We start from the raw sequence: 72,089 nt of genomic DNA, 5'->3' as shown, positions 1-72,089 counted from the left end.
TGAAGCTTGAATATAGCATTTAGCCTTGACATCATGGTCCCACCATTGATCAAGTTTTGCCAATTCTTTCGGACTTATATTAGCCGGTGCTTCCTTTGGAGGATTCTTTTCTAACACGTAGAAAATTTTCTCTGAGTTTAGAACAATCTTTAATTTACGGAACCATTCCGTATAGTTTGCGCCAGTCAATTTGTTTTGTTCGAGAATTGAGTATAGTGGATTGCGCGAATTCATTGTAATGAAATACTGAAAAGAAACAGACAATAATCAGTGATTGTTTAATTAATTTACTAAGACATAAAATATGGCGAGATTTAATTTTATGAATTTCACTCCCACTATTTTAACGACTTCACTACCCTCTTGTGAAAACGGAAAACTTGTTTCCTTAGTGGGAACATGGAGTCCAATTGACAAACTATAGTCCCGAATAATATCAGTCAACCATAATTTTCAAAATGTAGAGCCCAATTGCTTTCAAAGCAACCCCCATGTTTTTACCTCATGTCCAATAAGGGCCCAATAATATGACGCCGTTTAATGTGACATGTCAAGATGACCCATCAATATTAAGTTGTGATGGACGGTCGCCATGTGGATCCCCAATAATATGAGCCAATCCCATGGGAGTTCCACCCAACTTACAACATGTGTCGATCCAATGTACAGCTTTCCGACAAACGGCCTCCCCCAATAATATGAGCCGGACCGTGCCCGCGGGTAGCATCTCATACATTGATCGTTGATGGAAGGTAGGAACATTTAAACAATATTTAAATTCCCTTTTGTTTATCTTCATATCAATTTTAAATCATATTTAAAATGAGGGATTTTTAATTTTGAAAATTGTCTCATCATGCAATATTTGTATGCTTGCGGGATTCATAAAATTTAGTCTAAACATGCATACAACAATAATATCATATATTATTTAAAGGATGATCGATCCCAATCACTAATCGACCCGTGGTTGCCAATTACGAGTCTAAGTCCAATCCTAGGTGATATGCAAGTATGCAATGCAATCCTATTACATTGAGCTTTCAATTTACATTTCTTCGGTTTTTATTGTCTGCTGGGCCCACCTTTGTCTTCAAATCTTTATCTTCCACTAAGTCTAATAAATTTACAATAAATTTCGATGACAAGTAGGGGATACATATTTAAGGGTGGGAACGGGCCATAAACCAGGCCCACTTTTTATTACAAATGACAATTCAAATTGGGCTATAAACCAAGCCCATTAATAAAACCCAACAACAATAAAACCAAATGTAAATAACATAACATACACCTACCAAATTGGTCATGGCAATCGATCATCCTTTTATCCAATAATTAATTCAATAATTAAATAATTGGATAACATGCAATGACATCATAATTAAAAAGATAAAATCAAATTTTATCTTATCCTTTCATAAGATCATATCTTATCATCAATTGCACCAAAATAATTACTTTTATAAAATCTAATTTAACGGATAAAATTTATAAATTTTTCAAAAATTCAAATTTATCCAAAAATCAATTTTAAAAATTTTGGACTCAAACAATTTGATCCGATGCCTCGTGGACCAATCAAAAACAATTTTCGATCGGACCAAAAACTAAAATTTCAAAAATTTCAAAATTTCAAAAAATCAAATTTTTTTTTAAATTTCCGGACTGCCCGGGACATTCCCGGGCAGCCCCGCCTCCACGTGGGACAGGGCTGCCCACATGAAGGTGGGCAGCGCCGCTCGCTGCCCGATTGCCCTTGTTTCAAATTTAATTTTTTTAAAAAAAAAAAAATTTTCGTTTTGTTTCAAAAAACCGAGGCTAAATATTTTGTACAATCGATTAATTTTAATCGTTTGATCAAAGATTACGACCTGGCTCTGATACCACTGTTGGAACACGCGTTTTTTGATCACACGAATGTGATACCCGGAGCAGCGGAAGTTTAAAAATTTTATTTTTCGATATGGAACGATTTCATATCGTGGGTATCAAATCCTAACGATTAAAATTGTTGCAAGTAAAATATATAAATAATTAAATATTTTACCTATTCAAGCAAAGGCTTGATTATGGACTCCAACAGAATTTAATCTGCTCTTCTTGTAAATCCCGGGAACCGATGACTATCACGATCAACCTCCGGAATTAAGTCCACGAACAGAAAACAAAAACCCTCTGATTGATTGCACTAGAAATCAATCAGATGTTTATCGAAGAGAATAAACAGATTTGATCTGTTAATTCAGAAAGTTATTTTTCGGAAAAATCACAGACCGAATTTTCTCAAAAGGGAGAAGGGAATTTTCGAAAAATCCCTTAGAAATTTTATGTAGTGTTCGAAAATTGCAAGGAGGAATTAGTGAGAATTTCGAACAAATTTTATGTAGTGTTCGAAAATTGCAAGGAGGAATTAGTGAGAATTTCGAACCCTACATATGTATATATATATAATTTTTAGACTAGATTAAGTTATAATTATGTTAGGACTCTAACTCCTTAGGGCCCATAATCCATAACTTAAGCCCAACAAGCCAAGCCCGTTATTATAGAAATTAATATAAAATTCATCATGACTCCGATTGATAAACCGATTTCACCAATGTGCACAGAAACCATTTCTGCACCTTTTAAAGTCAAGATAATTTTTCTGAATCCGAATTCAGTGATTTTCAAAAATGCCCATCCCTATGTCATTTTAAGAAATTCCACTCCCTTTTAGTTAAGAAGTCCAACTTCTCTTTCATTAAATTTAACTCTTTAAATTTAACTATCTCAACGGGGTTTAGTAATCCATTACTTGTGTGACCCTCAATGGTTCAGGGATACAGCTAGCCGTGGGCTCACAACTCCTTGTGACTCGGAACAACAATTTTCGACTTGCCCAACGAATCATGATAAGAGCGTCTAGCAACATCACCCCATGATTCCCTAGGTATCACTGATAGCGCCTGCAAGAACCAGTAGATTTTGGTTAGTGTAAAGTACGGTCCCTTCATCCATATATCCCGATCGAATCAACAACCATTGGTGCATCGAGAGTCGTTCGAGATTCGATAACTATGCATTACATCTTGGGGATCAAATAGTGACATCGCATGTGTTACTAGGAAAACTGAGTAACCTAAAATACATCATGTACTCTGCCAGAGATTCGTCACACTAATATCTCATCAGATCGCATAGGATATCCACACTCGCAAGTATGTGGTGAATCCTTGACAACAAAGCATCGACTCCTATATGTGTCGTAACTGTACCCAATCCCGACACCTGATGACTCCAATAGAGTCGGTAAACGAGTCAAAGTACAGTACTAGCATATAGAGTCTCAATGATGTTTCAAGTAGTAAGGACTAATGGTGTACAACCAAAACCGCGGACTTTATCCACTCGATAAGTGATAACCACTTGGAAAGTCCGAAAAGGGTAGTTCGATCATTCATCATATGAATATCCATTTGCATGCTTTGAACATCTCCATGTCCATTACCAATGAAACGTGGTACTTGGCATCACAAATGCTAGTCTCGATCTCGAGCGATCCTTATACTTATTAGCGGACGGCTCAATTGACTAGGAACTGTTTAGAATATACAGTGACTATAAGATGTGTTTCATAATAATGATCTCTCTTTATTCACTATCTCATCTTACTTACACTATAGTATATTCAAGGTCTTTATCAAAACATCAATAGTATATCACAATATAACAATATGAAGAAAGAAAAAGAAAATGCCATTAATGAATGTAAATTATATTAAACAAAGATTGTTTATACATAGAGTCATAAAAGCCCTTAGCCACAAGTTGGCTAACCGGGCACCCACTCTTTCATAAGAAGCATATGTAATGATTTAAGATTTCATGTTAGCGAAGTTTTAAAATACTTAGTTATGCATTGAGATTTACGTGAAGAATGTGTGGTGATGCAGTATGCCCCAAGACATGTTATACGACAGGTTGAACACAAGGAATTTTGGAATTTGGGAATTTGGTTTTATTTTGATTGAAACTAAGTTTGATATTTACGATATATGGGTTGTCACTTGAATTTTTTGTTGTAACTTATTGATTTTAAGTTAGAATGATTTCATTGGTAAATTATTGGGTTTGTGATGGTAAGAGGTAGTGGGCCCTATCTAGGAAATTTTTCTGGAGGTATAGCGAAAGATAAAACAATAAAGGTAAATTACGATAAGAGGTATTAAGTTTATGTGATAGCAATAGAATCATTGCTTGAGGCGAGAGTAGGATTCCTCGCAAGAATGATTATTTGAGGGTTGTATCATTTTCTTCTTTGGTGAATTTAAAATGTTACTTTATAGAGTCTAGTATATATATTTTTGGGAATTAAGTCTGCATGTGTCAAATTAGGCTAGTTGGGTTCACAGATACCATATTGTCATTCATTTAACTATTAAGGTTTTTTTTTGACGAAGAAGTCAGGATTTTCTTGAAGATGACACTTGTACCATAAGGTTATAGTTGATGGTTTGTGGTTTTAAGTTTTTACTCTTAATTATATGAAGTATAAATTGATGATAAGTATGTTTTGTATTAGGTTCTTGAATCTTTAAGAATAAGAATAATCGTGGAGTTAGTTTGATAAAGAATTGGATAATCTTTGATAAGACTTAAGGATTCGCATGGTTGGTGTTACCAAATAAGCTATATTGGGTTCGATATTCAAGTCACTACATTTAAATAAATAGATTTGTGGACTTGTCAGCCTGACTTATAGGTGTTGTGATGACCGAATGATGAAGGTGTAAATTTTTATAGGTTTGTGTAAAAGATTCAGATGTGTCCAAAACTGTTTTTCGTACACGCTATGAGCATTAAGAGTTCTTAGTAATGCCGTTTGGGTTGACCAAAGCTCCAGCGGTCTTCATGGACCTCATGAACCGTGTATTTCAGCCATATCTAGACAAGTTCATCATTGTGTTTATTGATGCATGAAGGAGCATAGACAGCACTTGCAGAGAGATTTGCACGTCCTGATGGAGCATCCACTGTATGCGAAGTTCAGCAAGTGTGAGTTTTGACTCGAACATGTGGCATTTCTTGGACATATTGTTTCTAGGGACGGAATAGCAGTGGATCCGCCTAAAATTTAGGCAGTTGTCATAGATTCGCAAGTTTCTTGAGTCTAACAGGATACTACAGGAATATCATTAAGTACTTTTCATCTATTCCAGTACCCTTGATATCCTTGACCAAGAAGAATGCGAAGTTTGTGTAAAGTTCTGATTGCCAGAGGAGTTTTTATCAGCTTAAGGAGGCACTCACTTCTGCGTCAGTGTTGGCAATTTCCAGTAGCACACGAGGAGTTAGTGGCGTACACAGATGCGTCTAAGATGAACTTAGACGTCGTACTTATGCAGTATGACAGAGTGATTGCTTATACGTCGAGACAACTGAAGATGCATGAGACAATTTATCCGACGCATGATCTGGAACTAAACATTCATTTATATCAATTATGTTTATTAGGAGAGTATGCATTATACCTGAGGTTTCTAATACATGTTATAAAGTTACCGTACCTTCTAGAGAGGTTCTTTCTACCACATGTGTGCGCAGTGGAGTGTAGTTAGAGATACAAGAGCAGACAATGAGAGTTGATCTTGTTGTACTGTCGGAGTCAGGATTTTGATTATATATCATATGCGGACGAAACTTTTTTTAATAAATGGCAAAGTCAAGTACAAGTTCTATTGCTATATGAAGAATCCAGTCCTAGTGAAGAACAATTATGTCATAACTAGAATCGATGGTTTATGTGATTATTTGTAGGCGTTTCAAGGATTGACAAGGTCGATTTACTATTTGGATGCCATCTGTTGCAAGTCACGGAGAAATACGTTGTTAAGCTTGCATTTTGAACGTTATAAACATAACTTAGATGGTATTATCAGAATACTCGAACAACATGAGGATGTTACAAGGGTAGAATCAGAGTTAACTATCGGAAACACTGAATTCATACCAGGATCTATGACAGACTACATGACAAGAACTGAGAATTTGACTGAACTTAGAAAAATTCTATCATTATGACAACCCAATATAAGGGAAGAACAATGAGTACAAGCAAATCCCAGAATAGAGAAAAAAGTTGGGGTGGATATTCACAGGCAAATAGGATGTACATGAGAAGGATTATCAAGATGGTTATAATGCAAAACATCGAAAATGTCATCTTCTTCTTTGAGATCTTGAGGAAATAACTGAGGATAGGAAGGGTGAGTTGAATGGTCATATTTATATGGCGGAATGAGGAGACAACCAGCCGTTTTGTTACCGTCTTCTTGGACCTTTGGCGTTCCAATCACGTGATTGAAGATGTTGAGGATTTTTCTTATCCAATTAGATCTTAAAGCAGATGTGCAGCCGAATTAGGAAGATATGGTTTGATTAGATTTAGGTTCGAAAAGAGATTTAGAGGAGTATTGAAGACTTATATGAGATTTTTGGAATCAATTGATATGGTTAATTAGTTGAGACAGAGACAACAATGATATTTTAGCACAAGAGTAAATCCAACATTTTTTTTTTCACTTGAATGAGAAAGTTGAGTAAACTAATTTTCGATTCTTAAATACCGTCATTGTGAGATTTACAAGAGTTTTATTGGGTCTTAGTTGTAATTGGGTATGCTACTATGATAGAAGATACTTATAATAGAACATATTAAGAATGTTATGATGATCTATGTTATTATGTTCATTGTCAATGAAATTCCAGAACATTTAAGAGACAAATTTCGGTACCTTCTAAGAATGTAAAGATTTACGGTCTATAAATCATAAGCATGATGGAATTTAGGATAAAATTATTATATAAGAGGGTGACTAGAAATGTGACTCTAGAGACATTACTTAACACTGGTTTAGCGAAGTAAGTTACAGTAAGATAAAAGTTAAATGGAGTAAGGTAAATGGTTAAGGGATTTAAATATTTTGAGAACCATGGATGTTTGTTCAAAATCATGGTATGACACAGTTAGTCAGTTATTAGATTTAATCTGAGGGTGATGAATTATCGACAAGGACGTAGAGAAAGTGAAAGAATTTTTATTAGAGTGCACAAAGTCTTCCATGTATCCATGCTTTGGAGATACATCTCAAATCCGTCGCATGTGTTGGATTACAAGCCTCTACGGTTAGCACCGGATCTAGTATTTGAGGAGAGGCCTGTTCGGATCTTAGCCAGAGAGGAGCGGAGATTGAGGACGCGGGTCATACCGATGGTCAAAGTCCAGTGGAAGAAACATTCCGAGGAGGAAGCCACTTGGGAGACCGAGGCAGACATGAGGACTCGCTACCCGGAGTTATTCGAGTAAGTACTTTAATTTCGAGGACGAAATTCAATTTAAGGGGGGGAGAATTGTAACACCCGAAAAATTTCAAAACGTAAATCCGCATGCATAATTAGGAGAAATTAATTATATTAATTTTTAAAATGAGGGTTAAATGTATTTATGTGATATTATGTAATTTATATGTATGATTTAATTTATTTTAACATTTAACCCATGATTATGGAATTTCTAGATTTTTGAGAAATTAATTGTTTTGATCGCGTAGACGGGACCGTGGACGAACGAGATACCAAAATTCTTAGCCAAAAATATTTTATGAGTTTTATGAACCTTAAAATAATATTTTAAGTTATTTTGTCAAGAAAATTTTAGTATTTAATTATATATTTATTTAAGAATTTATTTTTTGACCAAAATAAATCATTTTAATGACTTTTATTGATCTTTTAAAATTCTTTAATATTATATTTCTTGATTTAGGAGTTTGATCAGATTTTAATTTTTTTATTTGAAGTTTTAAAGTTAGATTATATTTAATTAGTTAGTTAGCTAGCATAATAATTGAGGTTGTACCTCAATTATTCTTCCTAACCAACCCCACACCCCACTACCAATCTCATCAACCGACACACATATCCCCCACCTCCATTCCTACGCCTTTCAGCAGAAAACTCATCCTCCATAGCCGATCCTTCATAGATTGTTGGTGTTTTTGGTCCGTTCGTCGTCCCGGAGCCCCGTAAACGCATCAATCTTCGTTCAATAATTATCAAGGCATGTATAAAACTTTTATTTGGCCACCATATAAGCTATTATTAATGCATAAGATTTTGTTTCAGAAATTTCATTGATTATCAATTTTTAGTGCAAAGTTGAATGAATTATTGCTTATTGTTGGTGATTCATGTCATGAGCATATATTTCATAGCATGGGTCGGTCCAGGGGCTAGGACTCGATCAAGGGGTGTCCTAGGGTGCCTTAGGGTCGAGCAGGGTCAGCTGGTTTGGACTGATGTGGGCTGTATTTGGTCTGATGCAAGGGTTGGTCAACAGGTGGCAGTTTAGAGTTCTGAGGAAGAAGACTTCGTTCTCCTTCCTCGGGACACCATTTTGAGTGAGGTTTGTTGGGTTTGAAATCTTTAGATGTTGGCTAAGATTGAGAGGTGGTTTCGTGGCCTTTGGTTGTCTGAGTCGTCCGCACGAAGCAAAACGCTGGGACTGCTCGTGTCTGCGCGCGAGCCGAGGATGGGGCGACTTGCAGGGATTCGTTCTCCTTTGTTAGGACTTCATTTTGGCTGGTTTTCTGCTTTCTGGAAACTTCTTGAAGTCCTATAGGTGTATATGGTGGAGCTCCGGCCGGTGGATGGCCGGAGCTGGCCGGCAGCAGGCCACAAAGCCTGCTGCTCGCACGGCCGAGAAGAGAGGGAAAAGGGGGGGGGGGAATCGGGTTAGGTGCTAGGATGGGTTTACGGGTTGGGTCAGGGGTCCAGGTCGGGTCTGTAGGGTCTAGGGTTGGGTCAGGTTGGTCCGGGTCCGGGCTAGGTGGGCCGGGCTCGAGTATCTTAATTTTTTAAGTATTTAGTGTTTTGATTGGTTTTTGGGCTAATTAATTAGAAATAAAATTATTTGGACCTCCAAATAATTTTATTTGGGCTTTCAAAATTATTTTTAAATTAGTCCAATGATTTTTATGGGCTCGTGGGCCCATAGGAATATTTGGGCCAGTCCGTGATTTTATTGGGCCAATACAGGAATTTTTATGAATTAATTAGTTAATGGGCCTAAATATTTTTATTTAAGCCCAATAATATTTAAGTATTTTATTTTAGTAAAAATTATAATTTTTAAAATTATTTATTTAATTATGGGCTTTAAGTTAATTAATGGACTTTAAGTCAGTTAATGGGCTTAGTAGAGAGACCAACAGTCTGGACCGAACCCATGAAAAATCCCTAAGTCCGAAATATATATTTAATTATTTTAGTGCTTGAAAATATTTTAAGTATATATATATATATATATATTATGACAAATCAATTAAATATATATTACGGACAAATTTTTAGTACATGCATTCATAAAATTTTATATGATATGATTATGAATTAGTGTGACATACGGGTGGGTATCCACCATATGATATATGATTTATGCGGTAGTTTATTACCATAGGAGGTGATTTATCACCGCCACGTACGTTGGTTCAGGAGGCTGATCAGTCGACACAGATAAGCGTCACACTTACAGATAGGACCATAGACTGTTTCAAAAAGATATCATGCTCAACTATGTTATGTATGATGAAGAAAGACGATGTTTATGTTTAAGATTTATGATTCAGCAGTTAAGTTATGAAAAATGTTTACATGCATACTCATGTATCATGTATATGTATTAGTATGATTATGTGATGCATTATTTTAAACCTTGATATCCAAGTTTAGACATGTTGAGCCCCTAGGCTCACTACGCTTATATGGTGCAGGTGAGTCAGATGTTACTTTTGTAGCTCCTACCGATGGTGAGGATGTATGAGCTCACGGAACAGTGGCCCTGTGACCATTGCTATTTTTAGATGATGTTTTAAGATATTTTTATTTTTATGGTGTTGAGTTTTTAAATAATTTGCATTCTTCTACTTATTATTTCCGCATATGAGAATTTCAAACATGTATTACTTACTATTTTTGTTTCATGCATGAAATCCTTTTTAATTATTTATTTGTTTATTATTATTTAAGTTACTACAAAGAAATAGTATTTTATTTTAAATGTGATACATATATGTATGGGCATATATGTATTGATATTATTTTAAAAAAAAAAAAAAATTTCGCATTTAAGTTTAAAGAATCATAGACGTTTCACATTATTTCATAGCTAAGTTTGCGGACCTAATGAGATTGTAGTTCCATCCGGGCTATAGACGAGGGGATTGAAATTTGAATCCTATCTAGTATAGCTAAGTATGCGGGTAATTATTGGGATTTTAAAAATGTCGGGTACAAAATCCGACGGTGCGTAATTATTCTCAAGGAAGGTGTGTTGTGTTGAAGGATTGTTGAGAGGAGGGTTCTTGATTGTGAGACTTACACTGAATTATTTTAGGTCGGCGAACAGTCTTGAAGCTTTGTTTTTTGAAGTTGCATGTAACTGGGGTAACATGACACACACACACGTTCGCATTCGAATGAAGGTGTATCATTGATGATTGAGAGTAGCTATGAACTTGTTTTGGATGAAAGTGGTTTTCTCTGAGGCTATATTATGCATGATCGTATTTACTTATGTGTTTGTTTGTTGTTTCATTCTGTTTTTGCATGACTTGCTCGAGGGCGAGCAAGGATTAAGTGTGGGGGTATTTGATAGTCGTGTTTTGTTTGCATGTTTTGATGTTATTTTGTTAGTAGTTTTCATGCATTTATTTTATTTTGTTCATATTTTATCTTAGTTTTGTCTTTTGCATGCATTTAGCTTCATAACATGCTCTCGGGTTTAATGTGTAGGAGATATCAAGTTTGAAGAAAGAAAGCAAAATTTTGGTAAAAGTCCATGCGCTCGATCGGACGTACTCATAGGATCGAGCGCAGCATCTTGAGAAACAAGGCAGTGGGATAGCAATTTTTAGCGCGCTCGAGCGGACGAATTCACGCGATCGAGCGCGGCCACGAAATTACAAGACAGTGAGATCGCATATTTTAGTGCGCTCGAGCAGACGTACTCATGCGCTCGACGCCCGCTCGAGCGCGCAAGTCTGTTCGGGAAGAATTTTGTAATTTTGGAAACTCTTTTATTTTGGACTCTAGGCTTTATTAGGTTTTTAATTCCGTTTTTGAAGGATAATTATCAGACTTTGACATTCTCTCTTGACGGCTAGGTTTTATTTTCCATCTCTCTCTCAAGTTTTCTTCTCTTCTTTTGAATTTTTCTTGAGTTTTTGATGAATCGTTGTAGCTAAACTTTTATACTTGGTTGAGGGAGACGAAACCTTTATATAATGTATTCATGAGATTCAATTTTCAGTGTTTAATTCTTATTAAGTATCAATTTTTTATCTGTTTTATTTCATGTTTGTGTCCGAAATTTTAAGATTGGTCATCTTAGGATTTTGCTATAAAAACTATAGCTAAATTAGAATTCAAATCCGGAATTATTTGAATTAACTAATTTGCGAAGCAACTACGTTTGATATTTTCTGCTGTTGAACTTATTAAATTGTAGGGTCAATTATTGACTAGGCTAAATACAACCGCTGGTGTTTGTGTTGTCTAGGTTCGTCAGTTTTACTAGTTTGAATGCTACCGTGGATTTAAATCTAGATTGCTGTTATCTGGGTTGATTTATTGGTAAGGGTTAATCTAGAATGCTGTTTTCTAATTAACTAAAATTAAGGTGAAACAGGAAGTCGATTTTCAATGGCGAATATTTAATACGATTAATTATTTTTAGGGAATCGATGATTGAATGAATGAATATCAAGGGTGTAGTAGACTGATACCAAGTCTCGTCTCTTATTGATTTCTCTAGTTGAATTTTCATTCTCGCATGATAGTGATAATTTTAATTTTAATTGCTTAAAATTTTCAGTAGTTAATCTCAAATCTCAAAACCCCCATTTTTGTTTATATAGAACACATTAAATTTACCTTTCCTCGTGGGAACGATCCCTACTCGCACTATTACATTTTTCATTGTTTAATCTGAGTTGGGTTTATTTGGGTGCGACAGACACGACTAAGCGTTGCCATTAACGATCTGCTTGATGTACTAAATGCATGAAGTGATGCTTGAGACTTGTTATATGTATATATGCATGTTTGAGAATTATTAATCATGATTCAAGTTGATTTTTGGATGCTTGAGATTGAGTTTCCAGACTTTGACAGAAATATTAAGTCAGCAGAATTTCTGAAGCAGAGTGCCCGCTCGATCGGTTGAATTCGTCGGATCGAGCGCGGCATGTGATTTTCTCAAACAGAGAATTTGATTTTGAGGCCCGCTCAATCGGGTGAGTTCGTGGGATCGAGCGCGGCCATAGATTTTCCCAACCCAAGAGCTTGGATTTCTAGCTCGCTCGATCGGCTGAGTTTGCCCGATCGAGCGAGGTGCTGTATTAAAAAAAAAATTTAGCTCTTGGTTTGATATTATTTTAAATACTTGATTAATTGTTTTATTAATCATTGATTTTCCTAAGATGAGATTAGCAACCCGAGGTCCCCACAACAGGTGGTATCAAAGCGTAAGTTTCTGGATTCAGATAGAAGTTGATGAGCGGGATAGATTGATTCTGTCTGATTGCTTTATATTGCATGAGATTACATGTTGTATCTGATTATGTGCAGTATATGCGAGCATGCTTTATATTGCAAGACTTATGTGATTGCATGATTATGTGCTTTCATTGCTACTGCATGCTATATATGCAATCGAATTCCAGATTATCCTCAGTCAGAACCTGAATTCTCATGAGAATGCATGAGAATGCTTATCAGAGAAGGATGGAATAAACTGCAGAATATGATATTGTTTATGCACTAATTTGTTTGACAATCAGATATGCCTCCTCGCAAAGCACCGGTCACTAGACAGACATTGGCTGTTCCCCAGGCCGAACCAGCACCAGTACCACCGCCAGTTTCTGAGCCTCAAAACGCACAGAGTAGTACATCTGCTGATTCTATGTATGCTACTGCTACTCCGATGGAAACATTGCTGAAACGATTTCAGTCGTTCAAACCGTCAAAACTGAAAGGAACAGAAAATTCAGTTGATTGTGAGAATTGGCTAGAAGATACTAAACAGTTATTTGACTCGCTTGAGTATTCCGATGATCTTCGTATCCGACTTGTAATACATCAACTTCATGAAGTTGCCAAAAGTTGGTAGATTACGACAAAACGAACTTTGGAACATCGAGGTACGACTATCACTTGGACTGTCTTTAAAACTGAATTATATCAACGTTTCTTTCCAGTCTCCTACAGGAAAGATAAAGGTGCCGAATTTGCCAATCTGAGGCAAAGCAACTTGAACATTGAAGAATATGTGGCCAAATTTTCAAGTCTTTTGAAGTTTTCTCCACATATAGCAGCAACTGATGAAGCTATGATAGACTAATTTATTAATGGCCTCAACCCAGATGTGTTTACTCTGGTGAATAGTGGACGGCCCAATAACTTTGCTGATGCATTGAATAAAGCTAAGGGAGCATAAGCAGGTTTATTGCGACAAAGAGGAGCACCGTTCATTCCATAGCCATCTCCACAGCCTGTATCAGCATCAGTTCCACATAATCCTCCACAGTTTCAACAACCATCTCCCAGATTTGAGGGAGGAAGCAGTGGCAGAAAGGATTCTAGATTCAGGCCAAAAGGTAAACAGTTTAAGATGTCAGGCAGTAGTTCCTCCAGTTCAAGTGGACAAAGGCCGTTTGGTAAAGGGCAGAGATCTAGTGATGCAGGGGTTTATTGTGGCAAGTGTGGCGGACGACATGCTACTGATCAGTGCAGAGGTGTGTCAGGTAATTGTAATATCTGTCGCCAACCAGGTCATTATGCTAAGGTATGTCCTCAAAGAACAACAGAACGTACATCTGGTGCAAGTTCTTCTCGAACAAGTACCTCAGATAGAAAGACAATCAGTGCACTCATTTCAGCCTCAACAACAAACCAGATCAGGATGAAGTCAGACTGTGACTCAACCTCCTAGGCAACAGGCACGAGTGTTTGCATTGACTGAGGAGCAGGCTCAGGCAGCACCTGACGATGTTATAGCAGGTAACTTCTTTATTTTTGGTTATCCTGCTTACATTTTGATAGATACAGGTGCATCACATACATTCATATCTGAAAATTTTGCTATGATGCATTCTTTATCGTCTGAGCCATTGCATACTGTTGTTTCTATTTCTTCACCTTTGGGTGAAGGTATTGTCTCTGTTAGAATGATTCGAATTTGTAACTTACAATATGACGGGAATGTGATTGATTTGGATTGTATAGTACTTGGTTTATCCGATTTCAATTGTATTATCGGTATAGATATGTTAACCAAGTACAGGGCAACTGTAGATTGTTTCCAGAAAGTGTTCAGATTTAGACCAGACATGGAAGCTGAATGGAAATTCTATGGTAAGGGTTCTCGAGCCAAGATCCCTTTGATATTTGTGTTATCTATGACCCGTTTATTGCAGAGAGGTGCATAAGGATTTTTGATATATGCAATCGATGTATTGAAATCCAGTCCAGCGGTGACAGATATCCCAGTGGTACATGAATTCGCTGATGTATTTCCTGATGAAATTCCTGGTTTACCTCCAGTTCGAGAAATAGATTTCAACATTGAGTTAATGCCAGGTACGCAACCAATATCCAAAGCTCCTTACAGAATGACACCTATTGAATTGAAGGAGTTGAAGGATCAGTTGGAAGATTTGTTGGCCAAAGGGTACATTAGGCCGAGCGTTTCACCTTGGGGCGCTCCGGTACTTTTTGTACGAAAGAAAGATGGGTCTATGTGGTTGTGTATAGATTATCGTCAATTGAACAAGGTAACGATAAAGAATAAATATCCACTACCTAGAATATATGATTTGTTTGATCAGCTACAGAGTTCAGCTATCTATTCTAAGATTGATTTGCAATCCAGATATCATCAGCTGAGAGTACGAGATGAAGATATACCTAAAACTACTTTCAGAACAAGGTATGGACATTATGAATTTATTGTCATGCCTTTTGGTTTAACCAATGCTCCTGCAGTATTTATGGGATTGATGAATAGAGTATTTCAGAAATACTTGGATGACTTTGTCATTATTTTTATTGATGATATGTTGATATATTCCAAGAATGTGCACGATCATGCTGAACATCTCAGAATCATCTTACAGACTTTGAGAACTGAAAAATTATATGCCAAGTTATCGAAATGTGAGTTTGGTTGCAGAAAATTGTGTTTCTTGGGCATATCATTTCAGGTGATGGTATTTCAGTGGATCCAAGAAAGGTAGAGGCTATACTTAATTGGCCTAGACCTACATCAGTGCCAGAAATACGGAGTTTTATGGGCTTAGCAGGCTACTATCGCAGATTTATTCGAGATTTTTCCAGCATTGCCAAGCCTATTACGCAATTGACTCAGAAAAATATGTCGTATATACGGACTGAAGCTTGTGAAGCTAGTTTCTTGGAGTTGAAGAAGAGGCTTACAAGTGCACCTGTCTTGACGATTCCATCAGATACAGGTGATTTTGTTGTATATTGTGATGTTTCTCACAAGGGTCTGGGTTGTGTGCTTATGCAGCGAGGTCATGTTATCGCTTATGCTTCGAGACAGTTAAAGCCACACGAAACTCGGTATCCTATCCATGATTTGGAGCTTGCCGCTATCGTCTTTGCATTGAAGATATGGCGAAATTATCTTTATGGTGAGAAGTTTGAAATTTTTTCTGATCATAAAAGCTTAAAATATCTGTTTTCGCAATCAGAATTGAATATGAGACAACGTAGATGGCTTGATTTACTGAAAGATTTCGATTGCGAGATCAAATATTATCCAGAAAAATCCAATGTAGCTGCAGATGCCTTAAGTAGAAAGGTATGTTCATTATCCTTATCTACGATAGGTGTATCTCATTTTGTGGAAGATTTTTGTATTTCTGGATTAGTATTTGAAACAGATATACAGCCTATCCGTGTTTGTGCTATGAAAGCTGAGCCAGAACTTTTGATGAGAATCAAAGAAACACAGAGTTCAGCTATCTATTGTGAATAACAGATTGGTTGTTCCAGATGTTTCAGACTTGAAACAGCAGATATTGAAAGAGGCTCACAGCAGTCGATTCAGTATTCATCCTGGTGGCAGAAAAATGTATAATGATCTGAAAATGCAGTATTGGTGGAAACAGATGAAGTCAGATATGACTGAATTTGTATCCAGATGTTTGAATTGCCAACAGGTAAAAGCTGAACGAAAGAAGTCAGGTGGGTTATTGCAGAGTTTATCAGTTCCAGAATGGAAATGGGATCACATTTCCATGGATTTTGTGACACAGCTACCACGTTCATCCAGAGGGTGCGATGCCATTTGGGTGATTATTGATCGTTTGACGAAATCAGCATGTTTCATTCCGTACAAGATGACGTACAAACATGATCAAATGACAGAGATCTACGTCAGAGAAGTGGTAAGATTACATGGTGTGCCTAAATCTATCGTTTCAGATCGAGACCATAGATTTACATCACACTTTTGGCATAGCTTACAACAAGCTCTTCGTACTCAATTGCATCTGAATACTGCATATCATCCTCAAACAGAAGGACAGTCAGAGCGGACTATCTAGACACTTGAGGATATGTTGAGAGCTGTAGTACTAGACTTTGGTACTAGTTGGCAAGATTCATTACCACTTGCAGAATTTTCTTATAATAACAGCTATCAGACTAGCATTGAGATGACTCTATTCGAAGCACTGTACGGAAAGAAATGCAGATCACCGTTTTATTGGGATGATATCTCAGAAGTACCAGATGTTGGGCCTGATATGATCCGAGAAATGACTGAAAAAGTGAAGCTTATACAGAAAATAATGAAAACAGCTCAGGAAATACAAGCAAAGTATGTGAATATCAGACGACGACCTCTATCTTTTGATCAGGGAGACAGAGTTTTCTTGAAGATTTCTCCATTTCGAGGTACAGTCAGATTTGTCAAGAGAGGAAAATTATCTTCGCGTTTTCTTGGTCCTTATGAGATTATTGAGAAGATAGGCGATCTTGCTTATCGACTCGCTCTTCCTCCATCTTTATCTGGTATTCATGATGTATTCCATGTCTCTATGCTGCGGAAGTATCAGCTTGATCCTTCCCATATTCTTCAGCCTGATGAAGCTGAACTTGACGAGACTCTCAGTTATTTTGAGCAGCCTATTCATATTCTTGATCACAAAGATAAACAACTCAGAAACAAAACGATTCAGCTAGTCAAAGTTCAGTGGAGTCGACATGGCACAGAAGAAGCGACTTGGGAGACTGAGTCAGATATGAGACAGAGATTTCCTGAGTTGTTTCATTGATGTGAGTTCTTATTCTGTTTTATGTTATTTCATTATCTTATGCGTATCCAGATTGCATATACAGATTGCTTATGAATTCGAGGACGAACTCATGCCTTAGAGGGGGAGAAATGTAAGGCCCGAGATTATTTAATTTTAATCCAAAAATATTTAATTTGGAAATATTTAGAGTTTAGAATTAAATTCTAATATTCTAAAATGAATAAGGATTGAAATTGAATTAAATCGCTTTTTCGGGGACTGAATTGCAAATAGTCAAAAGTTCAGAGACTAAACTGTAAATATGCTATATATATCACAATTCCCACTTGATTTATATCATCTTCACGTGAAAACATTCAGAAAAGGGAGAAGGAAGCTAAAAACCCCTTGGGACGCCATTTTCATCTGGTTCAAGCTCCGATAACTTGTGATTCGGCCGTCAGAAATTCGAAAGAAATATATATCTGTGATCACCGCTCCGAGAGCTACGTTTTGGTACAAGTTTCATTCACTTTTCTCATATTTGATTTTTATGTTGAAGATGGAATTATATTATTATTGATTATATATGTGATTGAGCTAGTACCGGTTACGTATTCACAAACGGTTTGGAAAAAGACTGTCGTTTAGATTTATTCTGATTTTTAGAAGCAAAATTCGATTTCTTATTTTTCTGAATTATGCTGGTCGTGTTTGCTGATTTGGGGAAGAATTATGTTGTATATGATTGTGAGATTTGTTTGGTTATCGTTTCGGTTGTCGATTTGTAGCCGTTACGCCGCCGATTCGTAAAATGTCAAGACTTTGATATTGTTGCTTGAAACAAGAATGGTTTGAGTTGCATTCTGATCTTGTTAGTTATTCTACATGTCATTTCAGCTTTATATCAAAGTTTTTCCGAACTCGAGATCTCCGATTCGAACCGTGAAGGATTTGAAGCAAGGTTTGCTAGCATTTGCACTTGAGATTGAGTTGAAAAGTTGAGCAGATTTTTATATAGGTAGTTAATTGTATTTTCAGATTTGAAGTACTTTCAGACGCGATATTAAAAGGTATAAATGACAGCATCTCTAGATGGGATATAACACTCGATATAGATATGATTCTCGAGTATTTCCTTGTCAATCACATACTTGTTTGATTATGTGCTTTATGTGATTAGATTATTTTTGTTGCTTTGCTTGATTATCTGATTAAGTGTTCAAGGTGTTTTATAGCATTTAATGCATACAGAATATGTTGCATTCATCTTGAACTCAAACCTGAAAAGCATAGAGGGCTGATTGGCCTAGAGTGCATATGACGTTTGGAGGGCTGTAGTTGAGTGACACGAAATGTAGAGTTACTTCCAGAGCCAGAAGACTCACTATAGTTGCACCAAAGTCAGAGAAAATAAAATACTTAACTTCACCTCGATTGAGTGAGTTGGTGTTAGTTTGAGATTTTATTTCCTCGGGATCCCAAAAACCGATATTTGTTTGATATCAGAATTGATAGCCTGCCATTGAAACATGCATTGCATTCATGTTTATTATATTGCATGTTTTGTTATTTATACTGGGATTTTATTCTCACCGGAGTTTATCCGGCTATTACTTTGTTTTGTATGTGTGCATGGCAATAGGAGGGGTAGGAGCTGGTCAAAAGCAACAGGGATAGCTCGAGAAAGAGTTAAGCACGCGAGGACTCGGGTTTTAGCTGAAATTAGATGTTTTAGAAGCATCAAACATGTTAGAATATTGTGGTTTGAAGTACACTTTTGAGAATCGTTATAGTTGTGTCGTTTATCGCTTTGTTAACGATCTGTTTGATGTACTAAATGCATGAATTGATGCTCGAGACTTGTTATATGTATATATGCATGTTTGAGAATTATTAATCATGATTCAAGTTGATTTTTGGATGCTTGAGATTGAGTTTCCAGACTTTGACAGAAATATTAAGTCAGCAGAATTTTTGAAGCAGAGTGCCCGCTCGATCGGGTGAATTCGTCGGATCGAGCGCGGCATGTGATTTTCTCAAACAAAGAATTTGATTTTGAGGCCCGCTCGATCGGGTGAGTTCGTGGGATCGAGTGCGGCCAAAGATTTTCCCAAACCGAGAGCTTGGATTTCTAGCTCGCTCGATCGGCTGAGTTTGCCCAATCGAGCGAGGTGCTGTATTAAAAAAAAAAATTAGCTCTTGGTTTGATATTATTTTAAATACTTGATTAATTGTTTTATTAATAATTAATTGCCCTAAGTTGAGATTAGGCGATTAGCAACCCGAGGTCCCCACACAATGACTAATTTGATGGATTTCAATGTTTTCCAATTGGGGTCATCGATCAAATTCTCCCAAAATTATACAACACGAAGCAATTTGGAAGCCGAGATGAATGAGCCAAAGGACAAGACTCTATTTGCTTCTTCTTTTTTTGTCCTTCTCTTTGTTGAACCCAAGTTTTTATTAAAAATCCGGTTCTTTGTATCGGATGACTATGTTTGGTATGAATGATGAGATTATTAAATGATAAATAAATGAGTTATTAAAATAATGATAGAGAAGGATATGTAATATGTGTGATAAAATAATACTATGTTTTGTTTGATTTTTATGTCTAGGATTAAGTGAATATGGTTTTATAGTATGACCAAAATACCCCCAACCTTAATAAAACTTAATACCCTCAACACGTCAACCGAAATTCACTTATTTTATTATTATTATTATTATTATTATTATTATTATTATTATTTATTTTATTCATAAAAATATAAAAATTTGTTTAAAAATGCAAAACATGATTTAAAAAATATAAAAGGAAAAAAAACCAAATTTCGGTTCGGTTAAACAAGAGAAAAAATCGAACCAAACTGAAAAACCGAAAATCCAGAAAACCAAAAACCGAAAATTGAATCGAATTAACGGTTCGGTTTTCGGTTCAAACCAAATTTTTGATTTTGGTTTGATTCGGACAATTAACCGATCCGTGAACACCTCTCGATTTTACAGATTTTTCGTCTTGAAGAAACCCCTCTTTCGGCGCATGCTTCTTCGCTATGGAGAGGAAAGACTTGGAAAGTGACGGGTTTTGTTTTGATTGTGGGTAGGACAAAGGTTATTTTGGGAATAAAAGAGCTGATATTAAAAGATTGATTATTAGTCATTGTTTTTCAGTGGGTTTAATTATACAGATTTAATACAAGTTTGTCCTTTCTTGAAAGGATTTAACAGGTTTATGAAAAATTGAACCAAATATGGGTCAAACCTATAGACTTTAACTTTATTACCCACTGTCACCCATACCAAACATAGCCGACGAGTATACATATTTTTTGAAATTAAAAGTATGAGATCTATTTGTTGAACACAAAATCATCAGTAATATCGATATCTTATTTCATTCACCCATGAAAAAAATATTATTTTGTTATTGCAAATATGAGTAGAGTTGACTCATTTCACAAATAAAAATCCATAAAAACGTCTCACACATACTCATTTCTGAAATATCATCATGCAACGAGGAAATTATGACAAATGCAATGCAAAAACGAATATAAAAATGACCTTTAATTGTAAATAGACATGATCCTTGGTGTGAGATCACGTATGTGTATATACATATGATATGCTGAGGAAACTCGTAACCGCCACTTTGCCAAGACCAAATATAATTAGTTAGATATGCATGCCATTTCTAAAAAAACCTAAAATACATGTGAGAAGGAAGATTATAAATTTAAATAAAGTAAACATTCAGAATCCAGAGATACACTTATAAGTACAACAAAATCATATCTATTATTAATCATAATCTAATGGTAAAACATATCAATCAACACAAATCTATATCCTCCTCGTGGTTAAGGAACAATTTCACTGTATTTATGGTTATACAATGATGGAAGAGTAAGAAATGTTGCATCTTTTGCAACACACAAAAGAATAAAACTAGAACTTTATTACAACACAAGAGTAAAAGAATGAAAAAGATATACCAACGTAAGTAATATTTACCGGTTCGATCGATAACCGCATTAACCAAAATGACCAGTCATCTCTTCTGGAAGTTAAAAGCTTTGATAGCATAAGCAAAAATCACAGCAAATAACACGCAGAATCCGACCACCATAATTCCCGCGACCCCGATGAAATCATGCCTGAATCCAAATACATCCTTGACCAATTGCCTAGTTGACATTAACTGGATTCCATCAGAAAGCTTCACCAATTTCTCACTGTCAGCATATTGAGAAGCAAGGAGGCCATACAGACTCCACGCCACGGGGTTCGCCCAATAATACCATCGCCACCATATCGGAATTCTCTGTAGCAGTAGTCAAGAATATCCACATTAAGAACATAAAAACACACAGAGAAGAGGGGTCCCAACTCTGGTTTGGTCTATGCAACAGTTCGAAAAAGACTTTTTGCGTCGTACATGTGTAAAAACATGAGTAAGCCTTACACGAAATACAAATGAAACTCGGACTTCCGATATTAAATGTTATACAAAAAGTGTTTCTCTCCAGGGTAGTAAAGAGTAGCCCAGTGAACTACTTTGTTTGCCTCTCCCCACATTGTGTTTGATCATAAGTTGATTAACTAAGCAAACTGATTTCCATGTTTTGACGCATTAAATAAATGTAAAAGAATGTGATTTTGGTCGACTAGGGGAATCGGTCACTTTGTTACCTTATGAGGTATCATGAATCCACTGAAGAGATTCCAAAGCATGTAAAACGGGGCAGCGATAATGGCAGCGAGGTTGTGGTTGGGTGTGACAGCAGTTGTCATCATGCCATAAAAGGTAAAATACAACATTGTGAAGTACATGAAGAACATGTACCACACAAACTTGGAAACAGCCCACTCAAAGGAAGCCATTGAATAGAATATCGCGCAGTATATAATTGTCTGCGCAAATACGTAAGGAAACTCGATAGCAACCTGCAGAAGAGAAGACCATGACATTAAATTAAGAATGAGTTTGAACACAAGACATTTAAGTCAAAAAATGATTTATTAACAAAGCTATTTTTTTTTAAAAAAAAAAAGCATTATTAAAGAAAACATAAGTAGTTTATATTTAGATAAGTTGAAGCTTGTTTAAAAAAAAAAAATAATAAGTTGAAGCTGCAGCCGTACAAAGCCACAGTTTCTGGCTTCATAATTCAAGCTTTTTTCAAATCAATTTCCATATATTCTTTTTAATTTTGGCTTTCCTATCCGAACATGCACTAAGTAATAGCGAAAGCAACACCTGAGCGAATGCAAACGGCAAAGCCGAATACATTCCTGCTGCTCTTTCTCTGTATGAAACAAATCTTTCAACAGAAACAACTGGTTGAACAGCAGTCCCATTCGTAATTCCGATGAACAACACTGCTGCATACATTGATCCCATAGCATTAAATACGTCTTGCTGTGTATCCCTACAATACATTAAGAAATATTTAATTAGTATATCATAAGATACAGTAGAGATATTTTAGTAAGACAGGGGTGCATGTCAGCTTTAAGTTGCTACACTTAAACCATGATTCCTGAATAAATACAGAAATGGAGTTTCTATGCAGGCATGCAGCACATCGTTGCCCCAAAAACGATAATATTTTATTATCTATTGAATATGATATTATTGGAGTAACCTTGGGTTTTTTTCTTGTGACATGATCAATTTTAAGCAAGCTTGCTACAGCTGTACTATTTGTTTTACCAAGAGAATCACATAAGTGTGGTGTGCAAACCTTTTGGAACCAAATCCCCAACATATGGATCCCAGCATCAATGATATTATTACTGTATAAAAGAAGCGAACTGCCGTGTATTGTGGATTTCGCCAGTAAGACAGGTTCTGCTTCCAAAGGCAAGCCACAAACTGGTTGAAATATGACATAGAATACTTTGAAGGAAAATTAAGCTCTTTTGAATCACAACTTGGTTTGCTCAGCCTCTCGACCAACTCTTTATTGTATCTAAAACAATAAAGAGACAAATTTGTGAAAACATTATCAATGCCAAAAACAAAATGCAAATGCAACGGTAAAACTATTTTTTGTTGAAACTATTTTTTGTTGACGCACTGAAATAGTTTTGATCTTCGGTAAATTTCAGCAAAATCAACACCCAAGCGGCTTTCCTCCATTGGTGATGTAACCTCTAACATCCATGTAGCCGGATTGTATCCATTCTTGATCCTTGGTATTCCGTCGATATCCTAACAAAATAAAAGTACAGAGCATGAGTTTGTGATGACAGTTCCATGATAGACTGTACCAAATTGAAAAGACAAAACACATAATGTTGAACCTCAAAATACTGGATCAAATCGCAGGACTTTGGACCAAGTGGACCGGCATAAATGAGCTCTCCACCCCGTTTCATAAATAAAAGCTGCAGAGTAAAATCAGATTATAGAAAGAAAGTTGATAGTGAAAAAAGATAACTATTCAAAAAATAATTATGTCATTCAAGTAGGACATGTTTATAACAACCACGTCATAACACCTATCAATAAGATCAGCAACACAAAATTTAGGAGTGAAATACAAAATTTTAAAATGTATTTTTAGATTAAGTACTCGTGTATCCAAACTCGCCAAAAGTTGAACACTAGCACATTAATAGAGAGACAAAAGTCAGTTCTCTGGAGAGACAGAGACAGAGATAAGTAGAACCTCGTCAAAGGATTCAAAGATGTCAATGCTAGGCTGGTGAATCGTACAGACAATTGTTCTTCCAGTGTTAACTATATTCCTCACTGTCCTCATCACAATGGCTGCAGATCTTGCATCTAAGCCAGATGTTGGCTCATCCATGAATACAATAGAAGGGTTGGCTACCAGTTCAACGGCAATAGTAAGGCGCTTTCTTTGCTCCGTTGATAATCCATCAACTCCAGGTAGGCCAACCAATGCTCCTCTCAAAGGAACAAGTTCCACAAGTTCCATCACCTCCTCAACAAATGCCTGCAAATGTGAGTGATTGTTAACTCATAAAAGATTTACAAAAAGCAATTACCATTAACAGTACCTTTTGTGTTTCCAACTCAATATCTGAGGACAACCGTAGCCAAGCAGAGAACAGAAGTGATTCATGAACAGTTAAGCAGGGCGAATGGATGTCGTTTTGTTCACAGTACCCAGATATTCTGGCAAAAGTCTCTTGTTTTTTTGGATGACCCGATAAACTGATGGTTCCTTCAATAACTCCACCAGTCTTTCTCCCAGCTAATACATCCATAAGGGTGGTTTTTCCAGCACCACTAACTCCAACCAAAGCTGTGAGCACACCAGGCCTAAATGCTCCAGTGATGTTATTCAGTAATTGCAATTTATCCACTGGAACACCTTGCTGCCTCAGTTCCTGAAATAATCAGGATTCAGTCTACTGTGAGAGAAAACATATCGAGATGATGATATTCGATAATTGATGGAGAACATACACACCATGGGCACATCCACGTAGTAATTAATATTGCTGAATGACATAGAAAGTGGCTGGAAAGGAAGCACCATTCCTTTTGTTTTAAAACTCTTCTCTGAGTTGCCAAGTAAATAAAGGTAAGCAAATGTTAGAATGCTACTTATAAACTGATACAGACAAATAGGCTGAAAAAGGTGAAGTGCAAGAAAAGTGAGGCCTGTCCACGAGGCACGTAAACTGAGAAACTTGAATAATCTTACTAGCAAATGAGCCAGAATGCTGCAGAAAGTCTCTAAGCCGGATGACAATAGGTTCTCCTTTCCGCATCTTCTCTCTCTCGTGGAGTTCTTCTTTAGAGACAACAGCTTGACGCTTCCCAAGAGCTTAAGGTATTTTAAAATAAAACAGAACAAAACAAAACTTTAATATACTTATTAGAAGGATGATGCTCTAAAGATAAATAAAGATGTAATTTGGAGTATTAAAAGAGGTAGAGCTCACGGTTCAGGTTCCAGAGGAAAATGGTAAAAAGGATATTGAACAAGCCTATGTAACCGATCAATGCACCTACACCAATCCAGTACCAGTAATTTTCTGGGAACAAACTTCGAGCATTGAGTAATGCTTTGCCCAGTGACAAATTCGAATTGTCTCCACTTCTCTACATGAACAAGAGATTCAGTAAATCGGTTGGACTGTATATTCAAGATCGAAAATAATTTGTCAAATGAACACGCATGATTTCAGTATTTTGTCCAAGCACATGGTATCTCTTTACTCTTCTAAACTTAGTTTAATTTCTTCAAATTCATTGATATAGAACATATATAATTGGTATTTTTAGATATCTCAAATACCGGTTATGTTCAAATCCCAACGATAAGATATAGTTACCTTGTTCCAGACATGTCCAAGGAATTCATTCACAGAAACAGCATCTTGAGCATAAGCTAAAGGAGAAATCCAAAATCCCCAGATCCACCACCTAGGGATCCTATCTATCAAAGTTTATCAAGGAGATAAACTATCAAATTTTTTATCATCTAACGAAGGCAAAAACATCCAGATGAGGGAGCCATAGAGTGTTTTTTACCTCTTGAAATTATATATCCCCCAAGAGCCATGACTATCAACATGGCAAAGGATCCAAAAGTATTTGCCACGATCATGTTACGGCCCAAGGAACCCATTAGACGGAAAAGAGCTAGAGACATTTGATGCAGAAAGAAGAAAAGCAAGAATTGACGAAGAAATCTACATGGTTTGATGTTAATGGTAGATTGTCAGCATGTTATTCATCATCATCCATAAAAAAATTCAAAAATATGTCTTACCTTGTAATATTCGGATCAAACCCAACGACATAGTACGTCACTGCCACCCAGAAACCTGATTCTACTAGTGACGTTATAATGCTCAAGAGCCAATAAGGAAATGTAAAAGTCCAACATGGATAGAAGCGCAAGTCCCTGTGCTTGTACAGAACTGGAAGCTTGACAACAAGCATGGAAACTTCTGTGAAGCCATTGAAAAGCATAATGATCATGGAAAAGTACAATTCCCCTAAATAAAGGCCCCCATCATCAATTGTATCATGATGCAGCGTAGTGCGGAAAAAAACACTCATTGTAATCAGAGCAACCAGAAGGAGCTGGAAAAAGCAAGTCCAATACATGTATCAGGCGTACATATGTCATAAAGGATTTTGCATGTCATCATCATAAAGAATCAGTAAAAAAAGAACTGAAGATCTAAAGACATGATCAAAGGCCATCTTCACTTTCCGACAGTCCGACTGAATATATTTCTACAGGTAAGTTTGCCAACAAACTTTAGTAATGACATTACCTGTATAAATTTAAAGACATAGATAAATAAATTCCGTTTCATAAGCAGCAACTGCCAGTCAAAGCAGACTTTAAGCAGTTCAGTTTTCTTGACACCATATCGAGAAGTCGATAACGCTGCAGGATGACTGTAACGCTTATCAAATGGGGTATCCAGCTCCTCAGATAAATTCTTCCCGATGTTGTATTGGCAAAAAGCTTCAGCAAATTTAACAACTGGTATGTACCGATACGGAAGATCAAGACGAGCCCAGTATTGCTCTTGGTCCTTCTTTGATACGACCTGCGAGAAAGAAAAATCTTCTGATTAACTAAAATCCTAGGGAACATCAACCTACATATTATCTAACACATACTTCTTGAAGAAAGTCTGCAACATTTTTCCTCTCTGGGCAATGAAATCCCATGCATGAAAAGAACTCTAGGGCAGCTGCACGAGGTCCCTGGTACACTATTTGGCCCTCAGACATGAGAATAATATCATCAAATAGCTCGTAAGTCTCAGGTGTTGGCTGAAGCAGAGAAATCACAGTGGTTCCATCAAGTGCGTGGGTCGAATGCTTAAGATACTGGATTATTTGGAATGTAGTGGCACTATCAAGACCTGTTGATATCTCATCCATGAATAACACTCTTGATGGGCTGATCAATAATTCACCTGTCATATGGATATTGCAAGTGAGCTTGTGTTTATATAATCTGCATTCATTAACCCAAAATAAATTATAACTTCAACACCACCTGTTGTCAGGCGCTTTTTTTGGCCACCAGATATCCCTTTAAGCATCTCATCTCCAACAAAGGTATCCGCACAAAGGTCCAATCCCAAAATCTTTTGACAGTGAAATGTTTTAGGAATTATCATTAATAAATATGCAAAAATGAACTGAAAAAACACACGACTTTCAAAAGTGCAACATATATTTTCGTCTTACGTTGCGTATGCTAACTGTCTACAAATTTTTAAATCACAGGTGCCACAGATGAGCAAAATCTGTCCTAAAAAGTGTACATGTCTAAAAGGGAACAAGGAAACACTTCATGTCTATCTTACGTCGTCGATCCATATTGATCATATTGAATGAAGAGAATTGTAAAATTATTTGAATGCCGAACAAAAGGAAAAGCATTATTTGATCTGTTTATTTCTTCCATTAATTTCGGAGAAATAAAAACAACCACAATGTGTACAACAAAATGAAGGTGTGTTAGATTATATCCCCTTTTGATGATATATCTTATTAGTCATGCTAATAAAAATATCTTTTGTTTAAAATTATTAGCAAAATTATATTTTCCTGCTTAAGTATATCTCTGAAATCTCAGCACAGGCACCCCACCCCACCCCAGATGAGGTATAAACTATATCTACAAAGTTCGATTGGATACAATTTTATATAGATCTTGAGATGGCAGGAGCTACAATAGAAATGTGTGGTGAATGGCAGCAGTAATTGCCATAATCGGTAAATCAGCAGTTTAATGAAGACAAACACAAAAAAAATTAAATTCTACAAGCTTATAATACAGTCTCTCCCAACTGTCAACAAGATATAAATATTTTAGCAAATCCAAACATTATTAATGATGGTTACCATCAAGAAAATACCTTCAAGATATACTCCACTGCAAGGCCTGATTCCTTACCCTCCAAAGACAGAGCCTGAATCATGATAAGAAAGTTACTTGAAATTCTTTTTTAGGTGATGGAATTGTTTCAACTCACATAAAGTGCTCATCAAGTGACTGAAGAATAAGCTGCAGAAATTCAGTACAGAATAAAGCTTAAAGGGTTGAAAGCAACAATAACTAACAAAGTGATATACCTTCAACTTCTTGGGTACTTAGAGTGGGCTTTGTTGAAGTGAACACATATATAGATATGATCAGTGAAAAAACAAAGAATGGGGGCCAAGTTGAATTGCACAAAGTGTGCATGTAACTTGAGGCTGAAGTTTCTTATAGAGGGCATCATATATAAATGCTGATGTTAGAAGTTTTAGTTTCGATCTGTTCTACGACTCATGGGTTCTCTTTATTAGTAAAAGAAATCTCTTAACTGATATCTTGAAAAGGTATCAAAGGAAGACTATCCAAGAGTAGATAATGTGCAAGGCTTGTGATGATAGAATATAACACTCAGTGATCATTGATGTGGATAACTATATCATGTATAGGAATTTGAACATAAAGCAGATCACAGACCATCTAGGTGTGATTGCTTTCCTATCGTCTGTCGATCAGACAGTCTCCCAAGTTTTAGAAAATTATTTCCTAGAAAAGAAAAGCTACATCCTGCATATTCCCCTACCTTTATGAATATATCAAGATCTTCATCAGGCTTAATTCCAGCAAGTTTTTCTCTTCTCGAAAGTTCCAGAAGCATATCTGTCGCAACTTTCAGGGTCAGCATCTCGGCGATCTAATATATTCTAACAGAATTACATCATCCTTACCATATTTATACCCAACACCTTGGCAACGAGATGAAAAGCTGAGGGTTTCTCGAACCGTCATCTCTGGTATGTGCCAATCTTGTTGACTGACATAAGCAGATGTTCTTTGTGGAACAAACTCTTTCAACCCATGCCCATTGTATGTTACTTTACCTGACATCTTAAACAGATCAAGTTTTTTTTTCAGAAGTCAATTCCATGTTGGTGAAATTATAATTCATGATGACATTATTAACAAAATAATGTACCTGAAGATCAGAGCTGAGACGACCAGCAAGGGCGAGAAGAAGAGTGGTCTTTCCAGAGCTTGGAGGACCCAATAATAATGTTAATCTAAAGAGGATAGAACAGCAATATCAAAAATATAAACAAATCCTCTAGTAGATCAACGGGAAAAAAGCCAGTACATGCCTTCCTGGTCGAATTATCCCACTAACATCATCTAAAATTGTCAGCTTTCTCCTCTTACCAGAATATATCCTCAGCTGTCTGAATAAGGCCTTAAATCGAATGATTAGAAACAAAAGTCAGACAATAAGCACAATCATCAGGCACTAGTTCAAGATAACGTATGTCGTACCTCTGTCATGTTGATGATAAAATTTGATATTGTGGGCAAAGCTCTGCTACCAATGTAGACAAATGATTCAACTGTCAAATGCTCAAACCTCACTTCAACTTTCGGGAAATCCAAGTCAACCCTGAAATGTCATAATATAATTCCAGTTGAAATCAAAGTCAGTTGTAAGCAGTTTCAAGTACTAAAAATTTCAATACTGGATCAGTTATGCTTTGAGTGTCTCTCATATATTGAGATATTTTCCAATGAAATTGTTTATAAGAATTAAGAAATATAATACACCATCCAACACTATGCGGTGATAGTTATAAAATACGTTAGGCTTAGAACCTACAACTGTTTTCAAGTGGCATTGCTTCCAAAAGAATCTGACTATCCGAGGATTTATTGTTAACAAAGATACGTTACTATCTTATTTATGAAGAAGCGGGGCACCCGTATAATAGTTTTTGATTCAGGATTTTAATCCATTTCTTTTGTGATGTCGAGACCCCGCCTTGCCATATCGACTGGACTATAATTGCTTGAAGGAGCAAGATAGATTTTACTGGTTGTATGACGCATGCCTTAATCAACCAGCACATTGAAGAATATGTGGAATAGTTAACATTCCTATTGATCAATCACCATTTAAGGAGTTGCTCTTCTCTTGCACACTAGTGATACATTATGAACCAATAATCATTCATAGAAGGTTAATGGTTTTCCAATCTTCAATATTAATTAGAAATTTAAGCATTAGAATATGCGGAAACAAGACTAGTAATTTGTTGTGAGCCATGCTCCTTCCATGAAACTGTGAGCTGAAAATTGATCATCGGCCAAATCTACCAAAGAAGAATATATAATATATATATATGTATATATGTTTGATAATTCTTGATCAATGGAGGAGATCCCATTAAAGTGATCTGTGACAACTTTAATTTTCTGAAAAATCTAGCACCCAAGGCTATCACCACCATCATATTTCAAGAAAATCTTGAATTTGTTATTTGATTGTCCCTTTTAATATTGCAGTAAAGCTTGGCATCAAACTACCATTTACTAATACTTAAAAAATCGTGTTTTCCAAAATCAACATCCCAATTCTTTAAAAAAAAACCCAATCAGGAAATTTGACCATAATAAAGAATCAACAATAATGATTATTTATTATTATTATTATCATTATTCCAAAGAAAATAGCCAAGTCTAACCCTACCATAATCAGAAAGAACAAATAGTCCAATATAAGGTCAACCGCCAATAAAATCAAAAGATACAGATTAGTGATTAGTCCATCTTGTCTCCCTTTGAAGGCCAATTGTATTAATCTCCCTCCTTTTAAAATAAAAACAATATACCTATCGAAACGGCGTCGCACGCGGGTGAAGAACTTCTCCCAGTCACCATCAACCGAGTTAATCAAGCGATCCAAGATAACATTTTGCTCTGTAGCTTCGAGCTTGTGCACCGCAACCTCCTTGGAATCCCCCACCACATTGCGGAAAATGCCGAGCCTCACGCGGTTGTAAGTGGGCAGCCGCTCGAGCGCCGCCCACCGCAGCGCCTCCTCGTCGTCCCCGTCCTCCCGAAACGACTCCGACCGCGCGGCGATATTCTCCGCCGAGTTCCACATCTATCCACAGCTGAAAGCAATAATAACAACCAAGAAAATGGGAGAATGGGGAAATGGTAATGCCTCCTCGGGGCTATATCTCTAGAAACTAATTTCCACACAAACAAAGTACGGCGGTGTTGAAGAGAGTAAAGGGACTTTAGGGCTGTCTTTGTTAGGTGGATTCATTAAATGTCAGTAGAAAAAAGCACATGAGAAATGGGGAAATGCAGTCAATCGAGTTGGTTGAGTAAATGGCATTGCATTAATGGCTCCTTAAATTCTTTTTTTATCTCTAAATTCACGTAATAAAAGTTACATAATCCAAATTGCTTTCTGATTCCTCATCCTTTTTTTTTCTTGATTCTTTTCAAGAAACTGCGCCTCACAAGAGCTCACGCATCTGGGAAACCTTCGCCATCTCGGAATTTAATGTCAGCAGTCCCGAGTGGATGAATTTCAAGGCCTAGAAAAGGGGGATCCATGGGTTAGGAAGGAGTTGGGAGAATGATTGAATACAGTACAGTGGACAGTGAAGCATTAAATGCAGCTCCACTGGAGGACAAAAATGGCGGGCCGGGTGGTTGCGTTGTTCCTCACGCGCTGCTTTCGCATGCAGCTCATGCATTTCTTCCCAAATAAAATTTATTTACATACTATATTATTATTATATATTGGTTCACTAAACTATTTTTTATTACTTTGAAAATAGATGAAGATAGGAATATTTTTTCTTCTCTGGACGAACCAACTATATCTACCACCAACCATGTTCTGATCAGTTTTTCAACAATATATTTTTTTTTGTATCTTTACACAATTTTTTAAATTATATGAACCAACGGGCGTCCAATGACAGAATATTATACATGAATATTATGTTTTACATATGTGCTTTTTTAAATATCAATATTATGTGCTTCGGAATGAATATTGTGTTATCATGAAATAATGAAACTATAAAAGTCGCGTCAATAATGTAATTGTATAAAGACAAATAAAATAATGAATGCAGAACCGAAAAATAAATAATTATGTAGAGTTTTTTTTAGGTTGTAATAATTATTTATAGCGGATGGGAGAAGAAACGATGAGAAGGTGATGTTCGAGTTGTTTTACTGTTCGAAAATTTTGAGTTGCATTAATTGTTATAACTATATAAATTTTTGATAAAATAACAAACACTAAACTTACAATTTTTGTACAGAAATAGATTTTATCTCAGAAAACCTAATTGATAAGATACATACAAAAATTAATGTTAGATCAAGGGATGAATACCACTCTTGACATAATAAATATAATAATAACAATATTATCAATGCACTCTCCACAAAAGAACTAGAAAAAAGTACAAGTAAACAGCTTAAAGATATAAGGCCTTGTTTTTGTATGGTGATAATGCGGGATTGTGAGTTGGTTTTGGGTTAATATATTTTGTTTGATATATTTTTTCTAACAATCCCATGAATATTCACCCTAACTTCTATTAGCATTTATCCATAATTTTCATTTAATCTCACAATTGTCCTTTCGTCGTAGCATAAAAGATGTTAACATTCTCATTCCTCTTCCATAGAAAAGATATTTTTGGTATAAATTAGAATAACCCTTAACTTATATCACACCGCAAAAATCATGTGTAGCTATTGTTAAATCCCAAAATCTCAATCGAAATGGTTTATTATTATTTTTTTAAATAAAAATTACATCTTCCAGCTACTAATTTCACTTGTTTAAGCCCTAAATCCTAAAATCTCAATTCAAGCCGGCGACATCCTTTTTTTTTTTTTGGGTCCAAAAAGGACAAAGCCCAAATTTCGCTAATTTAATATTCCTAAACCCTAAGCTCTAATATCTCAATCGAACTACCCTATTTTTTATTTTTTATTTTTGTCTAAATCAAACACCCACGTGAAATCCTAATTTTCACAAAAGATTTTAATGGAAAATCAATAAGTTACCGGAACTTTTAAATATTTGGCTCAAATGCCCATAAGTTGTATATTTTGAAATTTAATAGCATAACTTGTCAAAGTTTGATTTTTATCCAGTAACTTGAATTTTTATTTTGTTTTGATCTTTTCTCACTAAAAAACGATAAATCTATCGAATATTATTTATTTAATAATGAACGTCTCTTACATGACTCATATGAAGTAACAATAGTCCATGTTACACACATTAAAATCTATTTAGATAAATTAAAAAATAAAGGAAAAAATAAACTAGATTAAAAAAAGTCACACTAGTCATCTAACTTGACATGTTTTCTCTTTTAATCATGTAACTAATTATCGAACTTTGATATTGATCCTCTAAATTCTATCTTTTGGCTATTTTGGACTTTTGGTCCAAATTTCACCGAAGTGTCTAATTTTTGCTAAAAATTGTTGACAAATTTATAAAATTCGATGGCACGACAACAAATTAAGGTACTTTAAATTTAGTGAGAAATTATACTAGTAGAATGCTATCTAACTGCATCAAACCTAAATTATTATTTTTTCCAAAATGAGCAAAAACAAAAAACAGGGAGATCGAAAAGATCGAAAATATGACGAAATCCCCAAATTTGTTGTCATGTGATAGGATTTTATAGCTTAATTAGTCAACAATTTCTGGCTGAAATTGGACACTTAGGTAAAAATCGGACCAAAATTATCAAAATTTAAAGTTAGCGCGGACCAATATCCAAGTTTGACTAGTTAAAAGACTAAAAGAGAAAACATGCAAAGTTACATAAATAAAATGCATTTTTTTTTCGAAAGACACAATATTTAAAAAATGGGAGAAATAAACTCTTGTCATTTTGCTCGTGTAGATCTCAATAGCGTTATATCAGCCACATAAGATATTATCGATGTTAAATAAGTAATATTCACTGGATATAATGATTTTGAGCAAAATAAAGGACCAAACAAAAAAAATCAAATTAGTAGTTGAAAATTAAACTTTAACAAGTTAAAAAACTAACATTTTAAATGTTAAGTAATTTAGTTTTGGTGATGACAGCCAGTAGCACAGTAGATAAATTATCAGTAGTAATAGAATACACTCGAGAATTAGGGATGGCAACGGGGCAGGTCTGGGTTAGGTTTGGCTAAACCCGGGACCCGCCCCTCCTCTCTTTGGATCAGAACCGCCTCGCCCCGCCCCGCAAACCCGACGGGTCTAATCCGAGTTAGACCCGTTGGACCCGTCAGAAATTAAATAAATTTAAAATTATTAAATTTAAAATTTTAAAAGTTTAAAAATTAATAAAAATTATTAAATTTAATTTCAAATATATATATTGATAATATTTAAGACAAAAAAATATTTTTCACAAGTTAAAATTTATTAATTTGTAATTAATTAATAATTATTAGTCAAAAAATATTATAATGATACATTTTTATATTAAACCTATCATAATAAAATAAATTCATTTCAATCCAATAATATTATACACACATATTATGGATAATATATTAATTATTTAGTATAAAAATATAATTATATATTATTAATATTATATTTATATATATAAATGTATATTTTAAATTTATATATATATACTTTGGCAGGGCGGGTCCGGGGCGGGTTTGGCCAAACCCGAGTCCTGCCAGAGACCCGCTTGTGAACCCGTTTAGGCGGGTCTAGACCTGCCCCGCCGGGGAGGATTTGATGCGGGGTCGGATTTAGACACCACTAGAAGAGTTTTCTTTCAAAAGTGTGTTAGAGTGTAAAGTTTTCGTGAGTACTAGGAGTTTCAGTAGGCAGTAGATAATCCCTACTGAAGTGGGTTTGTATCAAAGTGTGTGTACTTATCAAATCTTCTAGTGACACCTTCTGAAAACAAAAGAAGGAGACACGTAGAATGTTTTATCCTTCGAACTTTCAGAAACAAATTTGTTGTTACTGCTTTACTTAATTTTGAGCTTCAGCAAGCCTCAGTAGCCTGTTTTTGCACTATATTAGTAGACTACTACTTTGCCTTTTAGAATGAGATTCGCGTGAATAGCTGCTAGCACCAGTTCCAGGCCTGCAAGATAAGAAAAATTTGGAGTATTCATTCCCCCCCCCCCCCCCCCTTCTCTAAACACTCATCACCGATCCTAACAATTGGTATCAAAGCCAAAGTCATAGATTCGATTTCCATTTATTTTAAGGAGTGCAATTATTGGGAGGGAGATTGTTGGGTATATAGGACCGAACGCTTGCCTCTTTACCAAAAGCTATAGCTGATGGTAATGGTGCAACTCAAATCTTTTAAATCGCACAACAGTCCAAGCGTCATGGTTCGATCGCTTTATCAAGCAGGGACAATTATGCACCCCAACAATCTCCCTCCCAATAATTTCACTTCTTGCAATCAATAAGAATCGAATCTATGACCTTGGCTCTGATACAAATTATAAGACCGAGCGCTTGCCGCTTTACCAAAAGCGACAAAAATGATTCTCTGCCACTGCACCAAGTTTTCTCTTATCCTACCACATCTTCCACTACTACAACAACTGCCATTGCCTCACCCTTTCTTGCCAAAACTCCTGTGTCATCCACTGCTGGTCCTAGCTCCTTACCTGGAATCACCATTAAAGAGCCATTTTCTGTCACTCACAAGCAGCCAATATCATTACCATCACCACATGAAAAAGGCAAATTCATAATGACCACCATACCAGATGACGATGACGACGATGATGCAAATGGTTTGTCCCTAGTACAGACAACCGTGAATATCCAAATGGAGAAAATTGATCTTTATGATAAAACATAGAGTGCACACTTTGACAAGTGGACCCACATCCATACTATTCAACATCTATTAGAATTCAGAGGGCAGAAGTCAAGTTTATTCAAGCTATGTGCCTTGAGCGTCAATTTTTTGAATCCTTTAAGACAACATCTGTTCTTGAAGCCTTGAATCGTTGGAACTACATCTTAAAGAAGTTGAGGGTAGCCAAGCTATCAAAAATTCTCACTGTTCTTCGAAGCAATCTCGATCCAAGAAGTCCTACTGCACATCTTGAGGATGCAGTTGTCCATCATCTGAACAATATCTTGCAGACAATGGATCTTGAGGTTCTCAAACTCGAAGCTGATTACACTGCTACTGCTTCTTCTGACATGCCTTTTTCCACATGACGTGCCACCAACACTGCAAGATAAATAGTCTTCACCTTCAATTGACGTTGTCTCAAACACCCCCGAGCAGAATCCAGTTTCTGATCCTTTTGCTTAACCGACATCCTCCCTCATGTCTATTCGAGACTTCTCCCCGGTTGAAGACGTTTTAAATTCATTCATCAAGGAACCATGCACTTCTATTGCACCTGAAGATTATCAAATTGCAACATCATCGGATGCAACAGCTGCTCCACATTTCAGGAAAGTATCTCCATCTTCTGTTTTACCAGAAATCTCTCTAGCAACCATTCCAGAAGTAGAATCACTTATTCCCGATCTTGCCTTATTTTCTACTGAATATCAGCAAGAAATGCAAGCAGTAGCTGCTGCATCTAAAGAGTCACCCTTTCTTGCAGACGCTAAGGATCATAATACTGAATCTGCACCTTTTTCTGCAGACTCTGCACCAGAACCCAATGTTGAACTTAATACTGCTTTATTCTGTTCTCAGGGAATCCATATTCATCTGGACCTCCTCCACTCGATCTTAATGATAAATGGAAATCCACGATTGAAGAAATTAAGCAACGCATCCTTCGAGTAGAAAGTCCTTTATCTGAGCCAGAACATCTGTACCTGAGGAGATCAACAATCTTAAGAAACTCTGTAATAGTCTTCAAACGATGATCAAAGAGATTCACTATGATCAATTAAAAGATCGAACAGCTACTACCGCCTTCACCAAAAGAGTACTGGAGTTCATCTTGAAAATTCATGAAGAACTCACTCGAGTCCAAGTCTCTGTCTCTCTGCTAAAAAGGGATGCTACTTCATCTTATCCTACTCTATCACTTGGACAAAAAGATTCTCTCTCTACTGCGAACAAGAATAGAGAACCATTCAGCTCTCAGATAGACGGGATTGCTAGTGCAAATCAAACTCACTCCGATTCTATTCAAAGTATTGATGCAAAATTAGATAACATTTCTACTCAAATTTCTGACCTATTTACATTCATTGTGGATGTTGATGCCATATGACACTTATTTTGGGCGTCAGCCGCTCTTTGAGGAGTGCTTCTGAGGATCAAGCTGAAGACTGGAAATCAAGCGCTGCTTGGGAGGCAACCCAAGTGGAGTATTTACTTTCATTTTTAGTTTTTATTTTTATTTTTATTTTGTATTTTGACTTACATTGGGGACAATGTAAGATTCTAAGTATGGGGGAGAGGACTTAGCTAGTCAGTTAAAGCATTTAGCCGTATTTTTGAAAAAATTTAGTGCTCATAGTTAGCAATGAATATCACTGATGAAATTCACTAGCCTATGATGATGAAGTTTTGTAAAATTATTTTACATGAAAATTTGCTCTTGATTGGATATGAAAAACCGTAGGTTGAGTAGTGAATATTTTAAGCACACATGTTAAACCAGTGAACTGTAATGATGTATTAGATGATGTTTGTGTTTGTTGGACCATTGCATGACAATAGGTGTTTGTGGAGCCTGATAGTGTTTTGTTGAACCCTGATGATCTTTTTGACTTGACATAAACGATCTTGGGCGCACCTAGAAAAAAAATTCATATACAACTCCATCCGGGTCTAGAAAGGATTGAAATCCTAATCCTAAAAGATTAAATTCAAGGCTAAGTATGCGGATTAAATGGGGTTGATGCTCCATCCGGGCTATAGACGAGGGGATTGAAATTCTAATCCTGTCTTAGTTATAGCTAAGTTAGCGGGTAATTATTGGGGCTAAAGTAATACCGGATGCAAAATCCGAAGGTGCGTAATTTTATCTCAAGAGAGTTGTGTTTTTGTTTAAAGATTGTTGGGAGGAACGGGCTCTTTATGGGGAAACTCACACTGATTTGTCATAGGTTGGCGAACAGTCTTAAAACTGACTCTTTTGAAGTTGCATGTAGCTGGAATAACATGACATACACACACGTTCACGTTTGACTGATGGTGTATTATGGAAAATCGAGAGTATTCATAATTTTGTTTTGTATGTGAAAACTTCTTTGAGGCTGTGATTTCATTATTTATTTGTGTTTATGTTTTGTGTTGCTCGAGGGCGAGTGTTGCGTGTTTTTCACTCACAAGCACATGATGTCAAGTTATAATATAGGAATTAAGTCCAAGTCGATCCCACGGAGAATGAATAAATGATATTATATCAAATATTTGCAACTAATAAAATCCTAATCCTATGTAGAGCTACGAAAATGGTTTGATTTTTATAAAACTAAAATTTGCAAGAAACAAAACTAAATAACCACGAGTTCACGAGAGAAAAATTCAATAAGCAAAGAATGCTAGAGGTTCGACTTCACTTGACTGTTCACCACAATTTATTTCTAATGATTGTTCAATTATCAATTCTTCTAGTTTATTAGCCAAGAATCTCTATTATTTTCTACTACCTCTCTCGAGTGTCAAGCAAAAATTCGTATTCAATAACAAACTCAATATCTCTATCAAAGTTCAATTATTAAATCCGGTAAATAGCACAAGAATTCTTCTAATAACTTCTATGGAGTTATATGCCTCTCGAACAATATAAATACCAAAGATGTATTTTTCTATGTCGTATTCAAAATCTCCTCTCTCGAGTGATAGATTCTAAATAAAATATCATTCAATCTATGGCCAGTAAATTGAAAGCATTAAAATCAGGAAAACACAAATAAACTGTGCGAATAATTCAAATATATAAATCAAAATATCTCAATCATGGTTTCCAGTCAAGATCCGTCTACCTCTAGACTAAGAAATTAGTTCATAACAAATTCAAAGATCAAACAAAACTTGTTCTTCAAATAATCCATCAAACTAGAAAAATAGAGTTTAAAGGAAAACTAGAACGAAGTAAAATTAAGCTTTTCCGTCGCCGGATGCCGCCGTCTTCTGTCTTCGTATCAAATTCTCGAGCTCTTGTGCACTTCAAAACTCTCAATAGCCGTCTCTATGCTCTGAAAACTCTCTAAACCCTCGTATCCTCCAGAATAAGTCATAAAATTCCTTTTAAAACTCGATTAAAGACTTTCCATATTTTTGGAGACTGCGCAGCACTGGAGCGCTAATAATTCGGCGCTGGGGCGCTCAAGTTTCGTATTTTATTTTTCAATGACGGACGTCTAGCGCTGGAGCGCTCTGGACATGAATTTACGGGCGCTGGAGCGCTGGAAAACTAGAGCTGGGCGCTGAAATTTCGAATAAAATTCTTTTACTGAGCTACAGAGAAGCGCTGGAGCGCTCCCAATGAGGCGCTGGGGCTCTATGCCTTTTGTCCAACGCGCAGCAATCTTGAAAAAAATCATATCTTAAGTTCTAGCCGTCGGATCGAGCTGAAATTTTGACAGCAAGTTTAAAACATCCAAAACTTTAATTTGAATGGTGGAGATCGGATTTGGATGTCTGTAGAAGCTCCTGTAATTTTGTAAACTTTGCTGTCTATAATTCGTCCTTCCGCTTCTTCTTGCTACTTTTCTTCAAATCCTTGCAACTCACAAAAACAATAACAAATACGCATAATATCTACTCGATACATCACAAAATCCAAGTCAAATCATATATAAATTAAGTGCATAAAATGCACTTATCAAATCCCCCCAAACTTAGACTTTTGCTAGTCCCGAGAAAAACAATAATGAGCAATATAGTCGACCTCCGAATTTATATATTCCAAGATTCAATACACATGTCGGCTAATTTTCTCAAGAGTTCTCGTGTCTGTGTGTGATTTGCCAATCTCATCTACCCACCTAACTTTCGATAAAATCATGCAATCCGTAAGCTTTATAAAATCATTAACTCCGCCCTCAAGTTTCAAAATACTCTCAACCAAGTTCAACTTTTACTCACACAGATCAAAAGGACTTTTTCGGTTAACATTAGGCTCAAGTATAATCAGAAGGAGATAAGCATCCATATGTATATCAATGTAAACAAGGACTCATGATGCAAAGAAAAGGGAATTGAATATTTTCAATTTTTCAATTTTTGCAGGATTATGAGTAGCTAAAATTTTTTTATTTGCATTGCCAGACATTAGTCTTGACTTTCTTCTACTCCATACATCTCCATCTTTATGCCTTGTATTTGGACTAGAATTTCAATCCATTTTTTTTTCTTTTCAAGGCCATTACTTTTCTTTGAACTTTTTTAGCTACTCAATTTGTTTTGGATTTTTCATGAATGTAGAATGGCTAAAAAAACTCAATAGATTCGAAAAAAAAATGTCTAAATCACTTCTGTGATCTTAAAAATCTACCTCAGTTTCAAATAAAAATCACAAGAGTTAAGAATCAAATCCTCTAATCCACATCACAAATCCACATAATTTTTTTTCTAATTGCTAGGAGTATCGAAAATCATGGCATTCGTGCATAAATATGAGAACTCAAGATTAAATATAGCTAACATAAACTTTTTCAGCACACAAAATTTATTTTCATCATAGGCCAGCACAATTACAACATCATGCCTTCAACTCCAACTAACTCATAAAAAATTTTAAATTTTCACAATTTTTAAACACCCCCCCAAACTTAAATTGTGCATTGTCCTCAATGTACAGTATTCATTAAAAACAAGGGACACATACCTTAGGCACCAAGCGTCAGTACTCAGCACCATCTTAATCACTCAAAACTCTTCATCAGGGGTGAATCCTAGACTCTTTCAGCTCCATACCTTTTAACCTACACAATTCAAAATCATTATTAATGTCTAGTTTCGTCATGATAAAAATAAAAACAAAAACAACTAAAAGAAAATAAAAAAACGCAAAAAACAACTAGCTTGGGTTGCCTCCCAAGAAGTGCTTAGTTTATAGTCCATAGCCCGACTTTATTCCAATTCTAGCCCGGTTCCGCTTTGTTGAGGGTCTTCCCTTTCGCTTTCACCCTCCAAATATATTCAACAACCTTTTTAAACTTTGATTTCTTCTTCATTTTCTTCTTCTTCTTTGACACCTTCAGATCATTCTTCTTTGAATCTACCTTATGAACAAGTTTGGGATGGCCATCCAGCTTCACAACTTGCTCAATCATGCATAATTCCTCGATGGGTGGATTACTTGATTTCTTGAATATGTTAAAAATAACTCTTTCTCCGTCCACACCCATCGAAAACTCACCATTCTTCACCTCAATCTTGGCATCAGCAGTGGCCAAGAAAGGTCTCCCCAATATTAGTGGCATATTTGCATCCTCCTCCATATCTAGCACAACAAAATCCGTCGGAAAAATAAATTTATCTATTTTTACCAAAACATCTTCAATGATTCCAAGCGGATATATGATAGATCTATCAGCTAGCTGCAATGCGATCATTGTGGCCTTCACCTCGCCAAGTCCTAAGCTCCTGAAAATAGACAAAGACATCAGATTAATGCTAGCTCCTAGATCGCAAAGTGAATTATTAAAATAAGAAGAACCAATAGTGCAAGGAATAGTAAAACTCTCTGGATCCTTCAGCTTTTGTGGCATCTTATTTTGGAGCACAGCACTACATTCTTCAGTTAAGCTCACCACCTCATTATCTTGCAGCCTCCTTTTCTTGGACATCACCTCTTTAATAAACTTCGCATAATTCGGCATTTGTGCCAAAGCATCAGCAAAAGGGATGTTGATATGTATCTTCTTGAAAATCTCCAAGAATTTTGAGAACTGCTCGTCCACTGCCTTCTTCTTGAACCTTTTGGGGTATGGAAGAGGAGGTTTGTACATCTTTTTCTGCTCAGGTTCAGACTCTTTCTCCTCGACCTTCTTCTTGTAAACTGAAACTTTTTTAGACGTCATGCTCTCATATTTGCCCTCTTCATTATCCACCTGCTTCCCACTCCTCAACGCGATAGCATTACACTGCTCCTTGGGATTTACCTCAGTATTACTTGGGAATTGGCCTCTGTTATTATTTTTCAGTGCGTTCGCCAACTGCCCAATGCTAGTCTCCATGGATTGCAATACAACACCCATGTTGGCCACATGCGTCTCTAAGCTGTCAAGGCGAGTCTCAGTCCTCGCCATCCTCTTGCTCGATTCCTGCACAAAAGCATTAACAACATCCTCCAAAGGAGTCTTACCCTCACCCTTATTTGTATTGTATCCCGGAGGAGGATTCAACACATTATTATTGTTAGCATAAGAAAAATTTTCATGATTACGCAGACTAGGGTGATATTGATTGGGTATAGGATTACCTTGATAGTTGTTGTAATTTCTGTTGTTCACATATTGAGCTTGCTCCACACTCTCAAATCCATCAGCAGAATTTACAGCAGTTGCCAGCGATGCTGTCTTAATAGAAACTTGATTGTCTTTGGTCGGTGCAGCCAACTGTGTAGAAATAATAGCCATCTGAGCAGTCAAAGCAGTGAATGCATCAACCTCATGAATTCCAGCAGAATTCCTTATTACAGATCTCTCACTCGGCCACTGATAACTGTTAACAGTCATTTGCTCAAGCATCTCATAAGCCTGTTCAAGAAATTTAGAAAATATTGAACCTCCAGCTGCAGCATCCACAGAAATCCTCATTGGGCCATTCAAACCATTGTAGAATAACTCAATCTGTTCCCAATTCGGAAAATTATGGTTTGGACACTTCCTAAGCAACTCCTTGTTCCGCTCCCAAGCTTCATAAAGCTGCTCAAAATCTTGCTGTTTGAAAGTAGTGATCTCAATTTTCAGCTGGGCAGACTTGGCAGGAGGAAAGTACTTAGCCAGAAATTTGGATGCCATGTCTTCCCATGTAGTGATACTCCTAAGAGGTAGTGACTGCAACCAACTACGAGCATTGTCCCTAAGAGAGAATGTGAAAAATCGTAGTCTGATAGTGTCCTCAGTAACACCATGAATCTTCATTGTGTCAGCAATCTGCAGAAAAGTACGCAGATGCAGATTTGGATCTTCAGTAGCTGCACCCCTGAACTGATTATGCTGCACCATATTAATCAGAGCTGGCTTCAACTCAAAATTATTTGTCGTGATGTTCTGCCGAGCTATCCCAGAATAATGAGTATTGATCACTGGTCGAAAGTGATCTCTGATCGGCACCGAAGCATTATTGACAGCTCTTTCCCTTTCTTCAGCCATTTGTTGCAACTCTTCTCTTCTAGCTTTTTTCAAAGCTTTAGCAGTTTTCTCGATTTCCGGATCAAAGAGCAGTAAGTCGTAACTTTGGCTTTTTCGCATAAACTGCATAGACAGGAAAGATTTAAAATTAGAACCAACAAAATAAAATAAAATGCTCTAAATCAAAATTAAGACCAATTAGCACAATTTAATATAAATCAAATAAAATTCATTCCCTGGCAACGGCGCCAAAAACTTGTTGCGTGTTTTTCGCTCGCAAGCGCACGATGTCAAGTTATAATATAGGAATTAAGTCCAAGTCGATCCCACGGAGAATGAATAAATGATATTATATCAAATATTTGCAACTAATAAAATCCTAATCCTATGTAGAGCTACGAAAATAGTTTGATTTTTATAAAACTAAAATTTGCAAGAAACAAAACTAAATAACCACGAGTTCACGAGAGAAAAATTCAATAAGCGAAGAATGCTAGAGGTTCGACTTCACTTGACTGTTCACCACAATTTATTTTTAATGATTGTTCAATTATCAATTCTTCTAGTTTATTAGCCAAGAATCTCTATTATTTTCTACTACCTCTCTCGAGTGTCAAGAAGAAATTCGTATTCAATAACAAACTCAATATCTCTATCAAAGTTCAATTATTAAATTCGGTAAATAGCACAAGAATTCTTCTAATGACTTCTATGGAGTTATATGCCTCTCGAACAATATAAATACCAAAGATGTATTTTCCTATGTCGTATTCAAAATCTCCTCTCTCGAGTAATAGATTCTAAATAAAATATCATTCAATCTATGGCCAGTAAATTGAAAGCATTAAAATCAGGAAAACACAAATAAACTATGCGAAGAATTCAAATATATAAATCAAAATATCTCAATCATGGTTTCCAGTCAAGATCCGTCTACCTCTAGACTAAGAAATTAGTTCATAACAAATTCAAAGATCAAACAAACTTGTTCTTCAAATAATCCATCAAACTAGAAAAATAGAGTTTAAAAAAAAACTAAAACGAAGTAAAATTAAGCTTTTCTGTCGCCGGATGCCGCCGTCTTCTATCTTCGTATCAAATTCTCGAGCTCTTGTGCACTTCAAAACTCTCAATAGCCGTCTCTATGCTCTGAAAACTCTCTAAACCCTCATATCCTCCAGAATAAGTCATAAAATCCCTTTTGAAACTCGATTAAAAACTTTTCATATTTTTGGAGACTGCTCAGCGCTGGAGCGCTAATAATTCGGCGCTGGGGCGCTCAAGTTTCGTATTTTATTTTTCAATGACGGACGTCTAGCGCTGGAGCGCTCAAAAGACGGCGCTGGGGCGCTCTGGACATGAATTTACGGGCGCTGGAGCGCTGGAAAACTAGAGCTGGGGAGCTGAAATTTTGACAGCAAGTTTAAAACATCCAAAACTTTAATTTGAACGGTGGAGATCGGATTTGGATGTCTATAGAAGCTCAAGTAATTTTGTAAACTTTGCTGTCTATAATTCGTCCTTCCGCTTCTTCTTGCTACTTTTCTTCAAATCCTTGCAACTCACAAAAACAACAACAAATACGTATAATATCTACTCGATACATCACAAAATCCAAGTCAAATCATATATAAATTAAGTGCATAAAATGCACTTATCAGCGAGCAAGGATTAAGTAGGGGAAAATTTGATGTGATGGTATTTTACTATGTTTGATTGAGTTAATTTGTGATGATTAGGTTTATTTTGATTGATTAAATTCATGTTATAGTTACTAATCATTGTATGTGAATTGATATAGGAAAAGTGAAGAAAAGGAGCTAAAGAGAAGAATTGCGGAGCAGCAATGATCCAAAAATCATTTTTAATTTTAGAGAGCTCTAAATCCGATCTCCACCGTTCAAAATAAAGATCAAGATGTTTTAAAGCAGCTGTTCAAATTTCAGCTCAATCCGACAGCTAGATCTCCATATATGAATTTTCCAAAATTGCTGCTCGCTGGAAAAAAAGTAGTTCGCTCGATCTGCAACATTTTATCGATCGAGCGGCCAAAAAAATATGAAAACAGTAGCTGGATAATTTTATCTCGCTCGATCGATCAATCTTTACCGATCGAGCGAGTGGGTCTGTTCGAAAAGAATTTTTATTTTTGGGAACTCTTTTATTTTAGACTCTAGACTTTTATTAGGTCTCGATTCCGATTTTTACACATCAATCATCAGATTGGACGGCTTGGAACGCGGAGAACGCTCTGGCGGCTAGGTTTTATCTTTTCAATACTTAGATTTAGTTGATTCTTCAATTCTTTCTTAGTTTTTGTACTTGGTTAAGGAAGACGAAACCCTTGATTTTATTATATTTGTGAGATTCAGTTTTTTAGTGTTTAATTCAATTTGAGTATCAAGAATTATTCTGATTTATTTCATGCTTGTGTGTTTGATTATTAGATTGATCACCTGATAATTCTTTCGTACAATCTACCGCTAAATTAGAATTCAAATCCGTAATTGTTTGAATCATCTAATTTGTGAAGCAACTGCGTTTAATATTTTATGCTGTTGAATTTGTTAAATCGTAGGAACAACAACTGACTAGGCTAAATACATCCGCTGGTGCATGTGTTGTCTAGATTCATCAGTTTCACTCATATGAATGCTACCTTAGATTTAAATCTAGATCGCTGGTATTTGGGTTGATTTATTGGTAAGAGTTAATCTAGAACGCTGGTGTCTAATTAACTAAGATTAAGGTGGAACAGGAATTAGATTTTCAATGATGAATATTCAAAGTGAATTAATTATTTTTAAGGAATCGATGATCGAATGAATAATTTCAAGGGTGTAGTCGATCGATACCAAGTCTCGTTAGTTTATTGATCTTTCTTATTTTAATTTTTGCATAGTAGTTTTTAAAATCTAAAATTCTCTTTTATTTATTTCCAATATTTTTAAGAACACAAATAAATTTCACTTTTCTTGTGGGAACGATCCCTACTATCGCTACTATATGTTTATTTAATTAGTTAATCTGAGTATGGTTAATTTGAGCGCGACACGACTAAGCGCTACCAACACTCCTCACCAATCCTAACACAAAACATTCCTAATTTTTCTTTAAAAAAGAAACCAATTAATCAAAATAGGTCGGAGATTTCAGTAGTTAGATAACCAAATCACAAGTTATATGACCAAATTTTCCACTTTTTCCATAATTTATTCATTTTTTATTTAACCAGAATTATTTTTGAAAAAATTATTAAACTTATCTACTGTTAAGACATTTAATTTAACCAAATCCATTTTTGTTTTAACTTAGTAAAGCCCCTCCAAATTGTCACGCTCCAAAATCGGGGTTGGTTGACATCGGCGTTGTTTTCAAATAACATTAAAAAACAACAAGCTTCATAGTACAGACTTTAACAGAAAACCAGTATATTATTTCATGACAAACACTACAACAAATATATTAATTAACCACACTAAAAAGACAACGATTTTATACAAAAACTGTTGTTTTTTGGCCTTTAACAACGGTTTTTACAAAAACCGTTGTCATTTGCCGTATTTTTAATGAAAAACAACAACGGTTTTTAAAAATCCGTTGTATTATATGTGTCAAAGACAACGGTTTTTAAAAACCGTTGTCTATGAGCGGGTTTTTAATGGCCTATGACAACGGTTTTAATTAACCGTTGTCTATGTGCGTGTTTTTTGAGATCTACGACAACGGTTTTTTGTAAACCGTTGTCTTTTTTTTTTAAAAATATATATAAATATATTATATTATATTTATTTATATTTATATTTATATTTATATATATAAATATATGTACACACACCTACAACCACACGCTCAATGAAGAATGAAAAAAGGAAAGAAAAAGGAATCCCAAACCCTAGCCCCAACCCGTCGCCCCTTCAAGCCAGCTCAGTTCCGGCGCTCTAGCCCCCGATCGATCGCCGGGAATAGGTCATTCGACCTCCTGTCACCTTGCCCAAGCCTTAACAACTCCATTGTGACTTGAATCTCGAGTTTACAGCTTGAAGAAAAGCTTTCCTGTCACGCGACCGTCACTATGTGAGTTTTATTTCTTCGATTTCTTGCGATTTTTAGCTATTCTTGGTCGTTATAGGTTATATTAGAAGCCTAGTACTTAAATCGATGATTTAATGGTGCTTCTCCGCAAGTTTTCCTATCGAAAGCATCCTACTATTCAACGTTATTTGCCAGTTGTTTTTACCATTTTTCCTCATATTTCTTCTCAGTGTGTCGCCTATATCTTGATTTATCCTAGTGTTATTGGTTTTGTGGAGAGCATGAAAAAGAAAGGCATTTCTTGTTCCTGGTCGTGGACAAAGGTATTGGAGTTCTCTATTTTTTTAGTTCTTTAAAGTTGGAAATTTATCTAGATTGATTTCTAATTTGGGGTTTTGTGTTCTTCCTTCGCTATTTGTTGCAAATGCAGGTGTAATAGTTGTGGGATTAAGAGAAAATGGTTGAGAAAACGAAGGGAAGAAAGGATGAAGTGGTGTCGCGGGAGTATACCATTAACCTCCACAAGAGGCTATATGGCTGGTATGTTTTTTAGGATTTATCGAAAAAACTCGTGTGGAAAATGATAGTGCTTTTTTAATTTTACAAAACGTAACGTACGTACATTTTAATTAGTTTGTGATATGGGCACCTTTTTTAGTTTTTTAAATGAAGCAGCTTTTGATCAGTAGAAATTGGGTGAATGCCACACGATTCGCATATTGGATTGCATGGGTCTGCCCCCACACCCATTTTCTTTAATGAATCGTTCATTTTTCCGCACAAAAAAGAAAAAAACAAGAATCTGTATACATTTCTCTGAGTTTGATGATGTGGAGAATAAACTAGGAAATAGAGGTATTAATCTCCATTCGCGGGATGGATTGAATATTTGTATCATTTTATTTCATGTCGGGGCTAAGACTCGTATGATGGGAATAAGTACAGGTATTGAAAGCTTCAGCGCGACTCAAAAGATGGTACTTGGAAACTCCAGATGAGGCTAATCAAGCCCCCAATCCTACTTGAGTTCTAGCTCGGAACAGAATCGTCAACACAGCGTGGTTGTGCACCTTCAATCAATGAAATATGTTCAAAGTTAGTGTTTAACTCTTTTGAATGTTATGCATATTTATTTCCCTATCGGAGATGATCTAGTTTTGCGCAAGAAGCCTTCAGCTCCTGCCTTTAATTTGAGTTTTTATATAGTGTCATTTTTGGAGAACTGTACTTGGTATTTCTTTTAATTAGTGACTGATCATGAGAAACAACATTATTTGTTCTCTGCATTGCATTATACAGTTGGATTTTGGATATTCCTTTCACGTAAAGGATTGCCATTGAACCAGAAGAAACACATCACAAGAAAAGATTAATGCTAACGCGATACATGGAATATCAAATAAGACAGTTGTTTTTTCCAGTTCATTGCATAGACGACCCATGCACCACACAATTAAAGTAGCTAGCTAGCTTAAATCAGACATGTGTCTCATTTTTTTGTCTTGGAGCCGCAGCACAAGAGGCAGAGTTTTGGGGGGCAGCCGCAAGCACAGTCACACAAACAATCATCCAGTTTCCTTTGGTATCTCTCTGTGGAACCATTCTCCATTAAGGTTCCAATGTACTTCTTGAAACCGACAGTGATATTCATATTAGAAACATGGTACGTCTTGCTGCTAATCAAAGGAACGTCGACAGATGCGGGATCGGTAAGTGAAACCAATCATAAAAAAAGTCATCATTTTGCTATTAAAAACATAATAATTGCATAAAATATATTGAAATATAAAAATAGAAAGGATATATTTATTTTTTTCTAATTTCTAATGTGTTTTGCATCTGCCACCATTGACAGTTGGCTTCATGCATCTGATAGTACTTCATGCGAAGTTTCTTTGGTGGTGGTGTTGGCTTACAAGCACTTGGTTCAATCAAAGTAATGCTGGTCATCATTGTGCTAAAAAAACACGATTGGTTCAATCATTTTTCAACAGGTTTGAAATTATCTTACTTTGTTCTTTGAGATCATAGTATTGATTGGGGTAGGCTTATCCTAAATCTGGTATGGTGCATAAACATTAATTTCAGTTGAGATTATGCGATGTTCATTTCTGTCTTGTTGTCGCAGGCCTCACATAGATATATGGTGATCTCAGAACGTGGAAACCGAGAACTTGCTAGGTAGTACAATGGGATTTTTAAGTTTGGTCGTGGCTTATTTTCCTAGTTCTTGATATGACGTTGAGTAATTGCTATTTGCTTTAGTTGGAGTCATGGTGGAATTGACACTTCAACGTATTTTCACTCTTTAATATTTTACGTAGTTAGGTTTTTTTCTTATGTTTTATTGATGGACATTGTCATCTTATTGTTATTAACCAGCGCATGCTGTTTTATTCATTGGAATGCATGTTTGTCAGATCTTTCGATGTTCTAAAGTTTTCACTACTTTTGGACTGATTTTGATGTTTGTTTCAGTTTTTAAAATGTTTCATGGCCACCTTTAACCCTTCTTGCACATTAAATTTTGTGCTTTATTTTTGGACCCAGCCTTATGAATGCTTCGAAGCAAGAGGCTTGCACCCGTCATCCCATGTCTTAAAAGCTCTTACCCTTAACAAGAAGTTAATGCCTTAGGAAAAAAATGTTAAACTTGTATATTTTTACAAGCACTAAAGGTTTGATTCATATTATTATCTTTACTTTGGTTTTAGATATTGAGAAGCAAGGAGGATATTGGAGTTTTTCACAATAAGAAGGAATTGAATGTGCCTTTGGTAATTACCGTGAAATTCTTGTTATAGATATATCTGATGTGTAAAACTGCAGCAATAATTTGTCCTGATGTGCCTAAAGCTAACTTTCTTAGTAAATTTCTTTTAATATATTTTAGTAAATGCCACTAACTTTCTTAGTAAATGCCATAGTAGCCAGTAGGGAAGAGAAACAAAGGCCCCGTTTGGTTTCAAAAGCCAAAAATTATAGCTTAAAAAAGTGCTTTTTTTAAAAAATGTCTACCAAATCCAAACGGGGCCAAAGAATGGGCTCTCCATCCTTGGAAGGATTCTTGAAAGGATTCAGATGTGCCTATGTTGACTATATCAAACTGACGAAGTAATTTGTATATTGTAACTGCTTGCCGCTTTATTTACGTTATTTATTTGAAACTTGCAGCTTGCTATATACTTCTTGAACATTTGCATTTAATGTTGTAATTTTGTTTTGAATTGTTGCAGGAGATACAAGTGGATGTTGCTGAAACAAGTGATCCAAGTTAATTTATATAAATTAGTTCCTTGCTCTATTTTATAGTGTAGATTGAATTAGAATTAGAGTTTTGATTGATTTGTAATATTGAAAAATGTATATTAAATTTAATTTTGGAAATTTTAAATTTTCATTTATTTATAATATTAAAAATTTGTATATTAAATTTTATTTTTGTTTTTTATTTGAGAAACGACAACGGATTTTATCCGTTGTCTTTGTCATTTTAAAACTGTTGTATTTTTTAATGTTGTTAAAAGTTTGTTAAAAGACAACGGATAAAATCCGTTGTCTTTGAGAGATACGACCGTTGTCGTAAATAGAAAAGACAACGGATAAAATCCGTTGTCTTTGATACCTACGACAACAACGGATTTTATCCGTTGTCGTAGGGCGCACTTTCAACAACACTGAAAAGTACAACGGTTTTCTGCAGCCTACGACAACGGATAAAATCCGTTGTCTTTAGCCGTTTTTCTTGTAGTGAAAATTTATTCTTACATCCCATAAAGAAAATCATAAACCAAATACATCAGCGGAAGCTAAAACTTATCATCACAAAGACAAAGAATCTCAAATAATAGTAGCACTTCAAAATTTCTCTTTTTCACCAGTCCAATATTAGTTATGCTCTTCATTTCAAGTTCTTCTTCATTTTTATCTGGAAAGAGAAATAAGGCGTGAGTGTTTGGGAAACACTCAGCAAGTGACACAAATATCGAATATATATATATATATGATACGAATTCAAATGAGGCATGTTCCAGTGCATGTCGCAACAGAATTCAAGACAAGGAACAATCAGAGTTTGAAACAAGGCAGCATAATATCTCATAACTGAAGCATGTACTTAGACTTAGCACTGTTATTCATCTCGTTAATCATGGCTATTGATCAGTCCCTAATTGTTATTCCTCTAAGGGGACGAGGCCTTAAACGGTTATTATAACCCATCGCATCAGGGCCTTATATCATATCATGTTTTCGGAATTTTCTTACCATTTATTAAGTTGAATTCTAATAGTGCATAACAAGGAATCGTGCAGAACGAAACATGAAACGAAATCAAATGACATGAAACGAGTAATGTACGATCGAGTTTTCGAAATCAAGAACATCATTATTTTAAAACATATATATATATATATATATATATATATATATAAGCCCACTTACCTCGATCTCAGATTCATATAATGGGCAACTACTGTGAATATCATCATCTATCATCAACCTCATGACATAGCTTAACAATTATATACCTCAAGAATCCTTAAATATACACACTTACACTCCAATGTCTCCACTCGAAATACTATTATTTCTAGTGGCCTTCAATCCTTATGCTGCTACTCTAATCTAATAAAAAGAATGAGCAGATATTAGTATGGAAGGGAATAAGTTGTCGTGGCAAGAATACTTGAGAGAAAGAAAGTTAGGATATCCTTGAATAATCAAGGTGGTGACAAAAAAAAATCAAATTTTAAACACTAATAGCTCCACATTAATATGTCAATTAAGATAAATCATTATTTTGAAAATAATACTAGTCAATAAAAATAATAAGTTTTCTTTACATGTAAAATTTATTTAAAAAACCTTAATATATATATAATATGAGAACCGAGATTTAGCCAAAAAATTGGAATTAAAAATCTTAATTTTTATTTCACTAGTAGGTACAAAAAATATATTTAAATATATTTTCTTTATTATACCATGAATTTGGTCACGGGTATCACACAAATACAGAAAAACTATGAGACAGTCTCACAAATCAATTTTGTGAAACAATTTTTCTAATCAGCCTGACACATGAAAAAAATATTATTTTTATAATAAAAAATATTACTTCTCATTGTATTATGGGTCAGATCGACCGTGTGTTCATCTCATAAGAGGCCTACTCCTCGAACTATTGACAAATCTAAACAACCAAATCAATTTCCTAGTTGATGATCATATAATTAGGTGTATTAGTGCAAGGTTACGAACTTATATATGATACAAATTAAAGATAATAACAAAATTTTTAGTCATGTTATTTACACTTTTTTCACTTTTGGTCATGTTAACAGTAAATTTGTATTTTCAATCCTGTAACTTGCATGTTTTTTTTTTCATTTTAGTCCTCTTACGGTGAATTTTCATTTTTCCTCTAACTTGTGTTTTTTTTTTATTTTTGATCCTTTATCTTGTATTTTTTTTATTTATTTGTCATTATGATCGATAAAAAAGATCAAATTTAAAAATAACTATAAGTTAAATGACTAAAATGCAAACAATATAAAAGTTACATGATTAAAAATAAAAATTCACCGTAATAGAAAAAAAAATAAAAAAATCGCGTAAGTTAATTACATGACAGAAATTACAAATTCACCGTTAACGAACCAAAAGTGAAAAAAGTGCAAATAACAAAACAAAAAAATGTAGTTATCACACAATTAAAAGGAAAATAGTTTTTTTCTATTAATTAACTTGTACATTTTTTTTTGTTTTGGTCTATTAAATTTTCAAAATTTGGTTTTTGTACGCAAATTTTTATTTTTCGGCTATTTTGGTCCAACTGCTGACGTGTCACCGAAAAATACTAACGTGTCAAGTTTTCATAACAGTAGTTGAACCAAAATAACCGAAAATAAGTTATTGTAACAATACCAAAATTTGATCATAAGTTAATAGATCAAAACCAAATGAACAAGTTAATTGACAAAAAAAAGTTCATTTTCTAAATTAAATGAGCAACGCTTATAGTGGCGGAACCTAGTAAATATTAGTAAGTACAAAAAAGTTCATTTTCTAAATTAAATGATCGATATATTCAATGAACTCGATCGATATTATTCCAGTCTTATACAACTGAGTACTAGAGACAGAAGAAATTTAATTGATGAAAGAAAATCAAATTAATTAGAATTAAAATTTCAGCATACAAATTAACTTGCATGATCACAGCATGAAAGACGACTAATCGAATCAAACAAAAATGGCAGCGCATAAATTTCACTTAATTGAAAAAAATTATAAAAGTAGAAAACCACTTCATGAAGCTAGTAACATAACCGACAATGATCGATATATTCAATTAACTCGATATTATTCCAGTCTTGTACAACTGATCAGTAGATTTTGAATCTTATAAATTACTTGTAAGTTGAAATAGTTTTTTTCTAATTGAAAAACTTACTCATCGACTTGGACAAAAAACAACGTCGTGCCCACTTGTGCAGTTGTGCTTGCAACATTAAAAAAAATACAATAAAAGCTTAATTAATTGAACGAAAGATTACATATTACTTTTTATTGTTAATATTTTGATAATATATAGAATGAAACATATCTGTGAATTGAGACTGTGGTTCTCGCTTAGCATGTTTTTTTTGTTATAAATTTATAGATGAAAAAAACAATTATAAAATATAAAAAACAACAAACTCTGATATGTACAACGATAGAATTTGATATATAATCAAAAATAACTTTTACGAAATATTTGGCTTTTCTCTTTTGGAAAAAAAATTAATATTAACTTTTGATATTATATATATTTATTTTTAAAAAAATTGTATTCATGTTATTGAAAATTATAGAAACATATAATAATTATTTTTGTAATTTTATATGCGAACGCGGCCCCCCGGAACATAGAGTCCTGGATCCGCCCCTGTACATACATACATACATACATACATATACATATATATATATATATATATAATTAAAATCTAACCTAACTAATTAAACGATTAACAATAAACAATGGAGAATAATTAAGCCTTTTTTTTCTCTCCTTTTATTTTTACACAAAAAATCCTAACGGGTCAATTTTATGGCACGAATCTCCGAATCGATCTGACCTATCTCATGAAATAAATATTATTTTTATATCAAAATTAATGTTTTTCACTGCAATTATGAATCAGATTGACATGTCTAAAAATGAATATAACACAAGGACAAAACCAAAAATTCAATTAAGGGGGTCGTCGTAAATAATTTTTTGCGTGAATAAATTATTTATATAAAGAACTGTTACTGCAAATTTAGAGGATAACACATTATAAATTAAACATTTATACTTGAGGGAGACGAGTGTAACCACCGATCCCTTGGCTCCGTCCCTATATACGCGGTGAGACCGTCACAAGAGACTTACATATAAACATAAAGCAACTCGATCCATCTCACTGACAAACTGAATTAAGGGATGAACGAAACGAGCTAAAAATTTGGGTGATGTTACATGTACACGGAGAATTACACATTGAGTTACACATTACACTTGAAATTACATAATTATTATTGATGTATTTTCGAGGGCTAATAGCATCCGGACCCCCTCTGAAAATTCTAATTGCCACAAAACCCCCTATAAAAATTTAATAGACTAATATATCCTTGAATTTTTAAAATTTTTGCACACAGCCCCTCCGACCTTTGTTGTAATTGCACGCTCCGTGAAATCAATTGTTTATTATATTTTAATGTATTCTGACATATGATTTGACTCAATTACCATTTTATATTATTTTCTTCCTTATACCATATTTGTATGCATTTTTTTTCAAAAATATATCCTTAAAACTTCATTAGTCTTCATTTCTTTTTTAAAAAAAATTTATTTTAACAATACCAAAATTTGATCATAAGTTAATAGATCAAAACCAAATGAACAAGTTAATTGACAAAAAAAAAGTTCATTTTCTAAATTAAATGAGCAACGCTTATAGTGGCGGAACCTAGTAAATATTAGTAAATACAAAAAAGTTCATTTTCTAAATTAAATGATCGATATATTCAATGAACTCGATCGATATTATTCCAGTCTTATACAACTGAGTACTAGAGACAGAAGAAATTTAATTGATGAAAGAAAATCAAATTAATTAGAATTAAAATTTCAGCATACAAATTAACTTGCATGATCACAGCATGAAAGACGACTAATCGAATCAAACAAAAATGGCAGCGCATAAATTTCACTTAATTGAAAAAAATTATAAAAGTAGAAAATTACCACTTCATGAAGCTAGTAACATAACCGACAATGATCGATATATTCAATTAACTCGATATTATTCCAGTCTTGTACAACTGATCAGTAGAGACAGAAGAAATTAAATTGATGAAACAAAAACAAAATAAAAATTAAAATTTGAGCACAAATGAAGTTGCATGATCAAAGTTGTCATGCAAGACTGATTAAGAATATCAAATCATGATCAAACAATAATGCATGGGAAATGAAAGGTACTTGAAAGAAGTACTTCTTGAATTCAGCCTCCGATGGATGGATGAATTTAATTAAATTAATCAGTTCACCAAATTGCATTTTTTCCTGATCTCACCCTTATCAGTTCCGGTGAGCACGTCGATTTTGCCCATCTTCACCATGGCGGCGGCGAACTTGGTAGCCCATGTGTATCCATATTGAGCATTGTTCAACACGATTTTCTTGGTTAAAGGGCTGTTATACAAGGTTTGGTCCGAGGTGAAAAGACCCTTGTTGAGCTTCAAACCCACGTAGTACTTGTTGTCCAAAATCTTAGGGGTCAAAGAATCAAGATTGGTTGTAGGGTTTACTGTTGTGGTCCCATTAACCGGGGGAGGACAGATTGTTTTCAAGAATGCTGCATACTTGGGGTCTAGGGTCGGGTCGACGGTCGGGTATAGACGAGTGGAGAAGGAAGTGCAGTGCGAAATGCCGATGGAGTGAGCGCCGGAGAGTGTGACCATTTCATCAAGGGTCAGCCCTTTTCTGGCGAAGTTGTCTCTGAGAGCTGTGGCATTGAAGAATGGTGGGGGAAGGTTCAGAAGGGGATCCAGTATTAAGGAGACGTTCCCGTCGCGCCGACCGGACGGGACTTGGTAGTATATGTTCCCCACTTTCCATGCACTATCACGAGCTGCGAATGCGAGAATGTCCGCACAGGAAACGACGCCGGGGCATCGGATCTCCAGTTCGGCTTTGGCGGCATCTATGATCTCGAAGCCCCGCAGGCTTCCCTTGTTTGGGATGCTTTCCTTTTCGGAATTTGGTCCATCCAACAGCACAGAAGCATCACATCCCTATAAAATTAAATTATATATATATATATCCATGAGCTAATTAAGATCAAAAATATATATATATTATTATTGAAAAACAACAAACATCTAAGATGATCATTAAAATTAATATATATATATTTATATCCTACTTACCCGGACGAAGCAATCGTGGAAATGCAACCTTATAATGCCAGCAGCAAGGCCAGGGTTAAGCCTAACGAATTTGCTCACGTACTTCTGCACTATGAATTCCGCCGGAGGACAAGATTGGCTGTAGAATCCCACCCTAAATGGTGACAGCAACTTCAGCGGCACCGCAGAAACCGAACAAGATAAAATGAATAATGTGATAAATGTGATCAGTAATTTGCTTTTAGCCATTTTGTTCATGTATTAATTGAACGCCTTAAAAATATATATCTATCTCAGGTTGCTGAGATCGATATATATTTCAAGACAAAAATGCGATGAAATATGGAGAATTGATTGTCAGTTTTTATAAGCAAATCATTATGATTTTTAAAAGGACTGACTTGTGTGGAAATTCACAAGTTTCAATTTCTTATAATATTGGTCCCCACTAATATCCAACTTGTTGAATCGCATATTTTATTTTAATAATTTTAGTACTTATTTGGGTAGCACTATCAGTGATTATATATTATTGTTTATTATAAATGAATAAAGATATACATATAGATCATTGAGGAATGTAAAATGTTTCTTCTGCGCAAACTATATATATAAAGTCAACCACGTTTTATTTTAAAAACTTTGATATTTTAATACATCATGCTTGCACATTTAGCTGAGAGAAGGGGATGTTGGGGAAAAATGGCCACGCCTCGAATTAATTAATCCTTGAAATATGATAATAGGTATGCTTCTCAAAAATTAAAAATAAAATTTCTTGATCAGGGCCCCGGGTCAATTTAACATAAATATTCGAAAAATTTTAAAACATTTTATCTAAGATTTATAAATGAACATTTTTTTTTATTAAAATCAAATAATAAGAAGACAATATCGAATATATTCAGAGAGTGCTCGCAAATTCCAATCACTAAAAACAAATTGAAAGGTATCGACAAGACATTATACAAAAACTTACGCAGTTATAAAACACGCTGATGCTGTCCTATGATGTTGGAAACATCAAAGGGCAACACCTCCTGAGACTTAACAAGTTCGAATGGAAATAGATAAGTTCAATCAATAACGAATTGTTACGAATAATAACGCAGCGAAAATAAATATAAAATAATAAAAAAGTTACTGTACACAAGTGCGATGCCTTATGACAAAAAATAATTACTAGGACAAAGTAATATTCAATTACAAAAACCAATCCTAGTAAACCAATCAAAGTTAAATCTCTCAACACGTTGATACATCCTAACACCACTCTAAATTCAATTCTAGGATTGAAAAAGAAAAACCAAAGAGTGTAAAAACAAAAACCAAATTTTTCAACAAGTTGAGAAGTTAAAACCACACCCTAAAGCTATAAACCAAGTATAGAAAACCAAATGGTGTATAAACAGAAACACAGCCGCAAGGTAGAAAGCCAGAAATATCTTCAATATGCAGTGGCCAGGGTGTTGTCAGTCGGTGTTTTCCAACACGTCGAACAACACCAGAAAGCAGCGATAATTCTTTAATTGGAATATGTGATCTTTGATGGTTTGGTTCTTCAGAATTCTTCTCTTTCAATTAATTATGTGTATATTCTGCTCTCTCATTCAAGCTCTCTCCATCTCACGATCTCTCTTTTACTGTCACGCCCCGACACCAAGACTATATGACATTGGTGTTATTTAACGTTTCCACATTAAACAACAAAACTCGGTTTTCAAATATTCAAATAGCAGTCTATTCATTCACAAAAACTGGAATACATTGTCATTCATAAACTGAATTCACATCATCTTTAAAATGCTTAAACAATTAATAGAAAACTATCTCATAAACTTAACAATAAAAGAGTCTTAAAACGCAGCGGATAGAAAATAAATTAAACTAATAAGTCTTCTTCTTCTTCACCAGCCCCAAAACTCAATTTGCTCATCTTCTTCTAGTTCTTTCTCGTTCTTATCTGATATGGTTTTGGGTGGGTAAGTGATATGGTTGTCACTCAGTAAATGGGAGAAAATTATCCCAGCCTTTAAAATCATTTTAACAGTGATATCATGTGTATAAATATATCAAAACAGAACAGAGCGGAACAAAAATTCGGTAATAAAAAATAACAATAATCATTTTATGCACTAAATTGTATTATCAATTCGTGGCTAACTGATATCAGTTCCTTATATGTTAACCTCTAAAGGGTGAGGCCAGTAATCAGTATTTAGAGCAGTAATGTTCAGAATATATATTCTTACCACTAATTCACAAGATTCAGTGCACCAGAAATCAGTAATCAGAGTTTTAGTTTTCGGACCAACAAGGGAAGCCTGCTTGGCTTCGAGATCATAGATGCAACCAAAGCCAAACTGGAGATCCAATGCCCCGACGTCGTTTCCTATGCGGAAATTCTCGCATTCGCAGCTCGTGATAGTGCATGGAAAGTTGGGAACATATACTACCATGCCATGTCCCGCCCAGTCGGCGCAACGGGAACGTCTCATTAATACTGGATCCCCTTCTGAACCATCCCCCACCATTCTTCAATGCCATAGCTCTCAGAGACAACTTCGCCAGAAAAGGGCTGACCCTTGATGAAATGGTGACACTCTCCGGTGCTTACTCCATCGGCATTTCTCACTGCACTTCCTTCTCCACTCGTCTATACCCGACCGTCGACCCAAACCTAGACCCCAAGTATGCAGTGTTATGCCTTAAACACATACAAATTTTGTGTTATGATATTAATGTTTTTAATGCTTTAACAAGTCTCTAAACATTATTTTTTGATGATTAAAAAACTCGGTTAATTGCTACTAATAGTTTAAAGTGAGAAATTTGCAGATAATAAAATTTTTTGTCTAAGAAAATTATTGGAAGCAAGAACCGATAAGCCAAATATTGAATAAAATTTTGAAGTGTTTGAAACTACCAGAGTTCGGAGGGTCTGAAGTTAGGTTCGAACCATCCGAAGAGTTTCAAAGATTTTTTAAAGATTTGGATTAACAGCTCGGAGGCCACAAAGACATCGCTCAGACGATCCGAAGCTAATTCGAACGGTCCAAAGATTTTCCAGGAATTAAAAATGTTTCAGAGGCACGCTCGGAGGGCACGAAGATACAGTTCGGATGATCCGAAGTATGGATCGGACGGTCCAAACAGCTTTACGACGATGAAAAGATTTTGTCGAAAGAAATTTGCCGGAATGAATTTAATGCAGCCGTTCGGACGATCCAAAGACAGTTTCGGACGGTCCGAACAGTTCCTCAGCCGCAGAAATTTGAATTTGAAACAGCTGCATTCGGAGGCTCCGAAGCCAGTGCGGACGGTCCGAACTCACTCGAATCAACAACTATAAATAGAGGCATTCCGAGGTCATTTGAAACCAAGCAACTCACCTTCGAGTCTCTCATCCTTCAAGCAATATTTCAAGATTATTTCGAGTCCCTCAAAAGATATATGTATCGAGTTGTAATAAACGCTTGAAAGTTGTTGTTGTATTCACTCGAGTGTGAAGCCCGAGTTGTTTTGAGTTGTGAGGCTATCCTTGGAGCCCTTAAGGCTAAGTGTATCGAGTTTTATTGGCGCGGTGATCGTGTTGTTGTTGTACAGCTATCCTTGGAGCCATCAAGGTCAAGACATTTGAAGTGCTAGTGGATCCTTGGTTAATCGACCTTAACCAAGAAGGGGAGACATAGACGATTTATCGTCGAACTTTCATAAACATATCATATCTCTTTTACTGCTTTATTTACTTTACGCATTTATTTATTGCATTTATTTGATTGCTTTAAGTCTTTCTCTTGCGTACTTGCATAATCGCTTTAAATTGCTAAAGTTGCCAATAGAACCTAAATCCCCCTCCCCCCCAATTTGGTTCTAACATTCATCATTCTTGAAAACAATTTGTCCTCCCCCAGTTAATGGGACGACAACAGTAAACCCTACAGTGAATCTTGATTCTTTGACCCCTGAGTACTATGTGGGTTTGAAGATGAACAAGGGTCTTTTCACCTCGGACCAAACCTTGTATAACATCTCTTTAACAAAGAAAATCGTGTTGAACAATGCTCAACATAGATACACATGGGCTACCAAGTTCGCCGCCGCCATGGTGAAGATGGGTAAAATCGAAGTGCTCACGGGAAATGATAAGGGTGAGATCAGGAGAAAATGCAATTTGGTGAACTAATTAATTAAATTCGTCTATCGGAGGCTGAAGAAGTACTTATTTCAAGCTTTCATTTCCCATTATTGTTTGATTTGATCATTTTTCTTCTATTCTTTTCATTGGGTATTATTGTTTTTGTTGGTATTTTAATTATATACCACAATTAAGTAAGATTAAATATATCAATATTATTATCTCATAGTATAATATTTGATATATCAAAGTGCATCCACAATTTGAGGTGAAGTAGAATTTTGGTTAGGCCATTGCAGGAGTCCTATAAAATAGGTAGTCCCTAGTTGACAGATACATGAACAATATTGACTGTCACGCCTTGAAATCGGGCCTAGTTGACATTGATGTTATTTAATGTTTTCACATTTAACAACAAGTCTCGGTTTTCAGAAACTCAAATACCAGTCTATTCATTCATGAAAACTGAAATGCATTTTCATTCATAAACTGAATTTATAATGTCTTTACAATGCATAAACGAATAACACAATTCGATCCTTAACTGATCAATAATAGAGTCTTAACGCAGCGGACATAAAATGAATCTAATCAGTCTTTTTCTTCTTCACCAACCCCAGACTGAATTTGCTCATCTTCATCTAGTTGTTTCTCGTTCTTATCTGAAATGGTTTTGGGTGGGTGAGTGATATGGTCGTCACTCAGTAAATGGTAAAAATCATCCCAACTTTTAAAATCATTGTAACAGTAGTTTTATATATAGAAATATATCAAAACAGAATAAAATAGAATAGAAATTCGGTATTCATCAGTAATATATGACAAAAATCGGTTTTTATGCACTAAACTGTATTATAAATTTGTGCTAACTAATATCAGTCCCTTATATGTTACTCTTGTAAAAGCTGAAAATGGTCAGTTAAAGGTGAGGAAAGGTTCATTTATTATCATGAGAACCAGAAAAAAATGGATTGTACTCACTGCAAGGAAGCACGGTGGTTGGGAATTCAGCAACCATGATTAAAGCAGAAACTGATATGGAAAAAATATGGCACATGAGGCTTGTCCATGTTAGTGAAAGAGGATTAATAGATTAATCCAAAAAAAATCTGTTGTGCGGTTATAAACGAGCTGCTTAAAATTTTGTGAGTATTGTGCTCTTGGAACGGCCAAGAGTGTGATACTCGTGACCAAATTTACGATATAACAAATAAAAATATATTTGTAAATTTAGTTTATCTACTAGTGAAATAAAATTATGATTTTTAATTTTAATTTTATTCTAAATTTCAGTTCTCATCTTAACATATAGTAAGCCTTTTTAAATGAATTTTACATGTAAAGAGAACTTAATATTTTATTCACTAATCCTATGTTCAACATAATGATTTATCTTAATTGTCATTTTAATGTGGAATATTTATTAGTGTTTAAAATGGTAACCGATTTCATAAATTCATTTCAATGTGATAATAATTTCTTCTAATTAAATTGACAACTTTTCATGTCTTTTTTTTATAATATATATATATATTTCCCAACACACCATATTTCATATGTTTCAAAATGTAGAAAATTGAATGGGCAAACTTGATGACAACGTTAATTATTACAATAAAATAAAATTATTTTGTTTATAATGAAGATTAAATGGGGAGATGAATGTCTCATTGCCCATTCCACTATATATAGCTTTCACCAAATGTAATATTATAATATAAACATAAAAAGAGATGAAAATAAATTAGATGGTAGACATGTAGATTTCCTTCAAACACTCATATTATAGTTAAACTCTTATGGAAATGGGTAGATGAAGCTTATAGAAAAAATTTATATCAGTACTCGATTCAACAAGATTTTTCAGGAAAGTGGGCTTATATATATATATATATATATATATACATATATATCTATATATATATACATATATATCTATATATGTTTTAAAATAATGATGTTCTTGATTTCGAAAACTTGATCGTATTTTACTCATTTCATGTCATTTGATTTCGTTTCATGTTTTATTCTGCACGATTCCTTGTTATGCACTGTTAGAATTCAACTTAAGAAATGGTAGGGAAATTCCAAAAACATGATATGATATAAGGCCCTGATGAGATGAGTTATAATAACCGTTTAAGGCCTCGTTCCCTTAGAGGAATAACAATTAGGGACTGATCAGTAGCCATGATTAACGAGATGAATAACAGTGTTAAGTCTAAGTGCATGCTTTCAGTTTTGAGATATTCTGCTGCCTTGTTTCAAACTCTGATTTTTTCTTGTCTTGAATTATGTTGCGACATGCATTGGAACATGCCTCTTTTGAATTTGTATTATTTATATATATTCGATATTTGTGTGTACGATCGGCCCCCACTTGTGAGTGTTTTCCAAAAGAGCAATGCTACATGTACAACAAAATTTGTACAACAATTTTTACACCACAAAAAATTCAATACAAAATTTTAATTTATCAAATCTCACGATACATAAAATGCAAAATCTCACGATATTATATCAAAATCTCACGAGATAATAGCAAAATATCACGACATAATTGTTGTAAATATTTTTGTACGATATATTTGTTGTACCTCTAGCATTATTCTTTCCTAAATACTCACCTCTTACTTCTCTCCCCAGATAAAAATGAAGAAGAACTTGAAGATGAAGAGCATAACTAATACTGGACTTGTGAAAAAGGAGAAATTTAGAAGTGCTGCTATTATTTGAGTTTTTTTGTTCCTATGATGATAAGTTTTAGCTTCCGCTGATGTATTGGTTTATGATTTTTCTTTATGGGATGTAAGAACAAATTTTGTCATTAAATAATATACTGGTTTTTGGTTAAAGTCTGTACTCTGAGGCTTGCTGTTTTTGAATGTTATTTGAAAACAATGCCGATGTCGACTAGTTTTGGGGCGCGACAAAGAGGGTCAAGTTCAATACAGGAATTCACAAAAAAATAAGCCCCTTGACTATGTTCATGCTGATTTATGGGGTCCTTCACAAACTCAAACTCTTGGAGGTGGTAGGTACTTCATGTCCATTGTCGATGACTTCTCGAGAAGAGTTTGGATATTCATTTTGAAAAACAAGGCAAAAGCTTTTGGAATGTAAAGGATTGACATGAAGTCACTTCAAACAAGTTAGGATACAAACGAAAGCATTTAAGTACAGACAATGGTCTAGAGTTTGTCTATAAACAATTTGATGAATTATGTAGGAAAATTGGGATAACAAGACATAAGACAATGCCACACACTCCTCAAGAGAATGGCCTAGATGAGAGGATGAATTTAACTCTCCTAGAAAGAGTAAGATGTATGTTGCTAAATGCAGGGCTACCAAAATCCTTTTGGGGTGAGGCTGTAACAACAACATGTTACTTAATAAATAGGTGTCCCTCAGCTGCAACAAATTTTAAAACACCGATGGAGCTATGTAATGAAAATCTAGCTGATTATAGAAACTTGAAGGTGTTTGTATGTATGGCCTATGCTCATACAAGGCAAGGTAAGCTGGATTCAAGGGCAAAGAGGTGTGTCTTTATTGGATATCCACCTGGTGTAAAAGGTTATAAGTTGTGGTGTTTAGAACCAGATGAAAATAAATGCATTGTTAGTAGGATGTCAGATTTGATTAATCGAAAATGGGATACCCTCCACACACTCAAAAAGGAAACCTTACAAACATGAAAGACACTGGTATATAACAAATTTAGGTGGAGTCTCAAGAGTTAAATCTGCAAAAAATGATATAGATAAAGTAAAAAGAAAGGATGATGATGATGTACAAGTAAATGAATTGGATAACTATGCTCTTTCCAGAGACATACAAAGAATAGCTATAAATACACCTATGATGTATGGACATGATCTCATATCTTATGCATTAAATGTGGAAGAAGACATTACATACAAAGAAGCTTTAGGTTGTAAGGAAAGAAAGTTTTGGGCAGAAACAATGAAATAAGAAATGGATTCTTTAATGAAAAATCAAACTTAGATACTTGTGGATTGACCTAAAAACCAAATAGTTGTGGGGTGTAAATGGATCTACAAGAAAAAGGTGGAGATTTCAGGGGATGAGAAAGAAAGATATAAGGCTAGACTTTTGGCCAAAGGTTTTACACAAGTAGAAGGGGTAGGTAGATTTCAATGAAATCTTCTCCCAATGGCAAAACATGGTTCCATAAGATTAATCCTTGCTATGGTAGCTCATTATGATATGGAATTGGGCAAGTTAGATGTTAAAACAGCTTTCTTTCATGGTGAGTTGGAGAAAAATATATTCATGAGTCAACCGGATGGATTCCTCACACAGGGAAATGGAAGTAAAGTTTGTTTTCTAAAGAGATCTCTTTATGGACTCAACTGATCCAGTTTGCTCAACTGGTCAAGTTTCTTCAACTGATCCAATTTACTCAACCAATTTCCTCAATTGGACCAATTTTTTTAGTTCAAATGACCAATTTTCTTCCCAATATTCAATTTCCTCGACACTCGACTACTCTTGTTCTCGTGAGTTAAATTTTCGGGTTCTCACATTTTGGCCCATTAATTCGATCATTTTTCGTTTTTAGTCATGTAAGTTTTCAAGTTGTAGCTTTAGTTATGTAATCTGGTGCTTATTCTCACTTTTAGTAATTTTTTTACCGAAGTTTTAACGTGAAGTTGGAAATTGATAACTTGAGAGAAAGGTCCGGTTCAGTACCAAATGTTTAACCTATTTTACGGTTTGGTCCCAAATGTTTCGTTGTTCCCTTTAATCCTAAACATCTATGAATTTTGATCGAGTTGGCACTTTCGTTAATTTATTGGTTAAAACTAACAGTAGAAGTGACATGTGTTAGTCATGCCACTATAATCGATCAAAATTTGTAAACGTTTAAGACTCTTCTTTGGAGAGTTGTTGAAACTAGCATATTGGAAGATCATTCTACTTACGTATAGATCCAATCTCCTAGTTTCTGTGGAAAGGGAAAATAATTTCAACCCCTCTCATTTATTTTCTGACGGACCAACTATTATATTGACAATTTGAAAAAACTGGTCATACTATGATCTAGTATGAGAAAACATTTGGGACCAAACCGGAGAAGGGGCAAAATATCTGAGACTGAACCGGGCGTTATCCTGTTATTTTAACCCTTAAATTGATAGAAATATCAACTTGGGAAAAGATTTTAATCATTTATGACTAAACTAGGAATACCAAAACATTTGAGATCGAACCCAAAAAGGGGTCAAACAAATGAGTCTAATCCGATTCTTGATCCAATAGTGTAACATAAAAAATTACTGACGTTTTTAATGTCATGTCAACATTCTGATGTAAAAAAGACTAAATTAAAGTGAAACTTAGCCCCAAAACAATTTGTACACTTACAAAACTAAAAATGGAAAATGGTTAAGTTACATGGCCAAAATTTTAATTTCGTCGTGTCTGATATCATGTTAGCACTATGACAAAACAAAACTAATAAAAAAATGAAAAAAAAATGATTTTGAATGGAGACTGCTCCTAACTAGGGGTGATCAAATATTTTTAAAAATAGCGTGAACTGCCCGGACCGAATTACAACGCACCAATATTTGCAATTTATTTAAGCAAACCACGATTAAAAAATAAATACTACAGCGAAAAAATTACCATTTTTTATATATAAAACCGCATTGACCGCACCTCTTATTTAATTATTTTATAATTTATAATTATATTTACATCTATTTAGTATTTCGTGAGGTATTTATTATATATATAAATTATAAGAGATTGCTAATTTATTGATTATATAAATTTTCAAATAAAAAATACTATCATTTTGTTCTAATTTAACCTAACCTATTTATGAATCTTTAACTCAAGTTAGCCATTTTATTTCATATCTAATCACATTAAGCAATTTCTTCTTTCATAACACATATCAATCTAATGTACCGCTATGCGTTCATCATTTTTAGATTAAGTATCTTATAAAATGGTTTTACGGATTTTTATCCATGAGATGACCAACTATACACATATTTACAATAAACAAAATTAAAACTTTTAACTTTAAAAATAATTTTTTTTTCATAGTTGACATAAATAGGAGATTTATAGCAACTTAGGTTAATCATTTTCGTAAAACGAGAACAAATACGAAGTAGTTGCTATAAGGGTCCATTGTACAGTTGCGCGGGCGAGGGCTCCGGTGACATAATAGTATCAGAGATGGTCACCAGCCGGCCAACCTCACGAAATAAGTGTTATGCAGGACAAAGTGCTACGTGGATGAGAGCCACCTTTTGAACCTGTAGGAGCCATCTCTAGATTCCCGGTGCCGGTGGATCGAATGTCAGGTCGCGACTAAGACGCCACGTTCTGAAGGAGGGGTGATTGTGATACCCCTGCCCCAAATGAGAAAAATTAAAGATTTAAAATGAATAATGGGCTACAATGGACTTCTATAGCAACTTAGGTTAATTATTTTTATACAACAAGGACGAATACGAAGTAATTTCTATAGAAGCTCATTGAGCAGTCGCGCAGACGTGAGCGAGGGCTCGGGACGCGATAGTAACTCTAAATCCCGCCTAACCGACCAAAAGGCGCCCAAAATCACACATCTAGTTTACTTGAAAAACTGTTATTTTTAAAATTATTTCTAACGAATCGCACATGGCAATTCAGTTTCACAATTTTATGAAAAATCCGACCAAACTGCACCATGATTTTTCACAATTTTATGAAAAATCCGACCAAACTGCACTATGATCACCCTTACTCTTAACTTTAATTCACAAAAACTCTTATGAGATCGTCTCACGGATCAATTTTGTGCAACGTGTGATACCCATAATCAAATTTACAATATAATAAATAAAAATATCTTTATAAATATATTTTATCTATTAGTGAAATAAAATTAATATTTCTAATTTTATTTTATTCCAAATTTCAGTTCTTGTATTATACATATAGTAAGGCTTTAAAATAAATTTTACAAGTAAAGAAAACTTATTATATATTTTTTAACCGGTTTTATAAATTCATTTCAACTATGATATTTATTCGCCCTATTTAATTGTTGAATAACTTTAATGTTATTCTCCTACTCATAAGTCATAAAGAAAGTGAAGACTCCAAGTTTTTATATCAATTTGGATCTACATAAAAATACCTTGAGAAAATATATATTAGTTTACGTATCTTAAATATATCTTTTCTATATCAATTTGGATCTACATAAAAATAACTAGAGTAAATATATATTAGTTTACGTATTTTAAATATATCTTTATGTTAACATGTCAATGTAGATAATTATTTAAATTAGTTAGTTATTAGTCTTTATATCTTGATTTGTAAAAAAAAATACAATATGTTCTAAATTCTTCTACCACAAACCCATGTCCTATTTGTAAATTTTAGCAATTAATGGCATTATATTAATTATTTTATATAATTATTGTTTGATTATTAATTAGAATTTATGTCTCAATTGATCATAATTACCTATTTTAAGTTCCCAACCATGAACCCCGCGTTCAAGGCTATATTTTTATCCATTAAATTTACATTGTTCCTCCTGAATTTCATAAAACCCATTTTTTTTACTCAACAGGTTAGGAAAGAAAGTAATCTTAGAAACCAAATCAAATCTTCAATATTTGCACTCACATTGATCGTTCGTTACACTTATAACTCATGAATTTTGAATTCAATGATTCGTCATGTTGCCAATAAACCCAATTGGTAACTGCCGATTAATGGTCATTGTAGATGGTGTAATGGTGGAGATAAACGGACCTCATTCTAGATTCATATAAATAGCGTATAAATTATTGGAGTTTCACATAAAATAAAGTATATAAAATCATGCAAATGTTGGTATAAATTATTGGAGTTTCACATAAAAGAAGATATATAAAATCATGCAAATGTTGGTATTGTTGCAACTTGTTCACGTAAGGAAGGAAAGCTAGCTATGACTTTAGAGGCATTTAAAATCGATTATTAATCTTGTTCCAGATTTGAGGTCGAGGTAAGTGGGCTTTTGATTTTAAAGATAATACTATATTTTAAGTCCTGTACTAGAATGTATGTCTGCTTTCAAAGTCTTAATTTCTGAAATTTATATTTCACTAATGCAGTAGTGCTTATGAACTAGTGGTAATAAAATATATTCTGAACATTTTGCTCTGTTTTTGCTCTGTTCTTATTCCTCATCCTCTAGAAAATAAACATATAAGAGGCTGATATCAGTTAGCCATGAAAATCATAAGTAAATTAAAAACTGATGCATAAATTGATTTTGTAACTCTTATTAATATATATGATTTCAGTTATACTTTGATTCTGTATGAATATGTATAATTTATGATAATTTGATTCAAAAGCTGGAATATTTCTTCCATTTACTGAGTGACACTCATATCACTCACTCACCCACCAAACCACCCTCTCAGATAAGAATGAAGAAGAGATGGAGAATGAAGAGCAGAACCAGTTCTGGGGCTGGTGAAATTTGACCGTGATCTTGATGTTTATTTCTGTTTAAAATAAGCTGCTACGTTAAATTTTGCATGCGTTCCTGTTTAGTTGATTTAAGTTACGCATTGTAAAGATAGTTTGATTTCTTGATGTATTTCAGTTTGTGAATAAAAAACTGGTTATATCGAAATTCTGTAATCTGAGACTTGTTATTTAGTGTGAAAATGTTAAATAACGCCGATGTCAACTAGACCGGCCAGTTTCCTGGCGTGACATAATGGATCTTCGGACCAACCTGATTCATGAAAAAATATTATTTTTCAATACATATATGAATCAGAATCAACTAGTGCCATCCGTAAAAATGTTTCATAAAAGACCTACTTATTGTAATTTAGGATGCTGTTTTGTTCAATTCCTTTGAATTAATTGGATAGAACATAAAATAGTATGTATATTAGCAAATTTTAATCAGTGCAATTGTTATGAACCCCTTGAGATTATTTTTAACAGTAAAATGATATTTAATTTAAGGTACTTTATAAATGATTTTTTATGACATATAAACCCGCAACTGTTATATTTAGGTGCACAATGGATATATAAACTCCGGGTTAACCCTAACCTTATTAGTGCAATTGTTCTGAACCCCAGCGTGTTAATTATTTTTAGAGTAGGTTTATTTAAAGTAGGTATCTTGAAATAATTTTTACAATTTAAGGCAGATTATTTGATAAATTAGTGATTGATCTCATATTGACTTTTTAATAAAAAAAAAATACACTTACTAGAGAATGCATCTCTTCATTCATTTATTTGAATGAATATAAGGGTTAAATATTTTGGATCTGAAAGAACTGGGGATTAGAGTGTCCATAAAAGTTTTAATATATTTATCAAAATATCATAATCATTTTTTAAGAATCGGAATCAACACGCAACTTGATTGGAGACATTATTTAAATTGAAGAGGAACGAAAGCAAAATTTAGGGTAAAGAAATATCAAAACCTGATTTTTTGTAATGAAAATAAAGAATAACTTTTTTAATGATTATAAACTGTATTAACCCGATTACCAATTTAAGTTGGTTAAATGTTAAACACAATTAAAGGTTATTAATTTAAACAAATCAATAGCATAATCAAGTCCAGGATATGATTTCCAAACTTCGGAACCACCTAAGGGTTCGGAATGTCCGAAGATGAGTTCGGAAGAACTGAACTGTTCAATCCAAGATCAGATGCAAGGAAGAATTTGAAAGGTCCGAACTCAGATAAGAAAGTCCGATCAGTGTTAGGTCATGAAGAGTGTGAGGTGGGAATGAAGCACCGACACGCAGCAGCTCGGAAGGTCCAAACCATGGATTGTAGGGTCCGAACTACGACGTCGACTTAGGTGTCAAGAGGCTTTGGACACATCACTGCATGCATTGGATCAGAATGTCCTAAGTAGGGATTGGAGCTTCTGAATTGCACAGTTCGGAACGTGACATTCATGCAGGGATCATGTAACGCCCCATTTTTATCTTAATTGAGCTTATTTGAGATAATCAAAGTTTCCAGAGTTCAAGAGCCGACTTGATTTTGATCAGGGTCTATTTTGCAAATTTTGGAAATTTCAGGGACTAAAATGCAAATAGTGGATTTTTTATATTATCTACTCATGGTTTGACTTGGTAATTCTTCCTCCTCCTCCTCCAACTCGTTGCCCACCATTGAAGCCGCCCCTTTGAGCTTTCGAGCTTTTTGATTTCAGTCCGAGCTCGATCCGGCCGTTAGAATTTATTTCTGAAGGCAGATTAGCGATCACTGCAACGAGAGCTACGTTATATCGTAAGTTTTTCTACGATCAAATACGTTCTATTTTTCAGATGTTGTTAGAATCGTTTGAGATTCGAGTATATTGTTCTTGGTAGATTTCTGATCGTTTATTATCTGTCGATTTTGAATTAGAGCGACGTTCGGAATTGTTATGATTTTTGAAAGCTATTTTCGAAAATGAAGTTTTGAGATGTGTTGGGTTTGACTTGTTATTGTTGTCTTAGCATTGATATAAGTTGATATCGTTATTGAACTGCTGTCTGCATTTCTGGTTTGTTCAGTTATAGCCGTTATGCCGCCGGTTTGAGGTTTAGAGATTTCGAACCATTTCGAGTTGTTGAAACTTGGCTATTAATCGTCGTTGTTGATCATCTTTTGTTTACGTACAGATTCATTTGGAGTTGTCAAGCCCGGTGTTGACAGCATTGGATCGTCTAAGAGATTGGACGAAGAACGGTAAAGAGATTACCTTGAGCCATTGTTGTTGTTAGGTTGTTTAGTTCTGATATAACCTTTTTATTGTAGCTTATACAGAGTTGGAACTACTTGCATTGAAAGGTAAAAGCAGTCATCGTTAGCGGGATAACATACTCGGAACAGTTAGTTCTCGAGTTTCCCTTAAAATCACATACTTGCATCAATACTTGTTCTAGCTTGCGGAAATCGTATTTTG

At 34.9% G+C, this 72,089-nt stretch overlaps 2 protein-coding genes, 1 non-coding gene and 1 pseudogene across 3 annotated transcripts; 2 read left to right on the top strand and 2 right to left on the bottom strand.

Annotated features, from left to right (window-relative positions):
• Positions 1-21,157: 21,157 nt before the first annotated feature.
• On the bottom strand, positions 21,158-31,769 carry LOC140889361 (ABC transporter G family member 32). Its single transcript, XM_073297076.1, has 24 exons — positions 31,033-31,769; positions 29,687-29,807; positions 29,518-29,606; positions 29,355-29,439; positions 29,107-29,266; positions 28,962-29,038; positions 28,260-28,313; positions 27,392-27,482; positions 27,007-27,308; positions 26,652-26,933; positions 26,138-26,454; positions 25,897-26,057; positions 25,698-25,801; positions 25,305-25,464; positions 25,064-25,186; positions 24,827-24,918; positions 24,411-24,743; positions 24,056-24,346; positions 23,688-23,771; positions 23,462-23,595; positions 23,126-23,353; positions 22,639-22,810; positions 22,071-22,325; positions 21,158-21,702 (listed from the first exon to the last, which is right to left on the bottom strand). The coding sequence occupies exons 1-24, from the start codon at positions 31,305-31,307 to the stop codon at positions 21,430-21,432; spliced, it is 4,263 nt and encodes a 1,420-aa protein (XP_073153177.1). The 5' UTR covers positions 31,308-31,769; the 3' UTR covers positions 21,158-21,429.
• An 11,227-nt stretch (positions 31,770-42,996) lies between these two features.
• On the top strand, positions 42,997-43,102 carry LOC140894125 (small nucleolar RNA R71). Its single transcript, XR_012153674.1, has one exon. It is a non-coding gene; the product is annotated as a small nucleolar RNA R71 (small nucleolar RNA).
• A 12,853-nt stretch (positions 43,103-55,955) lies between these two features.
• On the bottom strand, positions 55,956-57,221 carry LOC140888404 (peroxidase 5-like). The gene is made up of 2 exons (XM_073296079.1): positions 56,994-57,221; positions 55,956-56,858 (listed from the first exon to the last, which is right to left on the bottom strand). Exons 1-2 carry the CDS (start codon positions 57,219-57,221, stop codon positions 56,103-56,105), a joined length of 984 nt encoding a protein of 327 aa, XP_073152180.1. The 3' UTR covers positions 55,956-56,102.
• Positions 57,222-58,940: 1,719 nt separating this feature from the next.
• Positions 58,941-61,158, top strand: LOC140888403 (peroxidase 5-like; annotated as a pseudogene).
• Positions 61,159-72,089: the final 10,931 nt, after the last annotated feature.

This window comes from Henckelia pumila, chromosome 3 (genome assembly GCF_033568475.1).
Source record: "Henckelia pumila isolate YLH828 chromosome 3, ASM3356847v2, whole genome shotgun sequence".
In the NCBI taxonomy this organism is placed as follows: domain Eukaryota; kingdom Viridiplantae; phylum Streptophyta; class Magnoliopsida; order Lamiales; family Gesneriaceae; genus Henckelia; species Henckelia pumila.
Note: the sequence above shows the minus strand (reverse complement) of the source record. Positions and strands in the feature narration are given on the sequence as shown.

What these genes read in the sequence shown, in the direction of transcription:
- LOC140889361 (XM_073297076.1), bottom strand. Translation starts at nt 31,307, where the DNA reads ATGTGGAACTCGGCGGAGAATATCGCCGCGCGGTCGGAGTCGTTTCGG. An exon ending in ACTACGTGGATGTGCCCATG is followed by an intron (nt 24,744 to 24,826) that starts GTGTGTATGTTC and finishes TGATTATTTCAG; the next exon opens with GAACTGAGGCAGCAAGGTGT. An exon ending in TTGAGTTGGAAACACAAAAG is followed by an intron (nt 24,347 to 24,410) that starts GTACTGTTAATG and finishes TCACATTTGCAG; the next exon opens with GCATTTGTTGAGGAGGTGAT.
- LOC140888404 (XM_073296079.1), bottom strand. Translation starts at nt 57,221, where the DNA reads ATGGCTAAAAGCAAATTACTGATCACATTTATCACATTATTCATTTTA. An exon ending in TCCACGATTGCTTCGTCCGG is followed by an intron (nt 56,859 to 56,993) that starts GTAAGTAGGATA and finishes TTAATTTTATAG; the next exon opens with GGATGTGATGCTTCTGTGCT.